The sequence below is a fragment of the Zootoca vivipara genome, chromosome 16 (genome assembly GCF_965207765.1).
Source record: "Zootoca vivipara chromosome 16, rZooViv2.hap1.1, whole genome shotgun sequence".
NCBI lineage: Eukaryota > Metazoa > Chordata > Lepidosauria > Squamata > Lacertidae > Zootoca > Zootoca vivipara.
The window spans coordinates 27,141,817-27,211,395 of record NC_142599.1 but is presented as its reverse complement, the minus strand read 5'-3'; the positions used below and the strand labels follow the sequence as shown (position 1 = coordinate 27,211,395).

Here is a 69,579-nt window from a genome sequence, read left to right as displayed (position 1 = left end):
CATCCAGGTTTTGGATGTAGCAGGTTGGACAGGTGCTAATATTCTGAAGCTCACTCAGGTAAGATGGTGGGGCTGTTGTTGTGAAGTCTGTCTGACCAAGAAGATGGGACCACACTCATAAAAAACATAAGAAGAGCCCTTTTGGATACAGGATAGTGGCCCACCTAGTCCAGCATCCTGTTCTCACTGTGGCCAACCAGATGCCCCAATGGGAAACTCACAAACCTGAGCACAAGAGCCCTCTCACCTCCTGTGGTTTCCAGCAACTGGTATTCAGAAGCACTACTGCCTCCAACCATGGAGGCAGAGCACAGCTATGCTGGCTAGTAGTCATCGATAGCCCTCTCCTCCATATCTAATCCTCTTTTAGAGCCGTCCAGGTTGGTGGGATCCCTGCCTGCTGTGCATAGCTGCCAAGTCTCCCGTATTCCCCGGGAAATTCCCGTTTTCCAGCTGTTCCTAGCTGAAAAAACGATTTTTTTGTTTTCCCCCAGTTTATTCTGGCACGGCGGCCATTTTGAAACTGGGCGGAGCATGCTCAGAAGTGACTTTTTGATGCTGCTCTGCCCAGTTCCAAAATGGCTGCAGTGCGACTTCTGGTCTGCTACTTCCAGCCCGGTCCCTTATTTCTCGGACAGCAACTTGGCAGGTATGCTGTTGTAGCAGGGAGTTCCATAGTTTAACCATGACTTGCATGAAGCACAACTTCCTTTTATCTGCCCTGAATGTTTTAAGCTTTCGGCTTCACGAGATGCCCTCCCGGTTCTAGTGTTAGGGAGAGAAGCAGAAATACTTTCTCCAAGCCATGAATCATTTTATAAACTTCCATCATGTCCCTCCCTAGAACAGAGGCAGGGAGCCGGGAGGCTCCCAGTATTGTGGAAAGCCAACTCCCACCAGCCAATGGTCAGAGACGCTGGGAGTCAGAGCCCAGCGACATCAGGAGAGCATGCCTTCCCCCATCCAGGTTCCCCAACCCTTTTCCTTAAAGAAAGCCTGCAAAATCCCCCGGCAAAGAAACATCAAGTTCTTCCACACCCGGCCGACAAATATACAGCTGCAAATATAACGTTTGAAGTGTGTTTTAAGTGCATTATACAAATGTGACACTAGGTGGCGATGGTGAGCTAATGGGAAATTCAATAAATATTTTAAAACTTTTTTTGAAAAAAAATTCACAGTGTGTTTTTAAAATGTCTAGATTCAGCCCAAGTGTTACCTCTGCTTATCCGCTGCTTCTCTCCAGACAGGATTCCAGGGGTGTCGATTATGCTGATGCTGTCCAGGACTGGGTTGGGCAGCTGAGCACACATGAACCTAGGAGGAGGGAGGAGAGGGCCGTTAAGCCATTTGCCTCAGCCGAAAGCAAGCATAGGGAGGCGGACGTGGCTCCCTGCCTGCCCCCCTCGCCACACTTTTTGGGCAACAGAGCTAACCGCTTCATATAGTTGAGCCACGTTTCAAAGTGGGGGGGCCTCCCACCCTCCAGCACCGACCTTCGTGTGGCACCACCCACAAAGAGAAGGGAAGGGTGCCGGGAGAATGAGTGGAAGATAACTCGAGAAACAATTCACCCCCTTCCACTTGCCAGGCTCCCTTGAACTTGTCTGCAGATTCAGATCAAGACCACAGCAAGAGGAAACTGATCTTGAACCTTTTGACCGTGGCCCAAGGCATAATCACCAAGTTTTGGAAGCCCTTTAACCCCAATAATGTAGACAATTATTGGTATTTCAAGACTTGGCAAATCACCTTTCTTAGGGGGGAGGGTGGGCTCGCATGAGCTAAAATTGTCCTGGGGCCAAAAGTGCTTGAGATTCCTTCTTTGCCATTTTTTCACATTTGTTTCATCTACAAACATAGTGGCTCGGGAGATTCAGGTCCCACAGGTCTAGGTGTCTGGATTTAGTACATCCCAAGGTTATGTTTAAAATCTTCTTTTTAAATATGAACTTGCCACTGTTGTGATTTGACCACCGAACCCTTTGAAATCACAGACCACACACCTTTCCTCTCTCGTTAGGTTTTATTTATGATTCAATAAATTGTGTGGCTGCATCTTGTGTATTTCCTTACTGGCAAACTGAGACAACTTGCCATTTTGAATTAACTTTTCCTCTTTTTCATTTTATTTCATTGATTTGTTGCAAACATAACAAAAAGAACCAAGAGATTTTAATCTTAAAGCGTCAAAGCCTGGAAAGACAAAAGCCCAAAGTTACAAAACAGCTCCAAAGGGATAATAAAGCACGGTAACTCGTACAAATATTCTCTTTACAAATAATAAAGATCCATTAAAAATAAAAGTGTCCCCCCCATGAGTTCCATTCATTAATGAGAATAAAGGTTTTATGTAATCTTAAATGAGCCAGACACTTGCAAATACTGATGGCATTATATATTTTTAAAAATACACTGTTCCACCAAGAGCGGATCCACTTGGACCCTTAATTTTCAGTGGGGATGTTGGGGTGTCAATGAAGAATGCAGACGACTGCCTTAGGCCTAGCCTGAGACCATCGACAGGGGCCATCGACAGCAGCTCTTTGGGGGCTCAGGAAGAGAGTCTTCTCCACTCTTCTTACCAATGACTAGAGAGATGCTCAGGCCCGTCCTAGCCATAGAGGCTAGTGGCGCGGAGAACCACGGCGCCGGGCGCTAGAGAGCGCTGGAAGGGCGCCAAGTGAGCGCAGGGTTCCGGCGATCTGGCCAGGACTGCGCTCCACGAGCTGAGAGGCTACACCGCATCTCTCTCCTTCTCCGAGGACTCCGCGCTGCGCCTCCTTCTCATTTCCCCAGCACTGGGTTCCGCTCAGTTGAGCTTTGCCACCAGCGCGCGCACAGCGCCCAAGCAGCTCTTGCTGGTTCCGCGGTGCGCACACTGGTGGCAAAGCTTGACTGAGCGGAACCCAGCGCTGGGGAAACGAGAAGGAGGCGCAGCGCAGAGTCCTCGGAGGTGGCCTCCCGCTGCTGCCACGGTCCGCTTGCCATTCCCGGGTCCTTGGAGGGGCTCTGGAGGGGGGCGCTGGAAGGACCTAAGCGCCAGGGCGCTGGATGGGCTTAAGACGGCCCTGGAGATGCTTGTGGGATTTGAACCTGGGACCTCCCTGCACGCAGAGCAGGCACCCTCCCAGCGAGCTGCCCTGGCCCTTCCCCAAGCTTCCCGGACCCTGTGTGAGACTGACAGGTTTTGCACCCCAGAATTGTGTTGAGGTTGTCAAGAGCCAGACCTTCTGCTTTTCAAAAATGCTTCCTCTCAATTTCACAAGGAGGAAGCCATGACAACAGGACACAACAGGAAGATTTGGGCAAGGTAGGAGTTGCGGCAATCGGCGGGGCTCAGGTGAGCAAGCTCCTTTCGCCCAGTCAGGTCCCCCCCCCAGGCCTGTGGGCTGTTTATAAAGTCCAGAACACCGCCGCCGCCCCCCAAATCTTTCCCCCTACAATTTGGTCTCTAAGGTATCTTGTTCCAGCAGCCGACTGAAGGGTATTTAGTTCGCCTGGAGACCAAACCAAATGCAGCACTTTTGGACCTGGAAATGTGCACTCCACATTTAAAGCGGTATCAGACCACCTTAAACAGCCATGGCTTCTTCCCCCAAAGAATCCTGGGAGCTGCTCCTTGTTGTTGTTTAGTCGTTTAGTCGTGTCTGACTCTTCGTGACCCCATGGACCATAGCACGCCAGGCACTCCTGTCTTGCACTGCCTCCCGCAGTTTGGTCAAACTCATGTTCGTAGCTTCGAGAACACTGTCCAACCATCTCGCCCTCTGTCGTCCCCTTCTCCTAGTGCCCTCCATCTTTCCCAACATCAGGGTCTTCATGGATCAATGCCTTGTCGTGGCGAAGGGGCTTGAATAACTCAGAGAAGCTATGAGCTATGCCATGCAGGGCCACCCAAGATGGACAGGTCATAGGGGAGAGTTTTGACTAAACGTGATCCACCTGGAGAAGGAACTGGCAAGCCACTCCAGTATCCCTGCCAAGAAAACTCCGTGGACAAAGACAACAGGGGAGCTGCTCCTAGGGGAACCCAATTCTCCCCACAGAGATGGGAAGAGGGAAACCACTCTGGGAATTCTAGCTCTGGGAATAAGGTGGGGGAGGGGGGAGTCTCCTAGGAATCATTGGGACCCTGAACAAACTGCAGCTCTCAGGATACTTTGAGGGAAGCTGTTGCTGTTTATAAAGTGACACGATACTGCTATAAATGTACAGTGCGGATGAGGCCAGAGTGTCGGCCGCCTATCTCAGCTGCTGATACACAACAGTTCTCTCCTCCCATCAAGGCCATCTCGACACGGACACGGACTAGGTGAGCAACGCATCAAGGCACCGAGGCCTGTGCTGTTCTCAGAAGAGGAAGGGTTCATGGGTTCGAGCCCCACGTTGGGCGACAGATTCCTGCATTGCAGGGGGTTGTGCTAGATGACGCACACGGCCTCTTCTATGAGGAAGGAAGAGGGCGAACACCCCAGCACTTATCCTGAACTTTCAATCGCTGCTGACTTTGCCACCAGAGCATTCTCTGCCCCCCCCCTGTCTCAAAGCACCTCTCAGGGGCCATAGCTATTGCATGCGGAAGGCCCTCGGGTTCAGTCCTCCCGACGGAATCTGCAGAGAGGGCTGGGAGAGGCTCCCTGCCTGAAACCCTGGAGAGGCATTGCTGCCAGCCAGTGTGGGCAGCATCAAGATAGATGGGCCAATGGTCTGACTCGGAAGAAGGCAGCTTCCCATGGTCCCTGGCCAAGAGAGATGGGGCCGCTTCCCCTCTCCCAAAATGCTCAAGACCTCCTCCCATGACCTCTCCCGACGCCCTTGTGGGAATAAAAAGCACGGAATGCTTTGCTGCACAGCCCAGCATGGGTAGCGAGAGGCACCCTCTGCCTCCTCGGTGCTCAGCACTGCAACTAGAAAAGATGAGCTTTGGAATATTGCAGAGAGAGATTTGCAGGCCTGCTGCTGCTGCTGCTCTTGCTGCTTTGGAATTTGCTCCCGCCTTCTCCCCGCAAGCAGCAGGGACGGCAACAAAGACCAAAGGCCACCTCTTCCTCCCTGCACCAGCCCCTCCTTGCACAGCCCCTGCTTAACCCACAAAAGGCTGTACTGTACACAAATCCAACTCCTGAACGAGCGGCCTGCGGCGCTCCACCTGTACAGAGGTCCTAAGCCAAGGGTACGGGGAGGTCAGCCGCCATCAAGGACACCTGCAAGCTGCCTCGGATAATCTTGTAAGGATCCTCTGGAGATAAGGCACCTCCCGTCCTGGGCCCCCCTCTGCCTGGCCAACATTGATCCAGCCTCCAGAAGGACTGCGGATTCGACCTACACCTACAGCATTTGACTGGGAAGCCTTCAAGAAGTTAGGCATTAAGCCATGTGCAAACCATACATTTAAAGCACCACAATACCACTTTAAGTAATCATGGCTTCTTCCTCCAAAGCAACATGGGTGCTGTAGTTTGTTCGGGAGTTGTAAGGAGTCTTGAGTGGCTTAACAGCTAATCCGTCTTCCCAGGGGTCTGTAATTCTGCAAGGGGAATCGGCAGTGTCCTAAAAAGTCTCCATGTACCCTTAACAAACAGCAGCTCCCAGAATTCTTTGGGGAGGAACCCATGACTTTTTAAAAGCGGCATCCTAACGCTTTAAATCAGGGTCTCCCAAACTTGGGCCTCTCCAGCTGCTGTTGGACTACAACTCCCATCAGCCCTAGCTAGCAGGACCAGCAGCCAGGGAATGATGGGAATTGTAGTCCAACAACAGCTGGATACCCAAGTTTGGGAAAGCCTGCTTTAAATGTAAGGGCTGAGTGTGGCCTTAACAGCCCTCCCCACTACATGATTCCGTGTAGGGCAAGCCAGGCAAAGCGGTCTGTAGATAAAATTCCCCAGAAGCATCCAGTTGGCAGCCAGCCACCCTAACAGCATCACCAAACTTCTCAGGGTGCAAGGAGGACTGGATACAAAATGCTGAACTGGCCCCAAACGAAGATTAGGGATGTAGCTTTTCAAAACAAAAAGTTTTCGGAAGGGCCATGCCCCCAGCGGAAGAGCACAAGCTTTGCTCAGGGGTCCAAGGTTCAATCCCTGGCAGTTCCGGATGGTGCTGGCTGAGACACCTGTCCGGCCAATCAGCACAACCACTAGCAAGCCAGATGGACCAGCTATCTTGGCTTGTGGCAAGAAAGCATCCTATGCTCAGAGCTGGTTTGCCTCCACTTGAAAGCCACGCGTGGAGTCTGCAAAGCGCACCAACCTTGCACAGGGAGATTTCTGACTTACCGATCACAACACAGCAGAGGTCAGGCGGGAGTGGAACAAAAGTGCAAACACTGCCAGGGTGTAAAATTAACCAAGAGGCCCAAATTCCTCCTCTGAACTCCCATACTGTTTCGCTAGCGAGGGAATCTGCCGGAGTTGCAAACTGCCCCTAGGTCTGCCGGAGGGGAGGTCACAGGGAGACCCAGCAGGAACTAACAATCCCTCTTTGTGTTGATCCTGCCCTCCTGAAACAGACTTTGGGCAGCGTTAACTCGTGACTGGCGAGGAATTCGATCTCAGAGGCTTCGGGGCTCAAAAAGGCCCTTAAAGAGACCGCTTGGCCAAAACTCTCGCTATGCGCAGTGTCCGACTTTGCAAACACTTGCTCGGATCATCCCACCCCATCCTTCCTGAGCAAAATTCCAGGGCACACCAGAGGGATCGGGGCTGCATGAGGACCGCTCCCCTTGGAACGGCAATTCCTGATTGATGCCAAGATCCAGGGAACTAAAGGTCCATCACCACAAGAGTGTTGTACCAGAGGCAAAAAAAACAGTTAACACCACCCCTGCTGTATGGTGGAAAGAATTTAGAATGAAATCAGCAACACCAGAGGTAATTCCTGGATCAGCAAAGCTTGACTACAGTAGCGGTGACTTTAGGACTGGACTGCTGCAATACACTCCATGTGGGGCCTCCCTTGCGCTTGACCCAGAAACTGCAGTTAGTGCAGAATGCTGCAGCGTGGCTGATGACAGGAGCAGACCCGTTGGCATACCTGCTCAGAAATGTACACTGGCTGTTGGTTTGTTAGTGGGCTAAACTCAAAGGGTTATTCTTTGTATACAAGGCTCTCTCAACAGTGCGAGACCAGCTTAATTAAAAGGTCATCTTGCCCCACACATGCACCCCCTCGGCTGCAGAACTGGGACTTTTACAAATGCACACGTTTGTTCCGTGGATGCAAGGAATTGGATCCTTCAGGGCGACAGCAACTAAATTTTAGAACTCCCCATCCACTGACATTAGACAGGCATCTTTGCTGCATTTTTGGTGCCTGCTAAGAACCTGGCTTAGGCAGACCTATCCAGACATGTACATTTGACACACATGTTAATACAGTGGACCCTCCGGATATGAATTAAATTCGTTCGGGGGGGGGGGTCCCGTACTTAACCTGAAAAGTAACTGGAGGCGCCACTTCTGCACACGGTGCACAGAGCACTTCTGCGCATGCACACACGGCGAAACCCGGCAGTATACACTTCCAGGTTTGCCACGTTCACAGCCTATCCAGAGCAGTGCGTAACTCGAGGGTCCACCGTATGTAACTGCATCCAATTATGTACAGTGGTACTTCGACTTACGCAGGTGATCCGTTCCGCGGCGCTCTTCTTAAGTCGAAACCTTCGGATGTCAAAGCGTCCATTTTGCGCATGCACGAAGCGCAACTTTGCGCTTTGCACATGCACAGACCGCGCACGCCGCTTCTGCGCAGGTGCAGAATGCACGCACAACGAAAATACTTCCAGGTTTGCCGACTTCGTAAGTCGAAACCTTCGGAAGTCGAGGCATTCGGAAGTTGAGGTACCATTGTATATGCATATTTTGAAAGAATGTTTAGGTCAGCTTGTTTTTAACTTCTGGCTTCACTGGTATTTGTTAACAGATTTTAGACTTTATGTAAATTGATTGGAGGTTTTGATGATTAAGCGGTATACAAATCCAGTTAAATTAATAAACATAAAAACCAAACGAGTGGGATCTGCAACAAAGTTCTGCAGCATGGACAGGGAGCCCTTTTCTTCACCCCTTCCTCCCTGGTTTTCTCCCCCAAATCAGGGTTCCATGGCAAGGACCAGCCCTCACTTCTGAACATCACTTAAGAGCAAGAACAACAGATGCTATAAAAGAAGCTCCAGAATGCCAGCACACAAGTTTAACCTTGCCAGTCCCACTTCAAAGTGCTCTGTGATGCCTCAGTAGGACAGGAGCTTGGGGGCGGGGTGGGGGGAGAGAAAAAGTACTGGCTAAAACCCACACCTGACAAAACAGATCCTGGGGGGCGTGAATTTTGACATGGACTGAATGAATGCACGCACACAACTATCAAATGAAAGGCTTTTTTTACTTGGCCATTTCTGCAGTTTTTTTCTTTGGAAAAGGCATGAAAAGCCCCTCTGCTCTGGCAGGGAGATGGGGCCTGAGCTACCCTGCCAGGCCTCAATAACTCTTCCCCCTCCAGCCTGGGAACTGGCTGGGTGTGTGAGCCAAAGAGGGAATTTCTGCTGCTCTTTAAATCTGCCTGCCAAAGACAGATGGGAGAGCTTGGGAGAGGGCGGAAGGAAGGGATGGCGCCCTAAAAGCCCAGGCTGGCAGCAGGTCTGGCTGACTGGGCACAGCCGGAGCACCAAGTCAGGCTGGAAAAGAAAGTGGAACTGGGAAGATGCACTTTTGGATCTATCAGCTGCAGGATGCAGAGCTCCAAAAAGTGAGTAGCAGGATCCACATCCACTACTTGGGCATAAGTCAGGAAGAGAAAAGAAAGCAGAGCAAGATTATTGGTGATAGATTCACACCATGTATTGAAAGCACAGCCAGAGGACATATTTAACACTAGTGACTCTCCCCCAAAGAATCCTGGGAACTGTAGTTTGTTATAAGTGTGGTGTGAACTTTATCTCTGTGAGGAGGAAACTACAGTTCCCAAGATTTCCTGGGGGGAGTGGTGTGCTCTAAATGTATGGTATGGATATATTCAGAGGAGGCTGCACTGCCACACTTAAAGAGCCTATCCCCACCCCCAAACAGAAAAAAGTTTCCTTGCTCATCTTCCTTTAGGGAAATTTGAATTTCCCGCTAGCATTTGATATGGTACAGCAACCCACCTCTTCCCAAAGTTCTTCAAGGTATAACATCACCTCAAATTAACAACCATGCTGCAAGGCTGATTAGGATGAAAAATAGGGGACTTGCCCAAGGTTTCCCAGCCCAATCTCCAGGGACCAACTGGACTCCAGTGCCGGCAATGGGGTAATGCCACCCCCATGTCACCAGACGGCAGAAGCTTAATGAGACACACCTAGACAGCTACTGTCCTCCAAAAGAGGGGGGATGCTGGCCACACCGGTACATCAGCCGCCTGAGATGGTCACCCCACTCCACCCAACCTCAGGGCCGGCCCTGCCCCTAGTGAGCGTTAGATCACGTCTGAGTGGGGATTTGAACTTGCTTCTTGTATCTTGCTCTCATCTAGGTGGTCCATGTTGGGGGGGTTTGGGGGGGGGGTTGCAAGATAGCAGGCTCCTCCATAATCAGCAGCATTCATATGACTGGCAAAGGCTCATGTTCATATGCCAGCTCAGCTACAGGGCAACCTCAAGAGGGGAAGCCACTCTCTTTGAGCCTAGCAAAAACACCAAGTTAGTCCACCTTGAGTTTCCTGGAAAGCGGAAGCAGCTGCCACCTAGCCCTGCGTCTGAAAGGCGTCTGAAAGGCTAGTCCTGCATCTGAAAGGCTGACCCTAGAGATGCCATGGGTTACACCGTGGACCTTCTACTTTCAAAGGGTGCATTCTACTACTGAGCTCCTAAAAACAAAGATTCTAGTCCTCATGGGTCGGAATAAAGAGCCGGTTTAAAACAAAGGAAGCTGCCTTATTGTCTCATATGGATCAGCGTCGTGGCAACTCTGCAAGGTTTACAGATAACGGGTCTTTCTTTAGCCATACCTAGAGACACTACTAGGGATCCAGCCCGAGTCCTGCGCCACCCACGGCCCCTTGCCCTTGGAGAGAACCCAGGACCCGCCCTCCCCGCTGCACCCTCGTACCTGTTGAGAAAGGCGTTGCCGAAGGCGTTGAGCTTGCGGAAGGGGCGCCGGGGGTCGACGACCAGCGCGTTGCCCGGGATGACGCCCTCGCTCTCGCCGCCCATGACGGCGATGAAGGAGTCCGTGGTGGGCTCGGGCCCGATGCGCATGCCGGGGAAGTCCTGCTCCAGCAGGTGGCGGATGAAGGTGGTCTTGCCCGTGCTGTACTGGCCCACCAGCAGCACCATGGGCTTGCTCTCCCAGTCGGCGGGCTCCAGCGCCGGCGAGTGGAAGTCGTGGAAGCGGTAGTGCTCCTCCAGCGGCAGCAGCTTGCCGGCGTACAGTTGCTTCAGACCTTCCGAGACGGTGCGGAACAGCTCGGGTTCCTTGCGCCGCCGCGCGTCGCGGCTTACCCAGCTGAACATGGCTGAGCCCAACCCTACTGCGGGCGAAGGGTGGGGAAAGAAAAACAAAAATAAGATTTTTTTAAATAAAAAAAATTAAGAGGAAGCGTTATATGCGGGGCCGGCTCCGGGTTCAAGAGCGCCTGGCGCGGCAGTAAAAGTAGCCGGCAGCAACGCAACGCACCGCAGACGCCACGCGCCGCTCGGCGGCTCTCCTTATCAAGCCGCGGCGGCGGCGCCACGCCCCTCCTAACCCCTGATTGGCCGCTCGCCGACGTGCTTGTCCCGCCCTCTTTCCTTTCCCGGCAGTCCTGAGAGCCGCAGAAGACAAAAGTTGCGCCGCGCCTCTCTAACTTTTGAGCGTAGAGGTACGAAAGGGAGAGATGGGCCCATCTCAGTCGGAACCGACACCGCCCACCTTGGGACCTTCGTCGAGGGATCGCAAATTAACTCAACGGAAACAGTAATTTTTGCTCCGCCATTGTAATACCCTTTGCCACCAAAGCAAGGTAACGCGGGTGGAGGGAGGAACTCTCTGCACATGCTCAGAAGCACTCGAGCATCTCTGAATTCAGCCTTAGCAATTACGAATTGAGGCGGGGGCCTCCTCAAAAATAAAACGAGTGCTCATGAGCATGTGCAGAGCGTACTTCCTTTTTGCAGGCTACCTAATAGCTCCATTGTTTCCCCCCCTCCTTTTACACACATATTAATTAAGTAAACTTATTAAGCCAACTGTTCTCTAACGGCGACTTACATTAAAAAAAACCATACACATTAATATATTATACCATAGGGAGGGGAGGGAGAACAAAATTTCATATAAAAGAGTCTTCTTCCTCTTCTTCTTCTTCTTCTTCTTTGGCGATCACGAGTCGTAGCCGAGTAAGATTGTCAATGCTTTTTCATACAATATAGAAAGAGCACACACACACACACCCTATAACAACCATAGTATAAATAAAGCAGAACCAGCTCAGTCCATCAAAGGCCCGGGGGGGGGGGAGGTAAATCTTTGCCTGCCTCTGAAAAGATGTCAGCAAACCTCACTGGGGGGGGGGAGTATTCCTCAGAGGGAGCCAACACTGAAAAGGCCTTTTACCTATACTATGTGGGGACATGGGGAACGAGGTCTCCTATCTGCCAAAGCAGAAGGCCAAAGTCGATTCCTAGTTCCCAGCTCCTTGTTTCAACTCTTAGCTTGGTTATCTAAACCCGGATTTGAAACTGCACTTTAGCCACCCAGTAGATAAGCTTAATTAGTAATCTTATTTTCATAACAAGTGGCCAGTGTTGTTTTCTGAATCGAGCACTGTGCATCAATAAACCGAACGGCTTGTTCCAGCCAGTCATAAATCCGTGGCTTTTATCACTGGTTCCTCTGCTTCGTGAGCTAAAGTGCAAACCCAAACCCAGTTTAGATTGCCTAATTAAATCGAACTTTCCAGTTCTTAGAGCGTCACTGGCAGCCTGAATATGGAATGGATGCTTACTATTTTAATATTGCTTTGTTTCTGTGTTTTGACGTTGGGTGAATAGTATTATGTTTTGGGTCTGTATGAAACAGGAGTGGGGGTCTCAATGCGTGGTTTACCTACTGTAAATACAGTCATACCTCGGTTTAAGTACACCTCGGTTTGAGTACTTTCAGTTTAAGTACTCCGCGGACCTGTCTGGAATGGATAAATCCACTTTCCATTGCTTTCAATGGGAAAGTTTGCTTCAGGTTAAGTACAGACTTCCAGAACCAATTGTGTACTTAAACCGAGGTACCACTGTAAATAGCAAACTGAAACTTATGTGCCCCAGCCTACAGATCTGGGGACCCAGGTGGCACTGTGGGTTAAACCACTGAGCCTAGGGCTTGCTGATCAGAAGGTCGGCGGTTCGAATCCCTGTGACAGGGTGAGCTCCCGTTGCTTGGTCCCAGCTCCTGCCAACCTAGCAGTTCGAAAGCACGTCAAAATGCAAGTAGATAAATAGGAACCGCTACAGCGGGAAGGTAAACAGTGTTTCCATGTGCTGCTCTGGTTTGCCAGAAGCGGCTTTGTCATGCTGGCCACATGACCTGGAAGCTATACGCCGGCTCCCTCGGCCAATAATGCGAGATGAGCGCGCAACCCCAGAGTCGGTCGCGACTGGACCTAATGGTCAGGGGTCCCTTTACCTTTAACAAGTTTTAACATGCAGGGAAGGACCACCATAGCATCTGCTTTGCATGCAAAAGGTCCCAGGTTCAAACCCTGCAGGCGTCTCCAGATAAAGGCTCACGTAGCTAGTGCTGGCAATGCCTGTTTGTGCTCGAGACCCTTGAGTGTCACTGGGACACAGTGTGCTGTAGTGCTTAGTGTGTCAGACTGTGACTCAGCACCCCACTTGGCCACAAAACTCACTAGGTGGCCTTGGGCCAGTCACTGCCTCTCAGCCTGACCTACCTCGCAGGGTTGTTGTGAGGGTTAAATTAGGAGGGGGAGAATCATGTACGCCTCCTTGACCTTGGAGAAAATAACACAAGAGCTGTTGTAGTTCAGCAAAACTCCTGGAGGGCACCAGGTTGGGGAAGGCCCACTTAGAACAGATGGAGACCATTCATTTCTTCATTTGTTAGGGATATTTATATCCTGTCCTCCATCTATACCAGGCATAGGCAACCTCGGCCCTCCAGATGTTTTGTGACTACAACTCCCATCATCCCTAACAGTCAAATGCAGCATCTGATAAGCAGAGGCAGCTAAAACCATAGAGCAGGCACAAAAAATAAAAATAAATCACGGACTTAAATCAGGACTTTGGTGCCCTGGGAAGGATAGGCCCTTGGCTATCTGGGTCCCTGATCAGAATTGAGGTTCTGGGACTCGGTAGTACCAAGCTGCACGCACCCTTTGAGCAAGTAGAAGAAGAGATAAGGGATCAGCCTCAAGCTGTATGTCTGGAATGTGTAAAGAAATAATAAAGGGCAAGATGCCTTGATGATGATATGGGGCATCTCTGGGTTGCGAGTGATGGCCTCACCTGAGCTCCCTTCATCCATGTCAGCGTCCTTCTGCCCTCTCCGCTCCATTCCCTCTGCATGGCAAACCCGCCTCGGCAGTTTAACAGCCCGGTGGCTCTGGCTGGCCGGAATCCCTCTTTGTGAACTGGCCTCATGCATCGCCCGTGATGTCAGCAGGTTCTGGAATGAATGGTCCACAGCTGGGGAGGAACTTCTCACTCCTAAGAATTAGACTTTTGCCTCTCTTGGGGAAAACCCCCGGGCCAATTTCAAGGGTTTACTATCCGTATATAAAGCCCGTCTGCTCCGATTCAGTGGCAAAATGTGGGTTTTCCTGGAGAAACGAACAAAAAGGCGCTCAGGCACAGACCTGGAATGCCCAGACCTATACCTAGAAAGTGCAAAGCAAAGGTAAGCGTGGGCGAGCCCTTCGTCGTGGTCATTTGCTGAAGAGGAAACTCTGCATACACTCATTTAGCTGCAGTTCCTGTATTGCAGGGGGCTGGGTCCCTTTCCAAGCTCTGCATTTCTGTGATTCTATGATTCATGCGATTTTGTATGTCCCAGCACTGGAAATCGTTTTGGAAAGAGAGAGGCCAAACCTTTATCGGGATCACCCACGTTCCAGCTCAAGGCTGTTGGCATGGTCCAAACATGACATAGCACAGTACTATGTGATTCCCCCACCCCACCCCGCTCAATATTAGTTAGCCTGTGAAGGGAGACCTTTGGCTCAACTTATCCACTCAACTTTCTCTTTCGCTGCAACACGATCTGTCTGTTGGGTGAGAAAGTGGAATGGCTTTTGGGTGTGCATGCGGAGATCACAGCTCTTGTGTTTCACATTTCCTGTTTTGCCTCTAGCAGCGAGGAGTCCTGGGCTGGCCCTGATCCCCCCCCTTTCAGGTGGTGAGATATAAAGCACACTGGCATGCAATAGCTGAGTTGCAAATAGAACCGCCTAATGAAAATTGGCAGAAACATTTGGGACAGGGCCTCACTTGGGAGTCCAAAACTCCATCTGAATGGATGTGAACCTGTCGAGATATATCAGCTGAGTTAAAGATCAAGGTGGGAGTTTCTGTTTGCTTCATAATTCTCCATTTGAAGTTTGAACACCAGCACAGTCCTCACAACCTCTTTCCAGGGGTTGGTGTATAAAGAGGCTAAATGCATTGCAATGGGATAGTTGAAACGAGGGTTTCTGAACATCTCCACCTCCTTCGTGTTCCACTATCCTGACAAATGGTGCTCAGCGTGGTTTTGATCAAGGAAAGTTTAGAAGCAAAAGCAGCCGTTTTTAAAGTCAAAAGTTGCAAAGCCACATGATCTGGATCAACAAAAAGTAACGGCAAACAAAACAGAATGTGCCTAGCGGTGAGGAGTGCATAGATATCAAATGTCAGTCACAAGCCAACCAACTGTGATATTCTAAGGATAATGAATTCATGGGAAATTGGGTGAAAATTGGGGGGTGTTTCAGCCCAAAAGGGTCTTCTGTAGTGGCACGACAATACAAAACCTCAGCATCTGCAACGAGCCTGTTTGTGGAATATATAAATATGTGAGTAAAGAATGTTACAGATTTCCTGCTATTTCCTGAACTTCAATTTGGGAATAATCTGCAAGCTCTTGGAAAAAATGCAAATCTCACACACCCACCCCACCCAGTTTGGAGTCGCAAACTTCTGTGGCACCTGGGGGTTGGGGTGGGAGTATCTCCTCTTCTCCGTCCCCCATCCAGGATTTTGATTGGTTTTCCTTTCGCCCCACCCCAACCAACATTTGCTAAGCTGCCCCTGCTCCCTTTCATTCTCCCTCATTCCACCAGCCACGAAATGGAATATGATCATTCCAATGTGCTGCGTCAGGTTTAAAGGCAGTTCTTTTTTAAAAAAAATCTCCTCCCAAAATCCGAGCCAGGGGAGAAAAAGCCTCAAAATGAAAGGACAAGATTTTTCCTCCCAAATAAGGGAGCGAGGCATCCCTCGGAAAGCCTTTCCCTGACAGGCCATGTGGGCCTCATATTTTCCACTGCAAAAGTCCTCCGTTCGGAGGGAGGGAAGGTTGTAGAGAGCACGCCAGAGCTCTAGAGCTACGTGTTGAGGGGGAAGGGAATAAAGTGAGCCACCACAAGGCGTGGAGAAGGGCTGTTATCTCTCCACAGATTCGAAAAGTTGGGACCCCCAACGGGCATCTAGTCCAACCCCCTGCAGTGCAGGAATCGCAGCTAAAAAAAAAATCCCCGGCAGGTGGCCATCCAAACTTTCAACGAAGGAGAGTTGGCACCACCTTCCAAGGCTATCCATTCTATCACCACAAAGTTCTTCCTAATGTTTAGTCGGAATCTCCCGCCTTGTAATTCAATCTGTTGGTTTGGGTCCTTCCCTCTGGAGCATCAGAAAACAAGCTTGTTGTGTCTTCCGTGAGGCAGCCCTTCAGATATTAGAAGGTGGCTTTCACATCACCGCCACCACATGACCCTACTGAGGCATGAGGCCTCCTCTGTAAGGGAGGCCCTTGGCAGCCAAAACAGTCAGGTATAGGCCTGGCCGGAGAGTGTGTGTGCATCTTCCCCTGCTTCCCACATTTCCTGTGGGACAGAAAGGCCTCTTCTGGTGCTCAGGAGGGGTCCCATCCTACTGCACACCCCGCAGTGCTTTATTGCACACTGATGCGCTGAGCCGCATCTCCAAGGGAGGCTGGCTTGCCATGCCCCAAGGGTGCGCCTGGTGCCTGACAGAGTCAAACCAAGGCAGGTGTGGGGGCAGAGGAGAGAGAGAGAGACCTGGTGCAAGCCTGCAGTTCTCTTTCCGCCGCCCCAGCATCCTTTCTCAGTCAGCTGGGCACAATGGCCCCCCTGTGAGGCTGTTTTCCTCCCCAGCCCTAGAGGCTGCAGTCATGTGAGCCTCCGAAACGGATGTGCCGGCATCCAAAGCCTTCTTTCTGGAAGCAGAGGGTGGCTGGGACTCTTTCCGGCCCAAGGTCAGGTGATGGGAGACACAGAGGAGCATTGACCAATTTGGGGTGGGGTGGGGAGTGGGGAGGCTCCTCAGAGAGTTATGTCCCATCACTGTTCCCATAAAAAGGACAGAGCCTTTCAGAGGCCCTAAGCACTAAAAAGATTGTGGTGCTTTTATCCCCTGTGTAATTCAAAATGAAAACAATACCAAACAGTAAAATATTTGTATTTATTTATTTTTTGGAACGACACAAAACACGTCGAAATGGACGCATGCGCATGTCGTGCGCAACACACAACAGGATCTGATTTCCTCTCATTCTGTATTTTGCTCTGCTGCAGGAGGTTAGGCTGCACACTGCGTAATCCAGCACGGAGTGGGTGTTTTTCATCCAGGATCAGTCCTCAAGGAACGCCAGGCTGCCAGGATTTAGGGCAGGGCAAGGGAAGCTCCGGCCTGATCCCACTAGGAAGCTGTAGTAAACAGGGCCTCCGGTCAGGAAAAGGAAGCCATCGCTCTCTCAGCAGGGGCCCAAACTTGGGCCGAGGAAACTCCAGGCGCCTGGCCTGACATCACGACACTCTTATGTCCATTGCACAGCCACCAACGGAGCAAAGTGCTGCTGAGTTAGGTCACAGGCCTTGTCATCTCCTTGGCCGCCTGGTGCCCTCTCTCTTGGGGTGGGTCTTTAGAACTGTCCAGCCCACCACCTGCGGCTCAGCCATAGCCCAGACACCCAGAGATGCACCTACCTGGGAATCCCTGGGGTGGGGGCACCATGATCAGAAGTGCCCTCCCAGTGGGATCAGGCCGAAGGTTCTGCACCCTGCTCTCCTTGGAAGGTAAGAGTTTGGAGGGACCCCCAAGGCTCATCTAGTCCACCTCTGCAGTACATGGATCACGGTGGACAAAAGGATTGAAAGGCTCCCAGATCTGACCTGAAGTCTCTCGGTTTGCCTGGTCCCCTCCTGGTGGCACAGGGGTGTGGAGCCTGAATCTCCATTTGGGTGAGAGTGCCTTTAATAGTAATAGCAACAACAACAACAACAACCATTATTAAGAAGATTGTGCATGCAGCTTGCAAGCTTCAGCCCAGCAAGGAGCGGGCTGTAAATTGCAGCACAGACACACTGGGGAACCTGCCCTTCTCCCCTCCCCTCCCCTCCCCCAATTAACCTCCATCTCCAAGGCATGCCCCATGACATCACTGCAGGCCTCCCTCTGTGACATCACCAGGGGCCGCCCCAGGATCTCAGGTTTGGGTCCTGAAATCTCAGGGTCTGGGATGCTCTTGCACTTGCAACCCCACCGGCCAACCATATGCCCATTATGGGAAGCCTGCAATTGTGATTCCCACCAGTGCCTTGGGAAGGCCCCAGACTCCACCCTGCCCCAGAGAGAGCTGCTCCAGAGCTAGAGAGGGCCACTTGCCAAGGAGGAGGCAGGCACATCCTGTGTCTCTCTCAGCAATGGTTCCTCCATCCAAACAAGCCAGTTTCCATGCCAGGGAAGGAAGCAGAGGCTGGGGACTTTTCCTGTTGACTAGGGCTCGATCATCAGCTACAATGAGGCCTGAAACAATGGGGGCAGGGTGGCTTTTAACCCTGCACGGGGACAGAGGATGGGGGCTTTCATCCCCACGGTAAAGGGACCCCTGACCATTAGGTCCAGTCGTGACCGACTCTGGGGCTGTAGTGCTCATCTCGTGTTATTGGCTGAGGGAGCTGCCGTACAGCTTCCAGGTCATGTGGACGGCATGACAAAGCCGCTTCTGGCGAACCAGAGCAGCACACGGAAACGTCGTTTACCTTCCCACCGGAGTGGTACCTATTTATCTACTTGCACTTCGACATGCTTTCAAACTGCTAGGTCGGCAGGAGCTGGGACCGAGCAATGGGAGCTCACCCCGTCGCAGGGATTCGAACCGCCAACTTTCTGATCGGCAAGCCCTAGGCTCTGTGGTTTAACCCACAGCGCCACTCGCATCCCCACACTTCTCTGCAAAGCGAGAAAGGAGGCAGAGTCCCAGACTGCCTCCCTCTCCCCAGCTGCACCATCGGGGCAGGACAGTGGGGCAGGTGTCCAGAAAGCCCCTCAGCAGAATGTGTGGCAGGAGTGGGGCAAACCCAGCTGGACCGACTTAGCACATTTTGAAGGAAGGAAAGCAAAACACACAATTCCCAGACTCCAGGGGCCACAGTTTGGAAGCCCCTGACCAAAAGTGTTCGGGGTGACTGAGGGAGAGTGCATTAAACCCGGCTCCAAAATTATCTCCTTGCCCCACCGCTACTCCCCTTGTTCCTGACTTCTGGAAACTCACCATGATGCATCCAAGACTAGCTCTGTACACAAACATGGGTCTGCGTGAGCTGATGGGTGGGGTTCGAGGAGCCGGGCCAAACTGCGAGGCACACAGAGGCCAGCTCCGCCCAGGATCAGGCCAGCTGCTGTCTGCATGTTCTTGGCGCTTCGGTGACGGTGCAGAGCAGCCGGCAGGGAGCTGTTGCTCCAGTGCAAGCCAGATTCCCAACTGCGTACGGCTGATTACATGCCTGTAACTTAATCTAGAGAAGACAGAAGACCTGCCTGCTGGGGAGGAATCTTCTGATTCAGGGTTTGGAGCTCAGCCTCTGCACTGGATTCCCCAGTGGGCCGACGGAGCATGTGTTTAGGGGCACCAGCAAAGCAAGAGTAGAAAAAATGGTGTGGTTTAAAAAAAGAAAGAAAAAGCATTGAAGTATTCAACATAGGGAAAACCAGAACTTTGTTAAACTTCCATATTCTCATATATATTTTTATTAAATTTTCTTTTTTACAATTTAAAATACTCATTTAACACCCTTAATATATCAATGACTTCCCTTCTTCTCTTTCCATGGTTCATTTTACAAATCATAAATCCTTTACAAAAACTATACCATTCAGTATTTCATTATTGCATCAATCAAAACTTGTTCACACCGTTTTCAGCTAGACTTCCATATTCTCCACTCCACACTTATCTCCCTCCATTGGGCCGCTAATGTTTAATAGATTGTTGTGTTTTATTCTTCTGTTCGAAGCCGCCCAGAGTGGCTGGGGAGACCCGGCCAGATGGGCGGGGTATAAATAATAAATTATTATTATTATTATTATTATTATTATTATTATTATTATGCTCAGCTTGTTCTGGAGGGGGCTGCTCTCCCCATGCAGAATCAGGACTGCAACTCTGGCGCAGTGCTTTGGTGGGAAATGGTGGCCTGGGATGCTTTTTACCAGCTTTGTAGTAAGTACAGAGCCGGCCACAGAAATTCACGCCTTGGTAACTTCCAGGATGGGCTGCTGCAATCCATTCTACCTGGGGCTGCCCTGGAAGTCTGTTCAGAACCTCCCATTGATCCAAACACATCTGACAGTCCCAGCATGCAGCAGAGGGTATTTAATTTTACCTGTAGTTGCTGCTCCATTTCTGAGCTCCATCCCAAGTGTTTCCTAACCTTTTAAATCTTCTCTTCTCATAGTTTCCCACCAGTATGTTTTGATCGAGGCCAGACCCCAAACTCACTGCCCCACTGCCCTGTTGAGGCTTGGCAGTTGGGGGTGTATTCCTGGTACCTCAGATGTGGGGCTCCCTCCCCAGGGGGCCTGGCTCAGTCACTCCCTGTTCCTCAGAACTTGCCTTTTTCCGAGGGAGGCTCTGCCCATTTTCAAAAACGAAAGGAGGGAAATGCAAAATATATAGTTCACTCTACATGCCTTCCTCCAAGCTGCTCAGTGAAGCAAGCATGAGTCTCTTCCCACCCACCCAGATTTTATCCTCACAACAACCCTGTGAGGTAGGTTCAACTGAGAGAGAGTGGTGTTCCAAGGCCACCCAGTGAACTTCCTGGTTTGAATGGGGATTTGAACTCGCCACCCCATTGCACTTGCCTGACCTTTGTGCTCTAGCCATCATGCCACATTAGCTCTGCTTTCCTAGTTACCCCCTTCCACCCTTGTTGACAATTTCTTCTTCTTCTTCTTCTTCTTCTTCTTCTTCTTCTTCTTCTTCTTCTTCTTCTTCTTCTTCTCCTCCTCCTCCTCCTCCTCCTCCTCCTCCTCCTCCTCCTCCTCCTCCTCCTCCCCTTCCTTCCTTCCTTCCTTCCTTCCTTCCTTCCTTCCTTCTCAGGCCAAGGGCTGTTTGGCAGGGAGGGCGCGGAGAGAGACATACTTGTGCCCTACAAAACTGACAGCCAGGAGACAGGAGGGGGACTGGCTGTCAATTCATAGGTCATAGCAGTGTGCCCTCAGTCTGGTTCTGCCTAGATGCATCGTCCAAGCACCACTTCCTCCTGGTTGACCCATCAGGGGAAATGGGGCACAGAGCCCACCTTGGGTGCACCTGTGAAGGCCGGAGCCATCTCCTGTCCATGCTCTTTTCATAGGCAGATGGGCCATAAGCATGAAATCCTTGAGAGCTGGCTCCTGTCGTTTTAGACAAGGCTGAGATCAATGGATCATTGCAGGGGGTCCCATGGGGTCCCTCCCAGCTCCACAATTCTATGAACAGCAGCCTCCCGTGTTCTCTGGCAGCACCCACAGCTCAGTGGGCAGAACAGCTGCTTGGCATGCAGAAGGTCCCTGGTTCAGCTGCTCCGGTGATGGTAGCAGGTGATGGAGGGAACAGGTGATGGAGGAGCCCAGGTGGAGGTAGCAGGTGATGCAGGGGCCCGAGGCACTGGAGAACTACTGCCTGCAGAGTAGGCAATACTGGGCCAGATGGACCAACAGCCTGGCCTGGTCTGACAGCATCCTGCCTTTCTGAGGGCACCTCCAGATGAGCTGTTATTGAGCATTGATCGAAATTTGTTTTGCCCCAAAATTGCACATGGCTGTTATACGGCATTGCCATCTAGTGGTTGTGATGGGAAACAGCATGGGGGGGAAGCGTGTGATAATATGGTACTCATAAAGGTAAAGGGACCCCTGACCGTTAGGTCCAGTTGTGGAGGACTCTGGGGTTGCGGCACTCATCTCGCTTTATTGGCCGAGGGAGCCAGCGTACAGCTTCCGGGTCATGTGGCCAGCATGACTAAGCCGCTTCTGGCGAAACCAGAGCAGCGCACGGAAACGCCGTTTACCTTCCTGCTGGAGCGGTACCTATTTATCTACTTGCACTTTGACATGCTTTCAGACTGCTAAATTGTCAGGAGCTGGGACAGAGCAACGGGAGCTCACCCCGTCACGAGGATTCGAACCACCAACCTTCCAATCGGCAAGCCCTGGGCTCTGTGGTTTAACCCACAGCACCACCCGCATCCCAATACAGTACTCATATAAACTCACAAAAGTTTTGTGCATGCTCAATGAGCATCTTTCCATGCACATTTTGTGGGAACAAATCAGGAACAACCTCTACAGGATTATTTTGTGTCAAAGCCTTTCCCGGACATCACCAGCCCCACATGGCTTTGGAAGTATAACAAAGGGGCCAAGGAAATAAATGCATTCACCATCACCACCCCCTCCTGTATGGAAATGGGTTTTCTAAAGTGGTCAAATTTAAAAAGCATTGCCTATCAATATGGCCGCTGGGCTGCTGCATAGCAGGGTAGGGTCAGGATTCTGCCCTGACCCACAAGGTAGAAAATAAAGCTATATCAAAGAATCATAGAATGCTGCGGTTGGAAGGTAACCCCAAGGTTCATCTAGTCCAGGCATAGGCAACCTTGGCTCTCCAGATGTTTTGGAACTACAACTCCCACGATCCCTAGCTAACAGGGCCAGTGGTCAGGGATCATGGGAGTTGTAGTTCCAAAACATCTGGAGAGCCAAGGTTGCCTATGCCTGATCTAGTCTAACTCCCTGCAATGCAGAAATCCCCGATAAGGAATCGCTGTCAGATTGGGGCTATCCTATCTCTGTCTAAAATTCTCCACTTAAGGAGAGTCCACCACCTTTAGAGGGAGTTCACTCCACTGCCCAACAGACTTTCCCGTCAGGAAGTTTTTCCTAACATTCAGCTGGAATCTCCTTCTTATGACTAGATGACCACCAGAGTCCTTTCCAGCCCACAGTTCTACGAAATGTCCCATTACTCACTCTGTCCATCCCTGAGCACATGATCCACAGAGCGCCTGGGTCAAAAGATCTCTCCCCTTTGTCCTCCTGGTCTCTCGGTGGCATCCAGGTGCGTTTTTGGGTGCCCATCCAAAATAACAGCCGCCCCACTGGAATGGCTTGAGGCTTCCACGTGGAGTTGCTGTTACAGCCGATAGGCACCCCCCTCCCTTATCTGGGCAGGAGCTCCCCACCTCCTTTCGGCCAGTGAGAGGCGCTGCAGGCTGCTTCCATTGGTTGCCTTTTCCATGCTGGAGGGGAAGTCTTTGGCCTTTGACCAGGAGTGACCACGGAGCCAGGGTGTACCTGCAACGGACAAGGAGGAGCCAGGATTAGTCCATTCTCTTTGCAACATATGCGGGTCTTCATCATCTTCTTCAGATTAAAATTTTACACTCACATATCCAACATACAACATTAAAAAAAAGATTCCAAGGAATCTCTTGGACTTCCCTCCTCCCCTTTGTGGGTCCTATTGTTAATCATTTCATCCTGCATCTTTTATGATAATCCAACATCTTTTGCCTCTCCATTGTGTCCAAAATTCACCATTAAACTACAAGTGATATTCCAATCCTACTAACAATTTTAACTGTTTACAATGGTCTTTAAGATGAGTTATAAATTTCCCCCATCCCTTATTAAAATTTTGGTCTTCCTGATTTCTGATTCTTCTGGTCATTTTAGCCATTTTGGCATAATCCATCACTTGATCTGCCATTCTTCTCTGGTAGGGACTTTCCATCTTCTTTCCATCTCAGCAGCAGCTAAGCACAACCAATGGTTTAAACCATAATGAGTGCCCCCGCACCCCTCACAGCTTTGTCCCCACAGAGCTAAAGCACTCTGCCTGATCTTGTCATCTTGTCTAAAGAGCAGACAGGAAGATCTTTTACATACAGGACAGATAAATGGAACAAAATAAAAAAATTCCTTCAGTAGCACCTTAAAAGAGAAGTTGCTGAATTGCAACTCATTAGCAAGCTTAAAACCATGGAGCCACCTGGAATGAACAGAGACATAGGATTCTTATCTCATTATACATGATCAAGCTTTCCTTAGCACCTCAGCCCTTGCTTCCCCCACCCCGCAAGACCAATTGCAGTCATTAACAGTCGTTAACAGTCATCAACAGGTTTACCACTCCTATCAGCCCATCACTCATTTCCATCACCCCCACCCCCACCCTCTGAATATACATAAGGGTCTGGTGGATTCTGTTTCAGTGTATCTGACGAAGTGTGCATGCACACAAAAGCTCATACCAAAATAAAAACTTAGTTGGTCTTTAAGGTGCTACTGAAGGAATTTTTTTATTTTGTTTCGACTCAGACCAACACGGCTACCTACCTGTAAATACTGTAAATGAAAGTTCTTCATGCAGCACATAGTTAAACCATGGCAGCCACCAGATTGGATTACAGTCATACCTCCGTTTAAGTACGCTTCGGTTTGAGTACTTTCAGTTTAAGTACTCCGTGGACCCGTCTGGAACGGATTAATCCACTTTCCATTACTTTCAATTGGAAAGTTCACTTCAGGTTAAGTATGCTTTGGGTTAAGTATGGCCTTCCAGAACCAATTACACTCATACTTCGGGTTAAGTACGCTTCAGGTTGAGTACTCTGCGGACCTGTCTGGAATGGATTAATCCACTTTCCATTACTTTCAATGGGAAGGTTTGCTTCAGGTTAAGTATGCTTCAGGTAAAGTACAGAGTTCCGGAACCAATTGTGTACTTAAACCGAGGTACCACTGTACTTTTTAAAAAAAGGAGTGTACAAATTTGTGGAGGATAAAGCTATTAAGGGTGGCTCAGTATCAAAGAACAATGGGAGCATGACATAGGCTATTAAATTAATCCCGCCCAATGGTCTAAACCATATCAGCCAAAAGAAGGGAACTCACTTTTAAACTCACCTACAGGTGGATCTCAACACCATGGAAACTGGCGCTGATATGCCCAGGAACCTCACAAGTTGTTGGAGAGGCTGCACCTCTGCATACCTCCACTTGTGGTGGGAATGCCCTAAAATCCAACCCTTCTGGACAGCAGTCCTACAAGAGATGTGCAAACAGGTATTAGAACTCACCCCAGAACTGGCCCTACTGAACACCCTCCAAGATCGTAGTGACCACTCACATTACAGAGAGTTTATAACCCACCTACTCTCAGCAGGCAGAAGCCTCATAGCTAGACATTGCTATGTCTAAACATGGACCAATGGTATCAAATTGTATGGGAAACGGCCTGGCTACAAAAGCTAACCAATAAACTGAAACTGACACAGGGACAAATAGAAGAGGACACCTTCACCCCAGTATGGCTTCCCTTTATCACACACACAGCCCAACAAGACAACGACAAGAACGTACTGACAGCATACAAATCAATCTGGCTTACCTGACCCAACAAGCCTCCCCACCCCATAAAAGCAAACAAACCTCACTGCAGCCAACCACAGACAACCAACCACACCCTGTCCCCTAATACATCTCACTACCAAGGAAATGTAATCAACAAGTAGAAAGAGAGCCAGTGTGGTGTAGTGGTTAAGAGCGGTAGACTCGTAATCTGGTGAACCGGGTTCGATTCCCCGCTCCTCCACATGCAGCTGCTGGGTGACCTTGGGCTAGTCACACTTCTCTGCAGTCTCTCAGCCTCACTCACCTCACAGAGTGTTTGTTGTGGGAGAGGAAGGGAAAGGAGAATGTTAGCCGCTTTGTTGTTGTTGTCGTTTAGTCGTTTAGTCGTGTCCGACTCTTCGTGACCCCATGGACCAGAGCACGCCAGGCAGGCCCGGCTCTACGTAGAGCCCCGGTGGGGCAGCGCACCAGGGCGGGGGGCTGGTAAGCTGGGCGCCGGCCTGGTAAGGAGGGCGCCGCGCAATTGCGCCCTGCGAGGGCGGGGCGGGCAGCGGAGCGATCTCCGCCCCTCAGCACCAGGGCGCGTGATCTGCTCAAGACGGCCCTGACGCCAGGCACTCCTGTCTTCCACTGCCTCCCGCAGTTTGGTCAAACTCATGTTCGTAGCTTCGAGAACACTGTCCAACCATCTCGTCCTTTGTTGTCCCCTTCTCCTAGTGCCCTCAATCTTTCCCAACATCAGGGTCTTTTCCAGGGAGTCTTCTCTTCTCATGAGGTGGCCAAAGTATTGGAGTCTCAGCTTCACAATCTGTCCTTCCAGTGAGCACTCAGGGCCGATTTCCTTCAGAATGGATAGGTTTGATCTTCTTGCAGTCCATGGGACTCTCAAGTGTCTCCTCCAGCACCAGAATTCAAAAGCATCAATTCTTCGGCGATCAGCCTTCTTTATGGTCCAGCTCTCACTTCCATACATCACTTCTGGGAAAACCATAGCTTTAACTATACGGACCTTTGTAGGCAAGATGATGTCTCTGCTTTTTAAGATGCTGTCTAGGTTTGTCATTGCTTTTCTCCCAAGAAGCAGGCGTCTTTTAATTTCATGACTGCTGTCACCATCTGCAGTGATCAAGGAGCCCAAGAAAGTAAAATCTCTCACTGCCTCCATTTCTTCCCCTTCTATTTGCCAGGAGGTGATGGGACCAGTGGTCATGATCTTGGTTTTTTTATGTTGAGCTTCAGACCATATTTAGCTGCTTTGAGACTCCTTAAAGGTAAAGGGACCCCGACCTTTAGGTCCAGTCGTGGATGACTCTGGGGTTGTGGCACTCATCTCGCGTTATTGGTTGAGGAAGCCGGCGTACAGCTTCCGGTTCATGTGGCCAGCATGACTAAGCTGCTTCTGGCTAACCAGAGCAGCGCACGGAAACACAGTTTACCTTCCCGCCGGAGCGGTACCTATTTATCTACTTGCACTTGGCATGCTTTGGAACTGCTAGGTTGGCAGGAGCAGGGACCGAACAACGGGAGCTCACCCCGTCGCGGGGATTCGAACCGCCAACCTTCTGATCGGGAAGCCCTAGGCTCAGTGCTTTAGACCACAGCGCCACCCGCGCCACCCGTGAGACTCCTTAGGGTAGTGATAAAGCGGGATATCAAATCCAAACTCTTCTTCTTTTTCTCAGTTGACGCTGACACAAAACCCCACATTACACTATACAAAACAATATAAGCCTCCCCACCCCTCCTCAACCTTATACTATACTCAACACTGTCTCACAACGCATGTCACTGATTTGTAAGAAACACTGTATAGCCTGGAAAAAGAGACAAGGCATGTACTTTTGTAAACCAAGAAAGTATTTAATAAAAATGAATGAATAAGGGTAGCTCAGCTCTGCCTCCACAGCTGGAGGCAGAAACCAGTTTCTGGAAAATACAGAGGGTGGGGAGAGGGGCTATTCGCGCTCAGATCCTGCTTCTGGGTTTCCCACAGACCACTGTGAGAAGAGGACACTGGGAATATTAGTAGTAGTAGTAGTATTTATACCCCGTCCATCTGACTGGGTTGTCTCAGCCACACTGGGCAGCTTCTGACATCATATAAAAACACAACTAAATATCAAGCATTATAAACCTCCCGATACAGAACTGCCTTTGGATGTCTTCCAAAAGTTGACATCTGATGGGAGGGTGTTCCACAGGGAGGGCGCCACTACCAAGAAGGCCCTCTGCCTGGTTCCCTGTAGCTTCACTTCTTGCAGTGAGGGAACCGCCAGAAGGCCCTCACAACTGGACCTCAGTGTCCAGCCTGACCAAGGGTGGTGAGACACTCCTTCAGGTACTGTATAGAGATGGGCCATTGGCTTGACTCAGCTGCCGCTTCTTATGTTCTTATGATAAATCATCTGCTTTCTCTTTAAGAGTAAATGGCAGGAGCTCTCTCCCTTCACTCCAGTGGTGGAAAACACTGCCTTTGAGGGACTATCAGGTGTTAGCCATCCTTGCCGTAAGCCAGCCCCCAAATTCACAGCTTCTCCATCTCAGGAGGTAAGGAGCAAACCGGGCACGTAACCCAGGGAGGCAGGCACATTTTCTTGGCAGCTCCCTGGCACCTAGGAGAACTTTGCCCTGCTCACTTGGCACTCACAGGAAGCAATGCTAACAGCCGTGCCATAAAGAGCTGGAGCGAAGGGACTCTGGACCCGCCAGGAGCAGGGGGCCAAGGAGCTCTCAGCCCAGGCCTCTGCCTTCATCTGCTGGGCTTTGTGGAACTTGGTCCAACTGCTAGGGCTGATGATCATTCAGGGCGGGATGGCTTTAAGGGAAATGAATAAAGAAATAAAGTTGCCGTGCCTTGCCCTAGCAAGACAACTTTCCTACCAACCCACAGGTTGCCGAAGTGGGGGAATTGCTTTCATTTTCTTGTTGGTGGAGCATTGGGCCAACTGAAGTTACCAGCTCACCTTGGCCTCCACAGTCACTTACAGACTCACTGTTAAGAATCACTGTGTTCATGGAAGACAATCGTACTCGGGTACGACTAATCGCCAAAGAAGAAGAAGACCACCTCACCAACAGCTTCCCCAAACCTTTTCAGGCTGTCTTGGCCCCATGAACTCACTCCTAATGCCCCCCTGCGCTACCCTTTAAAAAGCATCATTCAGAACAGCGGTTTGCATAACCCGCTAAGGAAGATAATAACATCATTGCATTCAAAACAATTAATTGCACAATTAATTAAAAAAAACACCAGTTAACGCTCTGTAGTTGAATTAATTCAACCCAACTGATCAACTTGATCCAGTGATGCCGGCTTTTCAAAGTCTGAAAGTCATTTACAGTGCCACCCCCCCCCCTTGGTAATTGTGTTCTTAATATTCTGTTGGGAGCCGCCCAGAGTGGCTGGGGAAACCCAGTCAGATGGGCAGGGTATAAATTATTATTATTATTATTATTATTATTATTATTATTATTATTATTATTATCATCCCCTCCCAGGGGGTGTTACAGCCCAATTTGGGAACCACTGTTATGACGGGTGGACCAACCGGAGGTGTCATTTGGACTGGATGGCGATCGGAGCTCTGCCGCATCAGATTCTTAATCTCCAGGTCGTGGGTTCGAGCCCGACGTTGGGTGAAAGATTCCTGCATTTGAAGAGGGTTGGACTAGATGACCCTCGTGGTCCAACTCTACAATTCTGTGATTCAAGACCTGGTTACCTTGGCAGCAAGAGCCCTAAGTGGGATGGATGGCAGCAATGCGGGGAGGTGTGGCTTGTAGAGGCAGGGCCGCAGCTCACCCCACATTTTTTAGATGCTCTGTGGGGGGGGGGAGAGGTGTGTGGATGCTGCCAAGGATGCAGACCCCCCCTCCATCTTTCCCTGGCTGTGATGGAGCTGTATTTTGGCCATGTGCCCTGGGACCTTACAAATCCTCCAGACTTGTGAAGGCGTTTAGCAGAAAGGAGCCCAGGAAGAAGACCTTCCTTCTTTCCCCCCCCCCCCCAATGTCTCCTGCTCTTTGAGAGTCTGAGGATCAGTTTGGGCATGTGCAGGGAAGAGGAGAGGAGAGGGACAGAATGCCCCTGGTCAGATAGTGGGCAGGGCAGGGCAGGATCTAGGCCAGGGCAGGCATCCCCAAACTGCGGCCCTCCAGATGTTTTGGCCTACAACTCCCATGATCCCTAGCTAACAGGACCAGTGGTCAGGGATGATGGGAATTGTAGTCCAAAACATCTGGAGGGCCGAAGTTTGGGGATGCCTGGGCCAGGGGCTGAGCACTGCCATATGCTGGAGAGATTACCTAGGGCAGGGGTAGGTAACCTAAGGCCCGTGGGCCAGACGCGGCCCAATCGCCTTCTCAATCTGGCCCGCAGACAGTCCAGGAATCAGTGTGTTTTTACATGAGTAGAATGTGTCCTTTTATTTAAAATGCAGCTCTGGGTTATTTGTGGGGCATAGGAATTCGTTCACACCCCCACCACATGGTCTGAGGGACAGTTGACCAGCAGCTGAAAAAGGTTGCTGACCCCTGACCTAGGGGGATGCTAAGAGGCAAGGGGGCAGCGGGGGGAGCTGGAGGTGTTGATGACTCTTAGACTATGAAAAGCTGGTATCACCGGATCAATTATGTTGAATTAATTAAACTACATAGTTTTAATGGGATTTTATTTAGTTATTTAGCTAGTTCATAAGATTTATACACTGCCTGATTGGAGAGGGGGAGGGGGGGAGGGAGAGAGAGAGAAACACCTCAAAGATAAAACAATATAATTACCACTAAGAAAAACTGAGAGCAAAACATTTGAGGAGTTAAAATAACAATAAAACAGATTTTGAATAAATGCACAATCAATTGTTACTGTTTTGAATTTTATCATGGCACTGGGGATGAGTTTATGGGACGGAGGGGGTGAGGGCCCAAAACAGTTTAGAAACCACTGATCTAGAGGAACATTGGGAAAAATCAAAACCCGCAAAATCACGCCATGCTGACAATACCCAGACCGACACCAAGCAGAAGTTCTCCCCCAGTTTACACACAAGGTCCTCCCAGCTGGGGCCTACAGCTCCATGGGGCTCATTTTCCAAACCATTTCCCACACCAGAGGTCATCTTCATGGTCCCTTGGCTGGGTCATCTTCCTCCTGCACCAAAGCCTGGCTACAAGAAGAGAGTGCTTCTGACCATGTGCAGAGTTTTAATTAAGGGATTGGTTGCATTTCCACCCCACCTTTTTTTCTCTTAACCACTACAACTCCAGGTTCAAAGCCCCCTTGGCTCAGCCACCAAGCTCACTAGGCAACCTCAGGTCAGGGACCCTCTCTTTTAGGCTAGCCTACCTCACATAGAGGGACGCAGGTGGCGCTGTGGGTTAAACCACAGAGCCTAGGGCTTGCTGATCAGAAGGTTGGCGGTTCGAATCCCCGTGACGGGGTGAGCTCCTGTTGCTTGGTCCCAGCTCTGCCAACCTAGCAGTTCGAAAGCACGTCAACGTGCAAGTAGATAAATAGGTACTGCTCCGGCGGGAAGGTAAACGGCGTTTCCGTGTGCTGCTCTGGTTCGCTAGAAGCGGCGTAGTCATGCTGGCCACATGACCTGGAAGCTGTACGCCGGCTCCCTCAGCCAATAACGCGAGATGAGTGCCGCAACCCCAGAGTCAGTCACAACTGAACCTACTGGTCAGGGGTCCCTTTACCTTTACCTCACCTGGGGTTGGTGGAGAGAAATATCTTGTAAGCCCTAGAGGACAGAAGGTGGCATAAAAAAATAACTCAAAACCACTGAGCAGAGGGCAGAGTCTGCAGAGAGGAGGCCCAAGGCCTGTGCAGGACTTTTTGCTGCCCAAGCATCCGGACAAAATTGTGCCTCTCCCTTCTCAGTGTACAGAATCTAACCAGGCTGGAAGCTGAATAGAAAGGAGAGGGTCCTCCACTCCCCCTGGGGACAGCAGGCTTGCTTAGGGGGCTCAGAGCCGGCTGCACAGCACACCCCACTGAGCCCACCACCTGCCCTGTTGCACCTGCCACCTGAAGCAGCTGCCTTTTCATCTTCCTCCACCTGTCCAATGGAGAACGCCCCCCCTCCATCGCCCCCCCCAACCTAATGATAGCTTTGAAAGAAGGTAATGCCCACTTGCTCCCAGAGTCCAGGGCTAACATGCCGGCTGCAGCCTCCAAATCTAGAGGGCACCCTCAGGGCAAGGCTTTGGGGCAGAAGCTCCCCCACCAAGAGCCACAGGAAGCTTAAGGGGGGTCAGGAAGGGAGAACCCCCAAAATAAGCAGAGTTCCCTGCCTCCTTGGAGAGCATCGGGCACAGGGTTGGAATATAACCTGAGCCAGAGGGGGGAGGGGAGGCCAGGTGGAGGGGGGGAGACACAGGTGGAAGGAGCAGGAAAGGTGACCCCACACCCTAAAAAAATAAGCTCACCTTTGCTAGCAATGAAGATGGCTATCGATAGCTCCCAGCTATGCTTTGTCTTTACGGTGGGAGGCAGCAATGCTTCTGAATCCCAGTTGCTGGAAACCTCGGGAGGGGAGGCGGCTCTTGCGTTCGAGTCCTGCTTGCAGGTTTCCCCAAAATAAGCACCTGGCTGGCGACTGCGAGAACAGGAGGATGTGCCAGGTGGGCCATTGGCCTGATCAGGCAGGCCTGTGTTGTGTTCAGTGGTCCTCAAGCCCCACAGTGCGCCCCCGCCAGATCTGTCCCCGAGGATGCCCAGGGTGAGAACTGCTCAGCCACCCCTCTCCCAGGGCGTTCATAATGCCCAGGCGGGTTAATGATTACCACGGCTGCAAATATTTGAGGATTGCTCCGGGGATGCAAAGTACAGGCCACAGGAAGACTCCCGAGGGGCCTTGGCAAAGCTCAGGGCTGGCCTCCTCCACCCTGACCCACTGGAGAGGACATTTCCCAGCCCCACCCCAAGAACCAAGGAGGCGGGAGGAGCTCCCTCCCACCTTCCCATCAATGCCCCCCTCCCCTGCGTCCATGGAACTGAGAAGCTGGTAGGGGTTAATTCCTGATTCTTTTTTTAAAGAGGAAGTGTCAGGCTTAAAGACTGCAGCCCCAACCCCTCTAAACTCTCACGCTCCACCTGGAAAAGCCCTTTCCCCTAGAACGTTCCAGTTCCCCTGGATGAACCAGGCGTACGCAGTGGGACAAGGGGAGTGCACTCTGCACATGCTCAGTTCAGCTCTGTTGGGGAGTAGGAAAAGGGAATCAGGCTGGCCCCTGTTGGCTGGCACAGCCCAACCTGCTGCTGACAGGATCCGTGCCGTCGCCAGCATCATCATAGAGAGCAATTTGGCATCCTGACTTCTAATAAGCTACAAAGTGGGGGGGACGAAAGAGCAAGAGAAATCTCCATAACTACAAAAAAAAGGGTCAGCTATTGTGGGATGGATGCATCTCTCAATATTGGTTCATTTCCCAAGTCTTAAATTTATTTCTCCACATTTCTGCAGCAATTTGCATTAAAACACACACACACACACACTTAAAATTTGCAAGCATTTTAGTGCAATTTTCTCCTGATAAACCCATCTTTGCATTTGACAAATGTACACAATTTTGTAAGCTGTTTCCCCCTAATATAATGCAATGGTGTCTGCTCTTTTCACTAATACAGGCATTTATGTGCACGCTTTATCCCAGTAAATGCATCTTGCTATACATTATGTGGCTGCAGAAGTGCATTGCAAAATTCAGAGAGGTGCAGAATTCAAAGGGAGGCTGCATTTCAGTTCAAGGGCCCTTTTGGCACCTGCCAAAACAAAACTTTAGTTGCCTCCAAATGCAGAACCTTGCAGGACTTGCGACTTTTGCTCTGGTTATGAAAATATGTGGAGTTTAGCATTAGCTGGGGGGGGGGGAATACAGCAACTCATAAATTACCTGTGGCCTAAGGCCTGGAGGACCCTGAGATTTTATCTCGTATGCAACAAACAACCTCTCCTTGGGGCAACGTGAAAACTGGCTTTCGCAAGAGTCTTGAATACTTTGCCAAGCTAATATCCGGTCTCTCCCAGATGTCCTGTGCTGCTTTCTTGTGCTTCTCTTATTTATTTATTTTTACTGTACTGATTTGTTTTATTTCAATTTTTATTTTTTTTAAAAAAGGACCATTCCAGAATGTTCAAATTTGGCAAGTTCACCTTTGAACGTGAACTGGATCCAGTGTCTCCTCCCATCCTTCAACCCACCGACCCAGAAGGGCCAATAGGGGCTGGTGGAGAACTTGCTAACTCAGAACACAGATGGAACCCCCACCCCAACCCCCACCCCCACCCCCACCACAAAGTCCAAGATGCTCCTGAACTTCCGCACATTCCTCCTCCTCTATTTGGGGCTATGCCAACTCATGCATGCACACATGACGATCACCTACTGTCACCCAGGACCGAAAGCCCCATTTCTCTGTCAGGCACGGAGGTCAGTTGTGGGGTTCCCATCCCTCCCCCCCCCACAATGGGCCTGGGGGCCCTGCTGTCTAATCTCAGGTGGGGACAGGGGGGGCTTCAAGCTCACCTGAGCCTCTTGCACCGCATTCCCAGCCTTCTCCAAGGAGCGCGACCTTACCTTAGGGTGCCAACGGGACATCCCTTGCAGGTGAGCTGAGCTGCAGAGGTCTTTTCCGGATGCACGGGGCCTCTGGGCAGAGGGCAGCCCCAGCCAGGCCTCGCTGAGCATCTGGGGCAGAGGGACCATCCTCAGCAAAAAAACCACCCCTTTTTTTAGAGCCAACCCCTGCAGGCACAGACCCTGCCCTTGGATGGGCTTCTGACCTCAGCCTTCTGCCGACAGGCCCTTGGGTGCTCTGGGTGCCCAGTTGGGTGCCTGCCTTGCTGACTGCTGGAAAGGGAGGCTCCTTTCCTCTCTTATCTCCTGCAAACAGTTGGGCGCGACCTGAGCCCAGCCAAAGGCTGCATTTTCAAGTTCTGCTCTGTTTTTTCCTGGCAGGGCTCGGCAGTCTGGGTCCCTTAGCTTCTGGCAGGCAGAATTCCAGGAGCTAAAGCGCTCTCTGTTTTTTTATTATCCTGACATGGATGGGAAATGGCATGCAGAGCTACACCTGTTGGATGTTTGCCTATCCTGCAGCCACTAAAAGTCCGGGAGTTCCGTGCCCTCTAACATTTCTCCAATGAAAATAGGGACATTTCTCACTCTCCCCCCCAACTGACCCTCCTCAAACTCCCCCCCCCCCCGCGTTTTTTTGTCCCCCACCTGCAAAGCATTTCCTATCAAAAGAGAGGCAGGTGCCACCACCATTACACCAGTGGGACACAGCACACACGCCCTGAGAAAACCCCTTAATCCCATTTTTTGGGGGGGAGATTTACAAAAAGAAAAATTACAATAATTACAAAAATAAATAAATTTTAGAAAGGGGCAAGACACACAAAGCATTTAAAGAATAAATAAATCAAGACCCCTTGTGCACTGCCAAAGAGCGAGCAGGCAGAAAATCACACCGTTCAATGTTGGAGTTCATTCTTTATTAGCAAAAACATGATCTTCACAGTCTTGGCTGAGAGTCAGGCCTAATGAGCACAGCAGGTAGGTCAGACTGGCCCCGCTAATTAGTTTCCAAGACCAGGCATAGGCAAACTCAGCCCTCCAGGTGTTTTTGGCCTACAACTCCCATGATACCTAGCTAGCAGGACCAGTGGCCAGGGATGATGGGAATTGTAGTACCAAAACATGTGGAGGGGCGGTTTGCCTATGCCTGTCTGCAGGGCTTTTTTCCAGGCAATTAGAGACTGTGCCTGCATGTAGCCTGTCGCTTCTCTGCCCATTTCAGCCCTCTTCTGATTCTGTCGCAGCAGGAGGGGGACACCCATGACTCTTCACCAGCCTAACATGCCTCTCGGCCTCCCCCCTCACCCTCTCCTGCTTCAGCTTCTGCACCTGATTCTGGACTTCTCTCTGCCACCGACTCTCCCAGCTCACTAAGCCCTGTTGCCTCTTCCCAGTCTTCTCCCTATTCTCCTTCTGACCACTCATCCTTGTCCCACCACCTCTCCCCAGGCTCGGGGTATCTTCCCCTTGGTGGTTCCCCAAGCTGGTTGCTCCCACCATTCCTCTGCGTCCAACAAGTCCATGACATGCCCCTACTAAGAAACAATGCTTCTGGACATGTGCCAAATGCCTTCTCCTCCTCAGCACTGGGGAGCTGCTCCCAGCTCATGCAACTCTGGCCTTAGGGGCCTCGGATTCTGCTCCAGCAGCCAGCCTGAGCCCTCCAGTGGCCCTGCATGGGTGGGCAGGCTACCCTAGGAGACAGTGGGAGTTCAGGAGAACCCTGGACTAGTGAACTCACAATGGGGGGGCTGTGTGGCGGGCAAGGAAATTCCAGAACGCCTCCACTTGGCCTCAGAGTCACAAGCCATCTAACCAGCGCCATGGCTTCCCCAAGGGAGCTTCTGCCCCTGACCCTAGTCTGGGCGCTGGTGCTGCTGGGAGGGACAAAGGGGGCTGGTCCCGAGGCTCCCTGCGAAGCACAAGTACGATATCGAGAGAGCAGCTCAGAGACAGGCGGCAGCTGGCTTGGCACAATTGCTTTGCTCAGCAGTGTCTGTGCCACGTGGCTCTTTGTCTTTTACGCCCTCCATTGCCTATGTGCAAGCAAGGACCAGTGCAGCCAGGGGCTAGAGGGGGACTGCGACCTGCTTTGGAAGGTGAGGGGAAATCTACCTGTCTTCCTGTGTACCTACTGTCAGAGGGAGCCGGCGGGGAGAACAGGTTGTTTGCAGAACAGAGAAAGACCGGGAAACACCGGTTGGCTTTCTTTATTAAGGAAGCGGAACAGAGAACACACAGAGACTTCTATGGGTTTCTCCTCTCTTAGCAGTTGTCCGGACTGGTTTGTAACTCCCTGCTTCACTCTCTAACCCTCTGCATCAAGCCTCTTCCTCTGTCTACGGCAAGACTCAATTAAGGACCCTCTCTGTTTCTGCTCAGTGACATGCAGGAGACGCTTTGTTCTGGGAGTTTGTGGGGCTGCCAGCAGAAAAGCTATCAGGCTGCTTCTGTGGTGGAGATGCCAATTTGATTCTTGTTGCCTGGGGCACCTGCCTCTCGGCCTCCCGCCTCCCCCCTCTCCTGCTTCAGCTTCTGCATCTGATTCTGGACTTCTCTCTGCCACCGACTCTCCCAGCTCACTAAGCCCTGTTGCCTCTTCCCAGTTTTCTCCCTCTTCTCCTTCTGACCACTCATCCTTGTCCCACCACCACTCCCCAGGCTCGGGATATCCTTCCCTTGGTGGTTCCCCCCCCCCCTTCCAAGCTCCCAGCATCTAGCAGCTTTTCCCGTCCTCTAAGGTGTGGCTGGTTTCCCACCACCAGGAGCCTAGATACACATTCTCTCCCTGGGGGAAAGGTGGCTCAGGTGGGCTTCCACCTTGGTCAGGTGGCTTCCATCACTCCTCATCCAGCCAGTCCTTGACCTTCCCATCCATCTGCCCCATTTATCTTCACTTTTCCTCCAAGGAGCTCAAGGTGGCAAACATACTTCTCCTCCTCCCCATCTTATTCCCACAATACCCCTGAGAGGTAGGTGAGGCTGAGAGGCAATGACTGGCCCCCGAGGTCACACCCAGTGAGCTCTGTGGCTGAGTGGCGATTTTAACCCCATTCTCCCAAGTCCTAGCCCGACACTCTAACTGTGACACCACACTGGCAGGAATCAGCGGGAATCGACTATAGAAGGCAGCCCTAGCCTCTGCTGCTCAGGCATTGGTGATCTCTGGAATAAAAGGTAAAGGTAAAGGGACCCCTGACCATTAGGTCCAGTCGTGACCGACTCTGGGGTTGCGGCGCTCATCTTGCATTATTGGCCGAGGGAGCCGGCGTATAGCTTCCAGGTCATGTGGCCAGCATGACAAAGCCGCTTCTGGCAAACCAGAGCAGCACATGGAAACGCCGTTTACCTTCCCGCTGTAGTGGTTCCTGTTTATCTACTTGCATTTTGAGGTGCTTTAGAACTGCTAGGTTGGCAGGAGCTGGGACCGAGCAATGGGAGCTCACCCCATCGCAGGGATTCGAACCGCCGACCTTCTGATCAGCAAGCCCTAGGCTCAGTGGTTTAACCCACAGCGGCACCTGCGTCCCATGATCTCTGGAATAGGCTACTGCAATCAATGCTCTCTGTATGGGGCTGCCTTGGATGACAGTTAATAAACTTCAGCTGGCGCAAATGCAACTGTCTCATATTGTTGCAGATGCACCATTTGCGGGCAGATTTTTGGGCCCAATTTTAAGTGTTGACCTTTAAAATTGTATATGGAGTATCAAATGTGCCAAATGTTATTTCATCTTTCCCCCATCATTATCATGCTTAGCAGAATATGCCTGTTCCGCCTGTATTCGTTCAGAAGCATGTGATTTTTGTACACATTGTTTTTCTTCCCCAAAAGCAGGAATTTTTACAAGTCAAGGTGCACCCTAAATAAAACGCACGTCCCAAAATTTGGAACATTTATAAATGATTTAAACAGCACAGATTCCACCCTGGGGTAGGGGAATCCCACTGTCCACTTCCTCCTCTCTTTTTTTTGCAAGAACTGTCCTCTTGTTCCTACCAAGATTCCTGCTCTTTGACCAATTATTCTAATAATAATAATAATAATAATAATAATAATAATAATAATAATAATAATAATTTATTATTTATACCCCGCCCATCTGGCTGGGTTTCCCCAGCCACTCTGGGCGGCTTCCAACAGAAAAATAAAACACAATAATCTATTAAACATTAAAAGCTTCCCTGAACAGGGCTGCCTTCAGATGTCTTCTAAAAGTCTGGTAGTTGTTTCCCTCTTTGACACCTGTTGGGAGGACGTTCCACAGGGCAGGCGCCACCACCGAGAAGGCCCTCTGCCTAGTTCCCTGCAACTTGGCTTCTCGTAACGGGAACCGCCAGAAGGCCCTCGGTGCTGGACCTCAGTGTCCGGGCAGAATGATGGAGGTGGAGACGCTCCTTCAGGTATACTGGACCAAGGCCATTTAGGGCTTTAAAGGTCAGCACCAACACTTTGAATTGTGCTCGGAAACGTATTCTTAGCCGTAACAAGAGGATCTGCCCTCTTATCCCAGGACTTGCTGAGCTTACTCAGGAGCCTGGGGTGGAGAGACTATGCCAAAAGCCATCTGAGGGTTTGCTGGATCCCTCGTACCGGGAGATGTATGGAAGCTGGCAAGATCTGCCTCTCAGCCAGGCTTGGAGCCTTTATCCATTGATGGTACATTTCTCGGGGGCCTTCTGCGGGGCTTCCATACTTGCAGTGGGTGGGGCCTTAATAAAAAATGATTGGGGTACTTTTTCCTCTTCCACCCCCACTTTCCCTCATTTTTCCTCTCCCACCCTAAAACGAGGGTTGCATGAATTGGGCTGAGGTTGCCAGCTGGCCACCATGGCTGGCTTCAGGCTGCCCACCCCTCTCCTGTGTGTTTGGCCATCCTATCCTCAGAATCATAGAACTATAGAGTTGGGACCCCCAAGGGTCATCCGGCCTGACCCCCCTGCAATGCGGGAATCATGATCAAAGAATCCCCTGGGACAAGTGTTCATTCTGACTGGTCTGTTGCCTCTCCTCTTCCCCACACAGGGCGGTCAGGCAGCTTGTGGGGAAGGAGAAGAGAACCACCTCTCTGCATCTCAGGAGCTGGCCTGCACCCGGACCAGGGGCACATCTCGCAAGCCGGTCTGTAGCACAGCCCAGCAAGCCTACGCCCGGCAGCTGGCCTGCATGGAGCAAGAACTGGAAGGCTTCCTCTCCGAGGTGAGGAACCGGCGGAACGCCCTCGGAGACATCGTGGTGGAGGAGAGGTGCCCCCAGAACACGGAGCGGGGCCAAGACAAGCTGCGCATCACTGTCTATGAGATCGCAGACAACGAGGGGTCCGGGCGGCCGCAGCAGAGAGGACGCAGGCGGAAGATGCAATTTTCATATTAATAATATAAACAAGACATACATGAGAGCTGAGTTGGCCTGGCTTGGATACATGGGTGCACATGGGTGCATATGAGTATACATAAGTGCACATGCATGTACATGTGTGTATATTGGTATACATGGGTTATGTGTACCTGGGGGTATGTATTGGTATACAATGAGTGCATATGAGTGCATGGGTTGCACATGGGTGTGTACATGGGTATACATGAGTCCACGTGGGTGCATGTGTGTATACATATTTGTATGGGGGATGCGAGTGGCGCTCTGTTCTAAACCACTGAACCTAGGGCTTGCCGATCGGAAGGTTGGCGGTTCGAATCCCCACGACAGGGTGAGCTCCCGTTGCTCTGTCCCAGCTCCTGCCAACCTAGCAGTTCGAAAATACGCCAGTGCAAGTAGATAACTAGGTAAATGATGTTTTCGTGCACTCTGGTTTCTGTCATGGTGTCCTGTTACGCCATAAGCAGTTTAGTCTTGCTGACCACATGACCTGGAAAGCAGTCTGCAGATAAATGCCGGCTCCCTTGGCCTGAAAGCAAAATGAGTGCTGCAACCCCATAGTCGCCTTTGACTGGACTTAACCGCCCAGGGGTCTTTTACCTTTACCTTTTCTTCTACATATTTGTATGGGTATACATGAGTTACTTGTGGGGTGTGCATGGGAACATATGGGTGCAAGGGGGTGTACAGCGGGTGCACGTGGATGACCTGTGGGACTTCATGTGGCTAAAGAGAAAGCGATATAGAGATCAGAGCTTGAGTAAAGATGGGCAGTCATGCTTAGCTACAGAGCCTAAGGGGAGCCAAGAGGACTCAAGTGTTATTATTTATTTTATTTATTGCATTTCTGTCACGTGGTTTTCTCCCAGCAGCTTTATTGGCTTCTGCTCCAAAGGAGCCACACCCATAATGGCAGTCTCGGGGGTAAAAAACGTGGAGGGGGAGACATTTGAACCCCATTCCCTGGATCTTAGTCACAATGCTGCATATCCTCCAACATTTCTCAGATGAAATTGGGACATCCTAGTCAATCCATCATCATCATCATCATAGTCCATTAATCTGACTGGGTTGCCCCAGCCACTGTGCGCGGCTTCCAACATGTATAAAAACATAATAAAACATCGCACTTTAAAAAATCTTCCCTATGCAGGGCTGCCTTCAGATGTATTCTACAGGCTGCATAGTTACTTATCTAAGGGGTCAGCAAACTTTTTCAGCAGGGGGCCAGTTCACTGTCCCTCAGACCTTGTGGGGGCCGGTATATATATATATATATATATATATATATATATATATATATATATATATATAGGGGGATGAACGAATTCCTATGCCCCACAAATAACCCAGAGATGCATTTAAAATAAAATGACACATTCTACTCATGTAAAAACACGCTGGTTCCCGGACCGTCCACACGCCGGATTTAGAAGGCAATTGGGTTGGATCTGGCCCCCGGGCCTTAGTTTGCCTACCCATGACTTATCTCCTTAGCTCAGGGGGATCGCATAACTCCATACCCTCCAACATTTATCCAATGAAAATAGGGATGCTCTAAGGCAAAGCAGGACATTCAAATCAGAAATTCAAACGGCTTCTGTAAATCTGGGACTGTCCCTGGAAAATAGGGGCACTTGGAGGGTCTGATGCTGTTGGGTCCGATTTATACAGAAAGCGGGGGCTTGGTCAGATCACCTCGGCAGGGACTGGAGTCTATTGGCAGACTGAATAACCAGCAAGGTCTTGCCTGTTAGCAAGCAGGACAGTACACCTACTGATTGATCAATAACAGATATCAAATCAAGAGGAGTCCAGCTTTCCTAGTCTAGCCCAAGGCAGCGATGGTGATGATGACACAAAGGAGGGCAGCTGTGTGACTCTGGGCAGGAGGGAGGCTGGGCCAGAGGGGCCTCTGGCTTGCATGAAACACCAGGCAAAGCCAGTGCCTCCCTGCCCGCCCCACTTTCTGGCTTCCCCAAGCTCTTGGCCATGCCTGTCAAAAGCTCCTCCCTGGCGTGGTCCTTCCTGGCCGTGGTCTTAATGATTGCGGGGGCCGCCGCCCTCCAGAGCCCCTGCGGATATCACCACCGCTACCGCAAGCCACGAGCTGACACCTACGAGTGGCAGGGCTACTTTGTGGCCCTGACCATCCTCCTGGGCAGCGGCTGCGGCCTGGCCTGGTGCATCCTCATTGTCACCTACAACATGGGCCAAAGGGGAGGCCAGGAGTTGCCACAGATCCCTTCTGCAGGTGAAGAGATGCCCGCAGCCATGGTGAGCCTCGGGGAGCTGGGGGGGGGGGGAAGGAGGCAGGTTGCCAGTGTGAGAAGGAAGCGGACGCAAGAACAGCCCGTAGGTAGTTCAGGCCAAAGCGAGGGGCCTGTGTAGTCCAGCACCCAGTTCTCACAGTGGCCAAATTCCCCATGGAACCTAGGACTCCAGATAGACTGCCTCTGTGCCTGGAGGTTCCATAACAACCGAAGCTGAGCCCTCCCGCTGGATCAGGCCCAAGGGGAACCAACTGGTCCAGCATCCTGTTCTCATAGTGGCCAGCCAGACGCCCCAGTGTAAGCAGGACCGAGATGCAAGGGCAATCTCCCTGCCTGTCATTCCCAGCATCTGGTATTATTCATACTGACTCTGACAGCGGCGGTTCCACACGGCCTTCTCCTCCATGAACTTGCCCAATCCTCTTTGAAGGTGGCCATCGCTGCTGCATCTTGTGGCTGTGAATTCCAAAGTCTATGCACTGTGTGAAGAAGGACTTTGTTTCTCTGTCCTGAATATTCCAACATTCAGCTTCACTGGGTGGCCCTGAGTTCAAGGATTATGAGGGCGGGGGGGGGGGGACTTTCTCCTTATCACCTTACACCAGGCATATTCTCACACACCTCTGCCATCTCATCCTCCTCCCTCTTTCTCTCCTTTTCTCTAAATTCAAAAGACCCAAATGTTGTAGCCTTTCCTGGTAGGGCAATTGCTCCACCGCCTTGACAGTTTTGGGGTGTCCCTTTCTGACCGTCTTCTACGATATCCCATTGGATCAGATACAAATGGTGTAATGACCATTGGTAGGTGTGTCTAAAGACAGGGCCAGCCCAATAAATGATGCCGCCTGAGGCCAAGGACAAGATGGCTGCCCCCACCTTCTTCCAGGAACAAAAGCTGACCAGGCTGGCCATCGAACGTCGATTCCTCCACTGCACCAGAGGGCAGGAGGAGACAATGGCCATGTTCACACCAGACATATAAAGAGCTATCACTTTAAACAGTCCCGGCTTCCCCCGTAGCATTCTGGGAGCTGTAGTTTGTAAAGGTACTGAGAGTTGCTAGGAGACCCCTATTCCCCTCTCAGAGCAGCTACAATTCCCAGAGCTCCCTGTGAAGAGGGAATGGTTGTTAAAATCATTCTGGGAACTGTAGCTCCATGAGGAGAACCGGGGGCCTCCTAACAACTCCCAGCACACCTCACAAACTACAGTTCCCATGGTTCTTTGTTACCACTATTTAAAGTGGTAACACGGTGCTTTTAATGTGTGGTGTGGATGTGGCCTTGCTTAGCGGGTTCAGAACAGGCATACACAGCTCTGCCCATTTTCCGCCCCTCAGTATGTGCCGCCTGAGGCAGCAGTCTCCCTTTGCCTCATGGCTGAGCTGGGCCTGTGCATTAGGATTGGGTGGGGTTGTAAGTTGCCGTGAGGTCAGAGGGAAATTAAATGAAGCAACTGCAGATAGTGGCAATTCAGGAGAGAATGTTTTAATTGTAATTCAGCCATTATATGGTGGCACCTCCCTTTGAAAGTCCTTTGTCCAAATATGGCTGCCTTAAAATAAATAGCTGAGTATCTTTGTAGGTTAAAACAGGCACCCCCAAACTTCGGCCCTCCAGATGTTTTGGACTACAATTCCCATCTTCCCCGACCACTGGTCCTGTTAGCTAGGGATCATGGGGATTGTACGCCAAAACATCTGGAGGACCGCAGTTTGGGGATGCCTGGGTTAAAAGGTCCTCCTACTATCTTCTCAATATTGCCATTTCTGATTTCGAATTTGGGTCAGGCAGAGGGATCGGTTAGGCAGAGAGAATCCTGTGTCCTGGATGAACAAGGGAGGTAGGGAAAGGATGGGTAGTTAGGAATACTTTTGTTGAAGAGGGGGTCCTGAGGAGGGAGGCTTTTACCATCAAGGCCACACTGGTCTTGCCATATTTTCAGGAAAGATAGGAGTCAAGGGAGGGCTAGGAATGGAAACCAGAGGGGCCTGACTTTGCAAGGCCCTGAAATGTGACCTCTTTTCTGCTTTGGACAGGGCCACCAGGACAAACTGAACGAGACACTGACCCCAGGAATGAACCGTGACAGGTCCGTCAGCTTTGCGACCTTCCCCGGGCTGAAGAGCCAAGTCACAAACGAGGAGGACCAGCCTTGGCTGAAGAGACAAGTCTCAAATGAGGAGGTTCGGAGGAAGTCCCAACTGGACACAAGCATAGGAAGTCGGACACCGTCCCAACTGAACATAAACCAGGCCCCATCTCAGCTGAATGCAAGCGAGCCAGTTAGCACCCCATCCCAGATGAACACAAATGAGGGGGTTCGGACCCTGTTCCAGAGGAACGAGGCAAATAGGGTTCCAGCCCAGATGAACATGACTGTGGGGATGGGGCCCCAATCCCAGGTGGATGAAATGCCAGTGATGGGGACCCCCTCCCAGATGAACACAAACGGGGTGATTTGGACCCCCTCCCAGAGGAACATGAACGAGGGGGAAAGGGCCCCTTCCCAGATGAACACGAATGAGGCAGTTTGGACCCCCTCCCAGATGAACACGAACAAGGTGATTTGGACCTCCTCCCAGATGAAGACAAATGAAGCAGTTTGGACCCCCTCCCAAAGGGACATGAACGAGTTGAAAAGGACCCAATCCCAGATGAGCACCAACAAGGTGATCTGGACCTCCTCCCAGATGAAGATGAAGGAAGCAGTTTGGACCCCCTCCCAGAACGAGGTGACGAGGACTCCATCCCAGACTAACATGAACAAGCTAAAAAGGGCCCCAACCCAGCTGAACATAAATGAAACGGTTGGCACCCCATCCCGTCCACCTCAGCAGGAAGGCCAGTCCTCCAGGCCTGAAAACCAAAGTGGTGGCACTCTGTGGAACTTCATGGAGCAGGAGCTGGAAAGGCTTCTGAGCGCCCTGCGCCTCCACCGGGCCCCCACGCCAACCCCCACGCCTGAGGAGACGCTGCCCCCCTCGGCCAACGATACTCCGAGCGCCCCAGCTAAGGAGGCGCCGAAACCCCCGGCTGAGGACCAGACTGAGGACAATGACACCTTGATGCACCTCATCATCTGTGAAGTCCCCCAAGACAGAGGAGCCACCAGGGGTCGGGGGCGCAAGAGGAAAGCGAGCAGAGGACGCAAATAAAGTGCAGAGAAAGAGAGAGGGGGGCAGGTCGGTGTGTCTGTTGTGAGGCAGGAGCCGTCTTTGGAAGAAACGGCTTCCTTCGCCACCACCCTACGTACATATATCCCCAGGAGATTCTTTGATTTTAAAGCAGTTCTTCATCCCAGGAGCTCCGAAGGGCCTGCATAACCCTCGTAGAATTGCAGAGTTGAAAGAGACCCAAAGGGTCCTCTATTCCAACCCCCTGCAATGCAGGAATAGCAGGAACCAGCCTGTTAATCTCAAAGCAACCCTGTGAGGTAGGCTAGGCTGCCCCAAGGATACCCAGTGAGCTTTGCGACCGAGCAGAGCTTTGAACGCAGGTCTTCCTCTTCTAAGTCCAACAGGCTGAACTTCCCCCAACCTGGTGCCATGGGCATAGCCAGGATTTATTTTAGGGGAGGAACAGGCTTTAGGGGGAGGGAGGGAGAACTGAGCTATCTGTGATGCAATTGGTCAGTTAGTTGAGTATTTTTATTTATTACTTGATTTAGTGGGGGGGGGCAGTTGTCCCACTGCTATGCCCATGCATGGTGCACTCCAGATGTCTTTGACTACAACTCCCAGCAAGCCCCAGGCAGCACAGCCATATGATGCTAGGATTGGAGGAAGCTTGTAGTCCAAAACCTTAGGCCTGTTATTCTCAGGCTAACCTAGCTGTCAGGAGCCAGAATCACCTGGTGTTGGAAACCAAAACAGTGCAGGCCTAAATGCTCCTATCAACTCTTCCCAGTAGACAAATTGTCCTTCTTGTAAAGGTATCCCATGAACTCAAAGTTTTTTTCTAAAGGGCAGAGCTCAAATGACCTTTTTCACACATGATTACATTTCTTATACAAATACTGCGAGAAATGGTCACTCAGCGCCAGCAGTTTTTGCCAATGTCTGGTTCACTTAAGCTCATCTACAGTAGAACCTTTATTTTCTATCATGAAGGAACCCACAGGTAGATAATGCTTTTATTTTTCAAAAGTCTTTATTATTTGTAAAGGGAGCTTTTGTATAAGCTACCGGTAATACTTCATTATCCCTCTGGAGCTGCGCTGGATCTTTTGACATGTGTCCTTCCAAGCTCGTGACACTTGATAGTTAAAATCTCTGAATCTTTGGGTTTTTCCTCTCTCTTTGTTATGTTTGCATCTTTTTTGTTCATTTGACAATTTTTTAAACAAACAAACAAAATCAAATTAGCTAAGAATGACCGCTGTGCCGCGAAGCTAGGGCGCTCTGCACATGCCCAAGGCGAAGCTTTCCCCTTCTTCTGCGCGAGGGGGTGCAGTCTCGCCAGTGTCCGGCAGAGGGCAGCACGAGACAAGCTTTTCTCCTAGGGGGGCGCCTTCGTCAGCTATCCGTCCGCCCCCTCCCCGCTCCCCAAACCCGGCCCCGTTTATCTCCCCGCCTCTTCATGTCCGGCCAGGCAGATCCGCGGCGGGGCCAGGATGGGAAGGGCTAAGAGGGGCGCCCCGTAGCGCATCTCACGCTCTCCAGGTGAGAACTGGGCAGCGGGCACAGGAAGAAGGGAGTGGTGCCTAGCGGTTAGAGCAGAGGCTGCGGCTTATCCAGGAAGACTCATTGAGCCCCCAAAGCCACCATTGGGGGGAGGGAAACGCAGAAAAAGAAAGCCCCCCCACAAGCCTGCTCCAGTTTAGTGATCCGGACTTCAGGCGCTCAGTTCTCTGAGAGCCTCGCTAGGTTTTATGGAGCTTGGGTGGGGTGAGTGGGAGCAGCGTGCCTTTCTCAGGGTGGGGTCTCCCTTCCCTTGGGTGACATCATTTCCCGTGCTGATGGGTGGGTGGGGAGTAGGCTTTCAGGGACCAGAATCTCTTGCTAAAGAAGTCCAAGCTGTGTCTGGAGGAGGAAGAGAGCGCTTCTGAGGCTGTGCAGAGTGCCTTTGCCTTGCTATCCAGTAGCTGCCAGCAACAACTGCACCTCCAGTTTGGGGGACTAAGGAGAAGGGGTTGAGGGAGGGAAGCGGGTGGCTTCGGAAGGCGCTTGACCCCTAATAACCCTTCCCCTACTTTAAATTTGTTGAAAATGGGAGCAGATAATGGGACTGATAGATCAGAAGAAGGGAACTCGCCCCCACCCCATCAAAAAGCTGCAGGGCACTTTGGGGTCTATACCCCCACCAACACACCCTGCAGCTATGACATGTATTTAACAGAGGAAGCCTGCTTTGTACTGAATCCAAAGCTCAGCCCAACTACCGGTAGCTCTGTGTGGTCTATTATGGGGGTGGTAGGAGGGGGCTGATGTGGGGACTGTGCTCTCTCTCCCCCCCCCCCCGGCCGGAATATCAGGTACCATTTCCCCACCTAGCTTTGTATTTATTTATTGTATTTTAGGGTTCAGTCTCCAAGTTGGGGTCCTACCTAGAACCCTGGAATGTGGCTGCCAGTCAGTGTCAACTGTACTGGCCTAGGTGGAACAATGGTCTGACTTGGTACAAAGTACAGTAGTTTTCTGTGAACTTATGCCCGGGATTGAGTTTGGGATAATTCTGCATGCGATGCGTATGTGATGATAGCCACTAAGCAAATGGCCCTCCCCTAAAAAGAAACCAAGGCCCCAGTCCTCATGGTCCAGAATGAAGGGCTGATTTCTATAGGACAGAGGAAGCTGCCTCAGATTGAGCCAGGTCCTTGGTACATCTAGGCCAGTGTTGTCCGCACTGACTGACAGTGACTCTCCAGGATTTCAGGAAGGGAATATTTCCCAGCCCTACCTAGAATAAGCTGTTGGGCATGGACCCTGGGGACCTTCTGCATGTGAACCAGGCAAGGAGTTTAAATCAGCACCCGGTTCAGAGCACTGAGGACTAGCATCTTCATGGGTTTTGTATGCTAGTAAGCCTGGGCTCCACTTCCCAGCTGCAGCCCCATCCTCAAAGGTGGTATGGTGCAAGTTATGTTGCTTTTTTAAAAAAAAGCAAAAAAAAGTGCTCAAATGGGGTGGGGTGTGTGGGGAGACCGATATCCCATAATTAAGCTAATGAGCATTACTTCCCAATTTCCCACCAAATGTCGGCCCCTGGGAGCCTTCTAAATACCAGGAGCCAAGTTTTTTTAAAAAATAATAATAATAAATAATATTTTAATAGAAGCATTTCATTTATAAGAAGACAGAGTGACAAAAAGAAAAAAAGAAAAGAATCTGAATGAGAATGAAAAAAGGGGGGGACTCAGCTACATTTCCATACATTAGTATACAGATGTATATAATCTTATTGTCCTAATACACACATAGTTATCAATAACCTAATATATTATGTGTCTTCTTCTTTGGCGATTGTCTTCCATAAACATAGTTTTAACAATGGGTTCGTAAGTGACTCTGGAGGCCAATTCTGGATCCACACGTCCTTCCCCAGTGGGGACATTGGTTTCCAGGCGGGAGGTGATCACGGTGTGGATTTGCCAAGCGTGCCTTCCCCTTAGCACATTTCTCCCTTGCGTCCTGAGATCGAGTTCCTTCAAAGCCCATGACACCTTTGGTAAAGGCTGTTCTCCAACTGGAGCGCTCGCAGGCCAGGGTTTCCCAGTTGTCAGTGTTTATACTACATTTATAAAGATTTGCCTTGAGACAGTCTTTAAACCTCCTTTGTTGACCACCAGCATTACGCTTTCCGTTTTTAAGTTCGGAATAGAGTAGTTGCTTTGGAAGACGATCATCCGCACAACATGACCAGTTATTCCAAAAAGAAATAGAAATACTTTATTGTCACTGCACCAATTGTTTACAGTGAGATTAAACGAGCCCCCCTCCCCCCCCAATCTCTCAGCTGCAATGTTGCTGTCTTCCATTCAGCAGCCTCACGGCCCATGGGTAGAAACTGTTCTTTAACCTGTTGCTGCGGCTTATCATGCTTCTATATCTCCTGCCTGAGGGCGGTAGGGACTCTCTGTCCATGGCTGTCAAACCAGCATACCACACCGTAATGCAGTATGAGATAACGCTTTCGATCGTGGACCAATAGAAGGAAATCATCAGTTGCTGTCCAACCTTGTTCTTTCGCAAGACCCTAAGGAAATGAAGTCTCTGTTGGGCTTCCTAACCACCTGGGCTGTATTGACCTTCCAAGTTAGGTCTTCACTAAGATGGACTCCCAGGTATTTAAAGGTATCTCTCCACACAGCCTCCCCCACCCCCAATATACAACGGGGCTGGCTCCCCTCTCTTCCTTCGAAAGTCCAACACCATCTCCTTTGTCTTGCCAATGTTTAGGTGCATATTGTTCTCTGAGCGCCATGTGGATATCTTTTGAACCTCCCCCTTGTACGCAGATTCGCCTCTAATTAAACGCATTATGGTGGTGTCATTGTATCATTGTACTGTATTTATCCAAAGAAAGTCTGTGTCCATAAGCTTTCTGTTCATATGTTGCCAGTATTGCCATGTTGTCAAGCCATTGATTAAGGGGAATTGTATCTCTATTCCTCCAGTAAATCAACGTCAGTCTCTTGGCCACCATTAGGGCTGTCCCTATTTTTGCTGTCACTTTGTCAATTTCCATACAATGGGTATATAGTTCAAAAGAATATTCATCTCTGAAAATGTTGATATTTTTTTCCTGTAGTGTCTTGTTTATATAGTCCACATTCCCCCCCCCCAAAAAAAATCTTACCGTAGTAAGTGTGGGACATAATAAAAACAGGAGCTAAATTGTCTTCCACCTACAGGTAGGTAGCCATGTTGGTCTGCCGTAGTCGAAACAAAATTTTAAAAATCCTCCCAATAGCACCTTAGAGACCGACTAAGTTTGTTATTGGTATGAGCTTTCGTGTGCATGCACACTTCTTTCTTCAGAAAGCTCATACCAATAACAAACTTAGTTGGTCTCTAAGGTGCTCCTGGGAGGAATTTTTAAATTTTGTTTCGACTACGGCAGAAGTCCACCTGTAATTCAAGCATTGCTGGGAGGAGCAATCCTATACTTGCCAGGAAATACATCGCCCCCCCTCCCACAAATCTCTGGAAACTCTACTAGTGTCCACCAATCAAAAACTTTGCCAGAATGCCCATGTGCTGTGCTTAGAGAGGGAGCCTGTGAACTCACTAGCCAATGAACTGTAGCCATTAATAATAGACCTCTCTTCCGTATTCTCCATAGTTCAACTTTGCACTGCGTGAAGGACTTTCTTTTATCCATCCTAACTTGCAACGTTCAGCTTCAATGGATGTCCAGGAGTTCTAGCTTTGTTATGGGGAGAAAAGCCTTTCTCCGTGGTCCACTTCCTCCATGCCATGCATAATTTTTTAAATAAACTTTCATCAAGCCGCCTCTCACCTTTTCTCTGAACGAAAAGGTCCCCAACACTGCATAGGGAACTCGCTCCACCACCACCCTTGATTAGATGTTGTTGCCCTCACCTGGACCTCTTCCAACTGTGCAATATCCGTTTTGAGGCGAGGCAACCAGAACATAGCTTGGATGGCCACACAAGCTGCTTCTCTTGCCCTTCCAGCTTGCCCTGCTCCAGTAACACACACTCTTGTTTCCTTACAGAAAGCTGTGAATCTCAGCAGGCAATCTTCCCCAGCGGACTCAAGTGGGGCCTGACCATCCTCATGGAAGGCTATCGCAGCCTGGAATGCATCCCTCCTCCACCTGCTGCCGCTGAACCAGACCACTGGGAGGCCCCCGATATGCCTCTGGGTCCCCCCTCAGAATCAGAAGCCTTGGCATGTGGCAGGGGAAGGGATTCCCCCCAAGGGAGGGCGGAATCCCCACCCTCGGGTGCCTCCCCCAGCAGCAACGGCCTGCAAGGTCCGCCGGCCACGCCTCCCTGTGAGGTTGCCGGAGCAGGGCCCAGCCAGCCACCCCTTCCTGGAAGCCAGGAAACCCCCGTCCCTTTTGACCGCTCTGTCTCGGGCTCATCGACTTGCTCCTCGCTGGGGGGGTCCTCCCAGGAGTCGGACGACGTCTTCAGCGATGCCGAGGAGAGGAGCCCCCTGGGGAAGAAGCGGGTGCTGCGGAAGGTGAGGCAAGGGAGGAGGCAGTTGGGGGTAAAGATAGCAGGGGAGGGAGGGGAATCGTGCCCCCCCCCCAAGGAGGCAGAGAGCCCAGCCTCAAGGCCCGCCGATTTCCTTCTCAGCCGTAAGCCTGGGGCCTTCTACATGCAAAGCAGGGGCTGTACCACTGAGCCCATGGCAAAGTAAGATTTTACCTTAAGTTTTATGCTGGTTTAAATAGATGTCATTTTTTAAATTGTATTTTGCTTTAAGTTCTTTTTTGTATATAAAAAAAGCCGATGATAATAATAATAATAATAATAATAATAATAATAATAATAATAATAATAATAATGGGATTTGTGTGGCTAGCTGGAATGCTAAATGCATACCCTCCAACATTTCTCCGATGGAAATTGGGACATCCTATTCTGTAAAGGTAAAGGGGCCCCTGACCATCAGGTCCAGTCGTGTTCGACTCTGGGGTTGCGGCGCTCATCTCGCTCTATAGGCCGAGGGAGCTGGCGTTTGTCTGCAGACAGCTTCCTGGTCATGTTGCCAGCATGACAAAGCTGCTTCTGGCGAACCAGAGCAGCACACGGAAACACCGTTTACCTTCCCGCCGGAGCAGTCCCTATTTATCTACTTGCACTTTGAGGTGCTTTTGAACTGCTAAGTGGGCAGGAGCTGGGACCGAACAACGGGAGCTCACCCCATTGCAGGGATTCGAACCGCCAACCTTCTGATCAGCAAGCCCTAGACTCTGTGATTTAACCCACAGCGCCACCTGGGTCCCTTATCCTATTCTATAATAATAATAATAATAATAATAATAATAATAATAATAATAATTTTGCTATTTATACCCTGATTGGGTTGCTTTATTATAAACTTAATTAAACATCAAACATTAAAAAAAAACCTTCCCTATACAGGGCTGCCTTTGGATGGCTTGGGGGTTGCATAGCACCACACCCACCAACATTTCTCCAATGAAAATAGGGGTGTCCTAAGGGAAAGCGGGACATCCCAGGATCAAATCAGAAACTGGGATGGCTTCCATAAATCCAGGATTGTCCCTGAAAAATAGGGCCACTTGGAGGGTCTGTAAATGGCGGCATAATTCGCCCCGGGACAAAAACGAAGCAGAGTGGATCCTATTGACATCTAAACAAAAAGTATTGTACAGCCTCAGCAAGGGGACGGTGCAAGGAATACGGGAACCAAAAAGCAAATCTGCGAGGTTAGATCTTCCGTAAGAAATAGATGGAGCTCTGTCTGAGACTTCAGATGCTGACATGACCAAATGCAATATGAAGGTCCCCAAAGGTGGGAAAGTATCTGCCATAATAGAGGAGGACAGAGACTCAGATGAGTATATTAATAATAATAACACTTTTCAGGATCAACCTGGCTTTTAAGAACAGCACAGCAGACCAGGGTGGGTGCTGACTGGCCTGGCCACCCAAGATCAGGGAGTCAGGGGGTTGTGCGATGGCCTTGATGCACCTGAGGCCTCTTCTCTTAACCTAACCTGCCTGAACTCATTGCCAGACCTCCCCACTAGCTATCATTGCCCCGGGTACATGGCTACCCCACATGCTGCAAAATGCAGGCAACGTTTCCCACTGCGACCACCCAAGATCTTAATACAGTGGTACCTCTGTTTAAGGACAGTCCAGTTTGAGAACAATTTGGTTTACAAACTCCGCAAAACCGGGAATTGTGTCTCGGTTTGAGAACTTTACCTCGGTCTAAGAACGGTATCCGAACGGTGGAAGGGCACCGGCGGCGGGAGGCCTCATTAGGGAAAGCGCGCCTCGGTTTAAGAACGCTTTTTGGTTTAAGAACGGACTTCTGGAATGGATTAAGTTTGCAAACCGAGCTACCACTGTATAGGGGTCAGCAAGGTGCAGTGCTGCTCTATAAAATGCAGGAAGGTTGTCGTCATCCATAACATTGCTGATATGAAAAACATATCAGTGTAGGAGGCACGAAAAGGATGAAGCACAAAGGCTTCCAGGCACGACTGCAGATGAGTCAGAGCTACAGTCAGCTTGAAAAAGCGGTTCCATAGTGAACTTCCTCTCTGCTGGTGCAGAGCATAGGCCTGGAGCCTTTTGCCCTGGTCGCATTCACAGCCTCTGCTCCCAAATTGTGGGATTCCCTCTCAGAAGAGGTTGGAGTGGCTCCCTCCTTGTCTTCCTTCCGCTGGCAGACTAAAACTATTTTATTCAGACAGGCCTGTGAAAACTAAGTTGCAGGCTTGACTGATCACTGGGCTGCTGTCAGGACAAACTGCATTTTAATTTCTGGTTCTAAATGTCTTCTGGTATTTTGATGGTTGTTTTTAACTAGTTTTTATTGCTGTGTTTTAATTATTGACGTGTTCAAACGCTGTAAGCCGCCTTGAATCCCACCTAGGAAGGAAGGAAGGAAGGAAGGAAGGAAGGGAGGAATGTAAGCAGATTGAAGAAGAGTAATATTTATTTATTAAGCCTGTGCGTGTGAAGAGGAGAGGCACCCTTGCAAGAGGACCGCAAAGAACGTTTGTTTTGTGGTCCTGGATCATTAGAGATTCCTGGCCAGAGATCTTGCATTTCCAGGGATTCTGCTGCGAGGAGGATCAGGGCCTCTCTCTGGCGGGTGTCAAATCTCCGTCAGAGCCGCGCCTGAGTCAGGCTGACCTGAGGATGCCCCCAGCAAATGTGCAAGCTGGGAGGCCTGCCTGGAGGGGGCCGGAAAGCATGACTGTGCTGGGGTGAGCCTCCAGCCGAAGGTAGAGGACCGACCTCTACAAACTCACAGCCCCGGGCAGGATGTTGTGGCTCTGCTGCCAGCCCAGCTGCCTTGCTCTTGTGCAGGTCGAGAAAGCTCTTCTGGTGCAACAGCAGCAGCAGTGGCCTCAGTAGGATTCTGTGGTGGTTGCTGTGCAGAGCAGCTGGGTGTGCGACGGCGAGTTGTTTGCACGTGCCGCGAGCTCAGGCACCCTTCCTCCTTGCACGACTGGCCCATGCAAGCCAGAGCACACCTCTCTCCTTGCACAGCAGCTCGGCCGAGATTTCCCCGTTGCTAGGCAAATTGCTCTTTCCCCCTGACAAAGGCCTTTCCCTTCCTCTTTTCAACACTGCTGCCTCCTCCTCTTCGACCAAGACGGGTTTCCTCTGGCTGTGGTTAGAAATGCTGATGAATGAAGGGGAGGGAGGGGGAGGGGAGACCTGACAAGCCTCCTCCTCCTCTGCTTGGCAGGCCTCTTCTCTCTCAGCTTGTCTTTGCTGGGTCCCAGGGGGGAAAACCTGTTCTCTGCCTCTCTTGCTTTCTGGGCTGCTCTCAGGGCCAGTCCTGAGCAGGTCCAGCGTCAGGGTTCAGCCTTGTTGGCTTCTGGGTAATTATTAGTGTAATTCAGCCCGTTGAGTAAACGGGCGCTAGAACATCCCGCAGCGCTTCTCCAAACCCCGGGACCTGTCCTTGCTGTCGGTGGCAGGGGGACAGGAAGGAAGGAGGAGAAAGCAGCCCTTTCTCCTCCTTCCTTCCTCTCCCCCAGCCGCCGACAGGAAGGAGACATCCCGGGGTCAGGAGAAGCGCTTGCGCTGCGCTTCTCCAAACCCCGTGACCTACGCCGGGGAGGAGAGGCTCCTTCCCCGCCCTGGCGGCATCGGGCTCAAAGGCGCCCTTCCTCCCCCCCATTCACCTCCGCCGGCCTCCACCCTCGCTTCCCCGACGTGCCCTGCAGTGAGGCAGTGTCCGGCCGGGAGCGGCGGTTGGAGGAGGCAGGGGGGGGAGCGCACGCGCGTGGAGTCTCTGCGCTCCAATCCCTGTGTCCGTGGGGCACATGCGCAGTAGCGCAAACCCAGGGACACAGGGAATACTGGACGCAGAGACACTTGCACTTTATTATATAGGATACCCCGCCCCTCTGGCTGGGTTTCCCCAGCCACTCTGGGTGGCTTCCAACAAACATTAAAATACAGTACAATATTCTATTAAACATTAAAAGTTTCCCTAAACAGGGCTGCCTTCAGATGTCTCCTAAAAGTCTGGTAGTTGTTTTTCTCTTTGTCATCTGGTGGGAGGGCGTTCCACAGGGTGGGTGCCACTACCGAGAAGGCCCTCTGCCTGGTTCCCTGTAGCTTTGCTTCTCGCATCGAGGGAACCGCGAGAAGGCCCTCAGCACTGGACCTCAGTGTCCGGGCAGAATTATGGGGGTGGAGATGCTCCTTCAGGTATACTGGACCGAGGCCGTTTAGGGCTTTAAAGGTCAGCACCAACTTTGAATTGTGCTTGGAAACATACTGGGAGCCAATGTAGGTCTTTCAAGACAGGTGTTACGTGGTCTCGGCAGCCGCTCCCAGTCACCAGTCTAGCTGCCGCATTCCGGATTAATTGCAGTTTCCGGGTCACCTTCAAAGGTAGCCCCACATAAAGTGCATTGCAGTAGTCCAAGTGGGAGATATCTAGAGGAGCATGCACCACTCTGGAGAGACAGTGCAGGCAGGTAGGGTCTCAGCCTGCGTACCAGATGGAGCTGATAGACAGCTGCCCTGGACACAGAATTAACTGAGGGGTGGGGCAGGGGAGTGTGATGCAGGCTCTCCACACACACACACACCCCAACGGCATGGCTTTGCTGAGGCTGGGTTAACCTTGGTCCAGTTTCTGCCTCCCAGCCTAACCTACTTTGCAGGTTGTTGTGGGAATTAAACAAGGACTCAGGCTTGGGGGGGTTCAAATCCCCGCTTGGCCACGAGGCTCACCAGGTGACCTCGGGCCAGTCACTTCCTCTCAGCAGTGACCTACCTAACAGGGTTGTTGGGGTTGAATGTTGGGAGGGGGAGAACAATGCACACTACGTTGAGCTCCTCGTAGGGGAAAACCGCAGGGGATAGAAATGCAACAAGTAAATAAATGATTTCTGGTTGTTTTCCAAAGCCTAGGAATGTGAGGCTCCCTGGCTTCTGAACTGCTGCTACCTGTGGGGACGTGGGCTGCAGAGGCCCCCAAATGTTGGGGAAGGACCTTTGGACACAGAGGGTCCTATGTGGAGCTGAGCCTGCCCCTGCCTGCGACCCAGACAGTTGGCTGCCCATCAGTAGAAACAATCCTGAGCTAAAGGAACGAGTGGTCTAGACTTGGTGTCTCGGGGTGAGGCAGGATCCTCCCTATGTCAAGGAGAGACTGTAGCTCAGTGGACAGGGCACCTGCTTGGCCTGCAGAAGGTCCCAGGTTCAATGCCCTCCGGCATCTCCTGGTAGGGCTGGGCACACAGGTAAGGGCAGAGAGCCATGCTGGTTGCCCCTTTGCTAACTGGCCACGTCCAATGTGTTTCTAGGAGTCTCGTGCTCTACCAGCTGCGCTGTGTGTTGGGGAGTGTAGAACCACAGGATTGTAGAGTTGGAAGGGGCCCTGAGGATCATCTACTCCAACCCCCTGCAACGCAGGAAGGAATATGTGGCAGTGGTTTTCAACCAGTGTTCAAGGCAACCCTGGGGTGCCTTGAATGATGGTCAGGGGTGCTGCGGGCAACACTGGCCTCTGTCCCTCTTTCCTTCCCTCCCTCCCTCCTCTCATGCCCTCTCTCTTCTGTGCCTCCCAAAGTTTGCCCGGCTGTTTGTTGCAGCAGCCCTGGCTATAAACTCCCCAGGCGAATGGTGTTCAGAGACCAGGGATGGCAGCAGCAGCAGCTGCCTGGAGGACTCCCAAGGAGAGGGGAGAGGAGAGGAGGCTGAGGGAACACTCCACATGGGAGGGTGTTTGAAAAAGAGCGAGAGCCTGCCAGCTCTGCAGGCAATGGGGTGACATAACTGGGCTCCTGAGCCCCACAGGGGTGCCACAGAAAGAAGGCAGTTGGCTAAGGGAGCCGCGTGGACTCAAAAAGGTTGGAAACCTCTGCCATATGGGTATCGAACCTGCAACCTTGGCATTATCAGCATCACGCTCTAACCAGCTGAGCTTCGTTTTTTGTTCTTGTTTTTTCTTAATGTACTGTATTTTGTGTTCTCATTTTGTGTTTTTACATTGTTATCTGCCCTGTGATCTTCAGATGAAGGGTGGTATACAAATTTAATAAATAATAATAGCAATAGTAATATAAAACCCGTAGCAACTTGGGATCAGTTTACCTACAAGACTGCCTGACTCCATATGTGCCCATTTGACTCCTTCAATCTGCAGAACTGGCAACATAATACCCGTTCTGCAGTGGTAAGAATTCAGTCTTCTAGTGAGGCAGGACCTAAACTTTGGAACTCCCTGCCGATTGATATCAGGGAGGTGCCTTCACTATACTCTTTTCAGGGTCTTCTAAAAAATTTTTTGTTTAGGCAGGCCTACCCAGATGTTTAGAAAGCTGATGTGAATTTTAACCTATTGTTATTTAAATTTTCTGACGTCTTTGCGGTTCTCTACAATCAAGAGGCATACATTTTGTGAAGTAAATTAACAAGTAAATAAATAAAAAGCCCCCCCCCCGGCCTGACACCCTGGGTCTGTGCAGCTTCCTATGTTCCCCCATCGTCTCGTAACGGTCCCTGTCTTGGAATATTTCCTAGACCAAGTCCTGGAAGACGTTCTTCACGATGGTGCATTGGTCCTTGAGGAGACGCAGCTCTTGGGTCCAGCTGGCTGGCCATGAAGGTACCACTACGGGACGGGGGACGGGCCGCGTGTTGCAAGCTGGGTCCAGGAGTGGAGGTGGCCGAGGCAGCAGCTGCAAAGGAATCAGGGCCAGGGGGGTCTCCCCCACTGCAGCTTAGAAGAAGCAGGGTGTGGGGGCCTCCCCTGAGCCACTGGATGCGAGGATGCGGCGGGCAGCCCTTTCCCTTCTCCGCAGTTTATTTCTGCCTCCCCAGGACCACAAACCGGAGGTACCGTGTGGCAGGGCAGGGCTCTTGGGCAAGCTTAAGCACTTGGTCTCAGTTTCACCCACTTGGATGAGTTTAAAAGAGGACGGGACAAATTCATGGAGGTAAAGAACCTAAGGAGAGCCCTTCTGGATGAAACCAAGGGCCCGTCTTTAGTCCAGCCTCCTGTTCTCCCAGTGGCCAACCAGATGCTTGTGGGAAACCCACAAGCAGGATCCGAACACAAGAGCCCTCTCCCCTCTGGTGGCTTCCAGCAGCTGGTGTTCGGAAGCGTTTACTGTCTCCGCCTGGGGAGGCCGATACCCCTCTCCTCCATGAATTCATCTAGTCCTTTTTCAAAGGCATCTAGGCTGGCGGTCACAGCTCTGCCTCCTGCGGGAGCGAGTTCCATAGATTAACGATGTGCTGCGTAAATGGTAATAGATGTGTGCAATAGACGGGCCACTTCTAATAATAATAATAATAATAATAATAATAATAATAATAATAATAATAATAATATATTATTTATACCCCGCCCACTTGGCTGGGTTTCCCCAGCCACTCTGGGTGGCTTACAACAGAAAAATGAAATAAAACAATTAAACATTAAAAGCCTCCCTAAACAGGGCTGCCTTCAGATGTCTTCTAAAAATCTGGTAGCTGTTTTTCTCTTTGACATCTGATGGGAGGGCGTTCCACAGGGCGGGTGCCACCACCAAAAAGGCCCTCTGCCTGGTTCCCTGCAACTTGGCTTCTCGCAACGAGGGAACCGTCAGAAGGCCCTCGGTACTGGACCTCAGTGTCTGGGCAGAACGATGGGGGTGGAGACGCTCCTTCAGGTATACTGGACCGAGGCCATTTATGCTCTTTTGCAAGCAGAGGGACAATTGTGGACTCCCTCCAAGGTTGCAGAAGATGTGTCTAACGATTGCAAGTTGCCGAAAAGCACAAATCAGGGGAGAGCTGCTGTTGCCCTCGGGTCCTGGATTCCGGTTGGTGTATCCGGCCGTAATGCTGGACTGGATGGTGCGCACACATCCCACTCTTCGGCTCGATCCAGCCGCTGCAGGTCTTTTGCTGTGCTTCCTTCCCCTCCCTCTTGCTTCTTCTGATCATCCTCGTTCTTCCCCCCCCCCCCAAGGGAATTTCAAGCCCAGCGAAGGAGGCCAGATCCTGAAGAAGTTCAGCTGCGTGGAAGATGCCTGTCTGGCAGAGCTGATGGCCGACGTCCTGCGCCCCTTCGTGCCCGCCTACCACGGGGTGGTGGAGGTGGGGGGCGAACGCTACATCCAGATGGATGACCTGCTGTGCGGCCTCGACATGCCAAGCATCATGGATTGCAAGATGGGCACTCGGTGAGAGCAGCAGCTTTCTGGCGGACGGGGTTGGCCATAGGAGGCTCCTTCACCTCAGGTGGGACAGGAGGGGGGGAGGGGAGGGCAGACATCCTACAGGCACCACCAAAGACCAGTTTGCACAGCGCTTTCCCACAGTTGTAAGCCGCCTCCAGCAGGGTTTTAACATGCAGATATTGACATGATTGCAAATATATATATGTACAGTAGTACCTTGCAAGACGAAATTAATTCGTTCCACGAGTCGTTTCATGTTCCATAATTTTGTCCTGCCAAGTGCGGTTTCCCATTGGAATGCATTGAAATTTAATCAATGCGTTCCTGGGGGGGGGGGTGGAGTGGAAAAAAGGCGCCGACTCACCCGCCATGGCTGCTCTGGAAGTTTTTAAGGCTCTGGGGAGGGGGAAGCAGGAGGAGGGCCAGGGAGAGGCTCCAATCCCTCCTTCCCCAGTAGCCGGACCCTCGCGCTCAACCAGACAGACAGCCCGTTCGCACGCAGGCAGGCAGGCTTAAGGTGAGTGAAGGGGGATCCGGCTGCTGCGGAAGCCGGGCGATGGCGGGCGGCGGAAGCACGAGGCGGGCGGGCTCTCGGTCTGACTTTCTCCTCGCGGCGTCCTGCTTCGTCTTCCAAGTCTGCCAAAAAATGGCATGGCCATAGAAAGCTTCATCTTCCGAGTCTGCCAAAAAATCACAAAACGTTGTCGCCTTGCGATTTTTTCGTGCCGCAAGGCGTTCCGTCTAGCGAGGTACCACTGTATATAGATGAAAGCAGCCATAAGCAATAAATAAAAAGACATCACAACTTACACCGCAGGATTAAACAGTCCCCATTCAAGTCACAATCAGATCTAAAGACACGAAAAATAATAACAGCAAAGTTAAGCATCTCCAAAATTAAATACTGACCTCTAAAAATAAAAGAAACCCTCTAAGCAATACCCCAGCCCAAGAGCCAGGGTGGTCTCTGACTTCTTTGCCAGCCTCAGTTTTTGTAGCTGGAGTCAGATGGAAAGAGGCTAGCAAGGCAGGGATGGGTAAGGTTATGGAATCATAGTGTTGGAAGGGACCCTGAGGGCCATCTAGTCCAACCCCCTGCAACGCAGGTCAGTGTCAGCAAGGTGGAATCAGAGACTGTAGCTGGGTAGCCAGCAGTGGTCTGTGTTTCACATCTGTCTGTTGCATAAGTGGGTTTTTTTTTTGGTGATGCAGGCCTGCCGATAATAGCAGCCAGATGTGGGAGACTGCAGAGCTAGTGTGTGGGTGAATCACTAACTGGACAGCCCAGAGGGATCTGCCTTGTACTGAGTCAAACCCTTGGGCACATATAGCTCAGTATTGCCTGCACTGACTGGCAGCAATGGCTCCCCAGGGTTTCAGGGAAGGCTTTTTCTCTGCCCTACCAAGAGACGCCACCAGGGATTGCCTTCTGCAAACAAAACACTTTCCCTTCCCCTGACCCCCCACCCCACATTGCAGCCAGTCCCCCCTCCTTGTCCAGCTCTACCACTCCTTAAGAAAATGAGAAGATCCAGTCCAGCCTCCTGTTCTCACATTGGCTGGCCAAATGCTCGTTCAGGGAAGCCCCCCAGCACGAGAACCCTCTCCCCTCTGGTGGTTACCAGCAACTGGTTTTCAGAAACGGTGCTGCCTTCCTTGAACACCTATTTCTGCCCAGGACGTACCTGGAGGATGAGCTGTCAGAGGCGCAGCAGCGGCCAGCAGCACGGCGTGACCTGTACCAGAAGATGGTGAAAGTCGACCCGCAGGCCCCCACCGCCCAGGAGCACAACCAGGCCGGTGTCACCAAGCCGCGGTACATGCAGTGGCGTGAGGGGATCAGCTCCAGCGCATCCCTGGGCTTCCGCATCGAGGGCGTCACGGTGAGTGGTGACGAGAGCGGAGCAGGAGGTAGGGAAACGGGGAGGCAGTAACTCCTGCCCAGTAATGCAGGAATATGCAGCTGTCCCATGCGGGGATTGAACCTGCAACCCTGGCATCATCAGCACCCCACACAAACCAGCTGAGCTACCCAGCTGGTCCCAATAATAAGACAGTGGTCCCTCGACTTACGAATTTTATCCGTTCCGAATGCACAATCGTAGGTCGAAAAATTTGTAAGTCGAAAAAAGCAGTTTCCCATAGGAATGCATCGGAAATGGGAAAATTCGTAAGTCGAGTAAACTGCATCTAAAATTCGTAAGTCGAGAAAACCCCATCTAATCAATGATTTTTATTCATTTTCCACATTTAAAAGAAATAGCCATTTTTACAATTTCCACAATATTATATCACTTTTTCACATAATATACATATATAAATTTCCAACATGTCCATAGCTACTTAGGGAAGGAAAAGGGACACACACACACACACACACACACACACACACACACACACACACACACAAAGGAAAAAGGACAACAACAAATAGTGGAACACCCCATCTAAACAGCAATGGTTTTCCTTTCGGATGTCAAAAAAAAGTAAGCGTGCGGCCATTTTTTTTCATTCGTAACTCGAAATTCTGTAAGTTGAGTACTTCATAAGTCGAGGGACCACTGTAATAATAATAATAATAATAATAATAATAATAATAATAATAATAATAATAATAATAACAACAACAACAACAACTCCCCAATCTCCGTCTCTGCAGATCGAGGGAGGAGCCGTGCGGAGGGATTTCAAGCAGACTCGCACCAAGGAGCAGATTGTGGATACTTTCCTAATGTTCACCAAGGCCCGCCTCGACATTCTGGTGAGATTGGTTGGGGGGAGACAGTGGGAGCAGGGGGCAAAATCTCAGCCACTGGGTTCCCCTGTCCTCTGTGCCTGGGCTGCACATTCTCAACCTGAAACAGAACTTCGCCAGATATTCACAGGAATGTTGCTCGCCAGCATACTTTTGGTGCTTTTCAAGGAATGAAGTATAAACTTGCCAGGTCTAGCACTTTACGACAACCCCCCCCCCCCTCAACAGCACCAAAATTGAGTTCCAATGAGAGGAATGGAGATTCCTCATTGGGGGAGCTGTGGCCCAGTCATGTGGAGGGACCGGTCTCTCCCGTGTTTTGAAACCTCTGGCTTCTGCATGGTGGGAATGTAGCCTGCCATACCAAGGTAGGCACCACAGCTCTTGCCCCTTCCACTTTTTGCCCCCAGCGCCGCCTACTTTTCACGTGTGGCTCTCAGAAGTTGGCCCATGAGGACTTAACTGAGACGGCAAAGTTAACGTGTTCAATGAGAGAAAAATCATTACTGACATTCATTGGAAACCTCTTTTTGTGTGAACGAGAAAATTATTGTTGTTGTTTAGTCGCTTAGTCATGTCCGACTCTTCGTGATCCCATGGACCAGAGCACGCCAGGCACTCCTGTCTTGTAATATCTGGATTTGAAGATGGGAAAAATATTGGCTTAGAGAAAATAGAATAGTTGGATGCTAACAAGTGAATACAGTCATACATTGGAAGTTGAATGGAATACGTTCCAGAAATCCGTTCGACTTCCAAAATGTTTGAAAACCAAATCGTGGCTTCCGATTGGCTGCAGGAAGCTCCTGGAGCCAATCAGAAGCCGCAGAAGCCCCTTCGGGAGTTCGGGTTCCAAAAGAACGTTCGCAAACCAGAACAATCACTTTGCGGTGTTCGGGAGCCAAAACATCTGAGTTCCAGGGCTTTCGGGACCCAAGGTACAACTGTGCTATATTTATTTATGGTGTACTATAAAAAGATACTATTGGGTATGAACTTTTGCATATCTTTTGATAAGTACGAATAAAAATATATATTTTCTTAAAAAGAAGTTTGCCCATGAGAAAATACCAACCTGGGATTGAAAAAGCAGCCCGTGTAGCAGAAATATATTTAGACAGGTCCCTGTTCTGCCCTTGAATTCCATGCCACCTGTGGCTTCCATGACCTGCATCTCCTAGCAAGGGGCACAGGTGTATATGGGGGGGGGGGCTTGGCCTTGATGGGAGGATCCCATCCCTCAGTGCTCTAACTTGCCTTGCAGAGCACATACGCAGCCCGCTTGGAGAGCATGCGCCAGGCGCTGGAGGAGTCTGCCTTTTTCAAGACCCACGAGGTAAGGCTGTCAGGGCGGGGGGAGGTTAAGACGGGCAGGATAAATTGTTCATTGTATTTATTTAAATCCCACCTTTATCTCCCAGGAGCTCATGATGGCATACATACATGGTTTCCACCCCCCCCATTTAATCCCCACAACCACCCTGTGAGGTAGGTTAAGCTGAGAGGCAGGGACTGGCCCAATGCTTCATGGTGGCTGAGGCGGGATTCGAACCCTGGTCTCCCCTAGGTCCTGGTCTGCCACTCTAAACGTTGGTTCTCAGGAATGGGAGACAGAGGAGGAAAAGGCCCTGCAAGTGTGTGTCTCTCCTGCACTTCCAAACAGTTGTTGGCTTAGGACCTGCTGGATGTATTTAACTGTGGCTGTTTGTTATACTTTGTTTTTAGGTCGTCTTCTTCTTCTTCTTCTTCTTCTTCTTCTTCTTCTTCTTCTTCTTCTTCTTCTTCTTCTTCTTCTTCTTCTTCTTCTTCTTCTTCTGTCCTCTTTTGATTTCGAGTGCACCTGCTCATGTAGAAAACCAGGGTATAAATTCACAAACACGAAAAATAGATTTTTATTTTTATTGTTCCCATTTATTCTTATACTACCAACTACCGGTAACCCTAAGCCGATGGGATCCTCCCTCCACCCTTCTAGGGGGAAGCCTCTGGAGAGGAAAGGGAGGTGCTGCAGAATATGACAAAAGGATTCCCCCTCCCTTAGGCGAGGGACTCTCCCCAGTTGTGGGACAAAACCTAGGTGCTTTGTGGCTCAGTGTGAAGACAGGGACAGGACCTGTGACCCCTCTTCTTCCTCTTCAGTGGCTTTTCGCTTCCCTCTCCCTCAGCATGCACACTCTAGGGTGGGTTTGGGGAACCGGTGGCCTCCGAGGTGCAGCCGGACTACAACTCCCATCACCCCTGAGCAAAAGGCCCTGCTTGTCCGGAGTCCGGAGAGCCACCAACCTAAACAGCTTTAAAAAGAGGAGTAGAGGAATTAGACAAGGTGACACACAACATAGTTGAATCCATTGCTCTGTGTCTGCTTCTCTGGAGCAGCAGAAAACTACCTTTCACCCTCCTCTACATGACATCCTTTTATATATTTGAACATGGCTATCATATCACCCCTTAATCTTCTCTTCTCCAGGCTAAACATACCCAGTTCCCTAAGCCATTCCTCACATAAGGCATCGTTTCCAGGCCTTTGACCATTTTGGTTGCCCTCTTCTGGACACGTTCCAGCTTGTCAGTATCCTTCTTGAACTGTGGTGCCCAGAACTGGACACAGTACTCCAGGTGAGGTCTGAGCAGAGCAGAATACAGTGGTACTATTACTTCCCTTGATCTAGATGCTATACTCCTATTGATGCAGCCCAGAATTGCATTGGCTTTTTTAGCTGCTGCATCACACTGCTGAGTCATGTCAAGTCTGTGGTCTACCAAGACTCCTAGGTCCTTTTCAGGTTAAAGGATAGGTTAAAGAAAGTCCTTCTTTACGCAGAACAGCGTTAAACTAAAGTGCCAGCGATGGCTTTAAAAGGGGATTGGCCAAATTCACAGGCTAGCGATGGCTACTAGCCAGGACGGCTGTGCTCTCTGCCTCCGCGGCTGGAGCGGCAATGCTTCTGAATCGCAGTTGCTGGAAACCACAGGAGGGGAGAGTTGCTCTTGATGTGTCAAATCCTGCTTGTGGGTTTCCCATCAGTGCCTCTGCTTGGCCACTATGAGAACGGGATGGTGGGCCCCAAATGGCCTGATCCAGCAAGCTCCTTTCAGGTGCTTATTATGGCACCCCAACCCTGCCACAGACGCAGCTATTAAACTGACTTTAGCCGCAATTGCCAAGGACAGGCCCTTCACACTTCCAGCTCCTAAAACCTTAAGCCTGAGGGAACGGCTGCTTCTTTTTTTTCTTCATTGAAGCAGATCTTTATTGAAAAATAATGTTTTACAAAAAGTTTACAGAAAAAGAGAAAAAAAGAAACATTATCATTTCATCACCTAAGTAATTAAATACATCAAAATACTGCCGTTGGCTTCCCGTCACCATCTGCAACTTGTCTCTTTTATATTCTTCATGTACTGACATTCCTCATCAAAATCTTGTTATTCTTTTTGTACATAATAAAGCTTATCCTACCAAATTGTCTGAGTATTTATTGTATGCCCATCAATGCAAAACTGCCATGAAGATTCCTTCCCTGTTGTCGGTTTCTTGCATATAATTCCTGAATTTTTCCCACTTTTCCGTAAATGCCTGTTTGGATTTACCCTTTAAATTATCTGTTAATTGAGCCATTTCTATAAAACCCAATAATTTGACTTGCCACTCGCCAACTGTAGGGATTTTGTCTCCTTTCCAGTTGGCAGCTATCAACAGGCGGGCTGCCGCCGTAGCATACAGGAAATGCTCTCTATATTTTACTGGCAAATCTGTGTTCAGAAGTCCGAGGAGGAAGGCCTCTGGTTTTTTAGTAAAATTGATCTTAAGCATTTTTTTCAACTCTTCGTGTATCTGATTCCAAAACACTTTAATTTTACGGCAGGTCCACCACATATGTATCATATCTCCTTTTGCCTCTCCACATCTCCAACAAACATTAGCTATGCTTCTATACATTCTGGACAGCCTGGAGGGCGTGAGGTACCACCGGTACATCATTTTATACAAGTTTTCTTTAATCGTATATGATACCGTGAATTTCATATTGCATATCCACAGCTTCTCCCATTCCTCCATCATAATTGCATGGCCAAAGTCCTGGGCCCATTTTATCATGACCTCTTTCACTGCTTCATCCATTACTTCCCACTCAAGAAGGAGGTGGTACATTTTAGATATTATCTTATCATTGCTGTTCATCAAATCTTTTTGTAAGAAAAAAAAAAAGGAACGGCTGCTTCTTTGGCGCCCTCCTTTCCTGTCACCTTGCCAAAGCTGTTGCATTTGATCCAGGAAGGTACATCTTGAGAGTCTGAGCACCTCCAGGGGCCGCCCTGCGGCTTGTAAAATGAGAGGAGCTCTTGGCTCACACTCCAGGCGCAAATGTAGGAATCAGGCCGAGCCAGGCCGCTGAAACACCAAGGGGATGTTTGGTTTGCAGAAGTAGTGGGGGGGGGGTGACGACTGGGGGTTGGGGGTAACCCTAAGGAGCAGCTTCCCCTCCTCCAACAGACAAATGAAGGCTGAGATGAAAACCTGAACAAAGAAGGAACTCTAGTGCTCAGGTCTGTCGCTGATTTCAAGCCAGACCTGGTTGGTTTGCCATCATTTTTATTTCGTTTGATTTTTAAAGCATTTTAATTTAGCCATGTTGATTTCAGGGAAGAATAGGCTTTTTAGCAGGGAGCTATTGTTTTGTGGTTAATTGTTTTATTTCCTTGTGTTTTTATGTTGCATTATTTCCTTGTGTTTTTTATCTTGTATTTTTTTTCTGTGAACTGGCCTGAGATCTTGTGATGCACAGTATATAATTTTTAATGGTTATTTTAAAGTAGCCGTTGGGGTGGCAGGAGACAGAATGGGAGGGCCCTGCTTGGAGGGGAAAGCAATCTGCAACTCTAGGAGGAGAGGCTATTACAGGGCAGAATTTGTTGCTTTTTGACTCTCATCTTAGCTGGGCTCATGAGGAAGGGAAAAGTGCTTTGCATATGCCCAGAGGAAACCCAACCTGCCTGAAGGCAACAGAGACCAAGATAATCTTGTAGAGAAAACAGATTTACGGGCGGGATCCTGGGATTCTCGGAACGGTCAGCCAGACCAGAGGGGCAAAACCCTCGGCCGGCTGCCGTCCCTCTGAGCTGCCCGCCCGAGGTCCCTAAAAAGCACTACTTTTTACACACCCACCCAGGTGATTGGGAGCTCCCTGCTCTTCCTCCACGACCGGAAGGGCCAAGCCAGCGTCTGGATGATTGACTTTGGCAAGACACTACCCGCCCCGGAAAACCTCCGCCTGCAACACAGCGTGGCCTGGGCGCCCGGGAACCACGAGGACGGCTACCTGATTGGTCTGCAGCACCTCATTGACACCGTGCAGGCCACTCTGCGGAAGGCGGAAGAGCGGGGGCAAGGGCCGGTGCCCCCCACCCGCCCTTGAGCTCGTCCCATTGGGCGAATCTGGACAGGCACCCAACTGAAGGGAGACCCCCCCAAGGCTGTATTAACTGTAACGGCAAGCACGCTGCAGGATGAGGCCCCGGTGGGATCCAGCAATATTTCCACACTTGTTGCCTGCCCCGAAGGAGGACTAGCCTTCCTGCTGTCGGGAAATAGCAGGGAGGGAAGCTGCAGCCTTCTGGGACCAGGGAGGAAGACCAGGAGCGCCTTGGGGCACCCAGAGGTCAATGAGGGAGCGTGTAGGAACGCAGCAAGGCTCCCAAGGTCGGCCCTGGCATAGGAACGGGCCAGTCCTCCCTCCGATTCCCTTTGTTCTGGCTGGGAGGGACACCTGGGAGGTACAGAGACACCCAAAGTGGACAGTGGCAGGAGGGCTTCCAAGGCTGGAGTGGTGGGTGGGAGGCAGAGGCTGGTGCTGTAACCTTACAGCCAAGGGGAGCTTTGAGCTCAGACCATCCCCACCCCGTTTGTGGCACATCACAAAGCTCAGGTGAGAGCCGGGTGGGATTAAGGAACCCCAGCGCATCCAGGCGCATCTCTTAACATGCAGACGTCTTTCTCTCTGTGCATTCATAGATTTGAGACACACACACCTGGGCAGCCAGGGGCCGCCCAGGTAGTGGAGCCTGGGTTTCTGTGAAGGAGATGATTCTGCCCTGCAGGGTTGTCCCCCCCCCCTCCAAGACCCACATGAACCCACAGTGGTCCTGAGCCCAGTGTGGGGCTGAGGGGGGCACATTGGCACTCAGCTGGAATAGGTGGGAGCTGCAGGTAGGGCCTGCCTGGGATCCAGCAGCGGCTGGGAAGGAAGGAGTCTGGACTTTTTATTCCCCTCAATAAAAATAAAACCCTTTGCGTGCTTCTGGGCTGCGTCCTACTCAGTCTCGGCCCACAGCCCATGGCCAGCGACTCTGAAGCTTCTGTTTCCCCCCCATAAGAAACAGATTCTATTGCAGTCAAACCTCTAGGATGGAGAGGGCTGCCTCACAGCCTCTGCCCCCTGCCTGGACAATGGGGCTGGGCCAAGGTGGAATTCATCGAATCTCAGAATTGTAGAGTTGGAAGGGATTCTGTGGGTCATCTAGTTCAACCCCCTGCAATGCAGGAACCACAGCTACAGGATCCCTGACAAATGGCCGCCGGAGCTCTGTTCAAAATTCTCCAGTGAAGGAGAGCTCACCACCTCCCGAGGCAGTCCGTTCCACTGTCAAAACAGTCAAAGTTCATCCTAATGTTTATACGGAATCTGCTTTCTTGTCATTTGAATCCAATGGATGCTACCTTCTGGGGCAGCACTAAACAAGCTTGCTCCACCTTTTCTGTGTGGCAACCCTTCAGATATTTCAAGATGGCTATCCTATCCCCTCCGAGTCTTCTGCAGACTAAACATCCCCAATTCCCACAAGGCTTGGTTTTCCAGGCCCTTGATCATCCTCTGCTTGGTCAATATCCTCCTTAAAACTGGTGTCCAGAACTGGACACAGGACTCCAGGCAGGGTCTGACCAAGGCAGAACAGAGCGAGCAGCGCTATGGTACTGTTCTGCGCTTTTCCTTCTATGAAGGGAAGCAAGATTCTAGTCCCTGTGGGAGCATTGGACACGGGCTACTGAAAGCCCTTGGGAAGGGTTATGCAAGAGAGCCGAAGGGGCCTCAGGCCAAGCTCCGCTTCCCCTTCTCTTTCCTCATTCTTCTGTGAAGTGTTTTGCAACATTGCCAGGGAGACTGGGCACAAACAGCACCCCGTTCCCAGGGCTGATGCCAACAGACCTCTGCTTTGGAGACATCTCCTCTCCCCTACCGGACACCGAAGCCAATGTCAAGTTCGGCAGAGGAACTGGGCCCATCCCCACCCCTTTAAGCCCTGCAGATTTCAGCACCCCCGATTCTTCACTGCTACCCATCATCTTTCCCTCCCCTCGCCCCCACTAACTCTTCAACAAGACTGGTTGCTATGGAGATGGTTTTCATTTTCTAACAAGGTGTGTGGGGGGGGGGGGGAATAGCCACCCAGGGAGTGGGGAAGTGGGCCTAGCAGCTGCAGGCAAACGAGAGTGATTTGAGGCAGGGTGCTGCCCCAAGCAAAAGGGGAGGGGGGCTGGGGTCCCAATTCACCAATCTGCAAGTGTTAATTCTTTTGGGAAATGCCAGGCATACCTATTCAGAGGGGGCTGAATGGACGGGCCAGAATTTTTTGATTGCATTGCAATCTCGCCTTTCCCTCCAATGAGTTCAAGGTGATGCACATGGTTCCAACTCATTAATTCCCACAACCTCCCTGTGAGGTAGATTAGGCTGAAAGGCAGCAGCACTCGGAGAGCTTCAGGGCGCAGGGCGGATTCGAACCCTGGTCTCTCCCGGGTCCTAGCCTCGTGCTCTAACCACTGCATACCATGGGCTATCAAGAAGGGTCTTGGGCAGAAGGCAGACAGGACTGGTCTCTACTCCGACACCCTCCAGTGTAGAGGCCTGAACAGGGAGGGGAATGGCTAGGGAGCTGGGCTGAGCAGCAGAGCGCCCCACTTTGCATGTGAAAGGGAAGGGTTTTTACAGAAGCAGGCTGCAAGTGGGCACACAATTGAATGCAGGACAGCTCCGGATGGCTGGGGAGAAGAAGGCGGCACATTTAAGTGTTTCTAGGGAATAAGTGGCTAAGTAGCATTTCTGCCTGCGGTTAGGGCCGGGTCTGAACCGCTGGCATCTTGAGGCAAGGCTGGAAAGAGCCATCTGGGCCTGAGATACTGCCAGTCAGTGTAAGTAACACTGGGCTAGATGGTCTGACTTTGTATAGGGCCGCTTCCCAAAACTGCAGAGAAGTCACTTCACCCACCCTGGGACCTTCCAGCTGTTTCGGACTACAACTCCCATCGGCCCCTAGCTGGCACCGAGTAGAAGACGGGGGGGGGGGAAGGGGGAACCTTCTTCACTGCTGCTGCTGCTGCTGCATTCCGGAAACCA

General features: G+C 50.8%; 4 protein-coding genes and 1 long non-coding RNA gene across 6 annotated transcripts in view; 3 read left to right on the top strand and 2 right to left on the bottom strand.

Moving 5' to 3' along the window:
* EHD1 (EH domain containing 1) overlaps positions 1–10,668 on the bottom strand; it is a 35,035-nt gene extending 24,367 nt beyond the window's left edge. Inside the window, exons 1-2 of the mRNA XM_060269736.2 lie at positions 10,092–10,668; positions 1,220–1,317 (exon numbers count right to left, since the gene is read on the bottom strand). Of these exons, the coding sequence (XP_060125719.1) occupies positions 1,220–1,317; positions 10,092–10,495 (502 nt within the window). The 5' untranslated portion in view covers positions 10,496–10,668. The remainder of the gene's footprint in view (positions 1–1,219; positions 1,318–10,091) is intronic.
* A 5,973-nt stretch (positions 10,669–16,641) lies between these two features.
* On the bottom strand, positions 16,642–31,862 carry LOC118076578 (uncharacterized). Of its 2 annotated transcripts, none has more exons than XR_004691514.3 (4): positions 31,310–31,862; positions 24,431–24,568; positions 18,750–22,816; positions 16,642–17,446 (listed from the first exon to the last, which is right to left on the bottom strand). It is a non-coding gene; the product is annotated as an uncharacterized LOC118076578 (long non-coding RNA). The 2 variants fall into 2 exon arrangements; XR_015947519.1 differs by having other exon boundaries at positions 16,645–16,902.
* A 3,421-nt stretch (positions 31,863–35,283) lies between these two features.
* LOC148683128 (uncharacterized) lies at positions 35,284–38,857 on the top strand. Its single transcript, XM_088660010.1, has 2 exons — positions 35,284–35,559; positions 38,487–38,857. The coding sequence occupies exons 1-2, from the start codon at positions 35,284–35,286 to the stop codon at positions 38,832–38,834; spliced, it is 624 nt and encodes a 207-aa protein (XP_088516136.1). The 3' UTR covers positions 38,835–38,857.
* Positions 38,858–40,829: 1,972 nt separating this feature from the next.
* Positions 40,830–44,267, top strand: LOC148683127 (uncharacterized). The gene is made up of 2 exons (XM_088659592.1): positions 40,830–41,114; positions 43,149–44,267. Exons 1-2 carry the CDS (start codon positions 40,830–40,832, stop codon positions 44,265–44,267), a joined length of 1,404 nt encoding a protein of 467 aa, XP_088515718.1.
* Positions 44,268–45,658: 1,391 nt separating this feature from the next.
* Positions 45,659–67,486, top strand: LOC118075739 (inositol-trisphosphate 3-kinase B). Its single transcript, XM_035097937.3, has 8 exons — positions 45,659–45,773; positions 49,792–50,264; positions 56,786–56,870; positions 58,221–58,434; positions 60,110–60,314; positions 61,091–61,192; positions 62,451–62,522; positions 66,358–67,486. The coding sequence occupies exons 2-8, from the start codon at positions 49,854–49,856 to the stop codon at positions 66,601–66,603; spliced, it is 1,335 nt and encodes a 444-aa protein (XP_034953828.3). The 5' UTR covers positions 45,659–45,773; positions 49,792–49,853; the 3' UTR covers positions 66,604–67,486.
* The last annotated feature ends 2,093 nt before the right edge of the window (positions 67,487–69,579 follow it).

What these genes read in the sequence shown, in the direction of transcription:
- LOC148683128 (XM_088660010.1), top strand. Translation starts at nt 35,284, where the DNA reads ATGGCTTCCCCAAGGGAGCTTCTGCCCCTGACCCTAGTCTGGGCGCTG. An exon ending in ACTGCGACCTGCTTTGGAAG is followed by an intron (nt 35,560 to 38,486) that starts GTGAGGGGAAAT and finishes TTCCCCACACAG; the next exon opens with GGCGGTCAGGCAGCTTGTGG.
- LOC148683127 (XM_088659592.1), top strand. Translation starts at nt 40,830, where the DNA reads ATGCCTGTCAAAAGCTCCTCCCTGGCGTGGTCCTTCCTGGCCGTGGTC. An exon ending in AAGAGATGCCCGCAGCCATG is followed by an intron (nt 41,115 to 43,148) that starts GTGAGCCTCGGG and finishes TGCTTTGGACAG; the next exon opens with GGCCACCAGGACAAACTGAA.
- LOC118075739 (XM_035097937.3), top strand. Translation starts at nt 49,854, where the DNA reads ATGGAAGGCTATCGCAGCCTGGAATGCATCCCTCCTCCACCTGCTGCC. An exon ending in CCAGCTGGCTGGCCATGAAG is followed by an intron (nt 56,871 to 58,220) that starts GTACCACTACGG and finishes CCCCCCCCCAAG; the next exon opens with GGAATTTCAAGCCCAGCGAA. An exon ending in CCTTTTTCAAGACCCACGAG is followed by an intron (nt 62,523 to 66,357) that starts GTAAGGCTGTCA and finishes ACACCCACCCAG; the next exon opens with GTGATTGGGAGCTCCCTGCT.